Genomic DNA, 72,089 nt, shown 5'->3' on the forward strand with positions numbered 1-72,089 from the left:
AACCTCATATTATTAGTGCTTTAGGGGTCCAAAAACCCAACTCTCCTGAGGTCCGTTTAATACATGATTGTAGTAGGCCACCGGGCTCAGCCGTTAATGATTTTGCTGAAGCCCTTCTTTTACATACCAGACTCTGCAGACGCCATCAATTAATAAAACCTGGTTCTTTTATGGCCAAGGTTGACTTGAAGTCTGCGAATAGGTCAGTTCGCATCCACCCATCTAATTTCATGTTTACTGGTCTAAAATGGACCTTTAGCAATTTTAAGGAGCCAACATACATGTATGACACCAGGTTACCTTTTGGAGCCAAAAGAGCGCCTATGAGTGTTCACCGTGTCACTCAAGCAGTTAGGCGGATGCTTGCAAAGAAGGGCATACGCAGTGTGGTTGTTACTTAGATGACTTCTTAATTGTTGCAGATTCATATCAGGAGTGTCAGCAGGCTTTGAACTTTCTTATAAACCTCCTTCGTAAGCTTGGGTTTGCCATGCATGGCAAAAAGTGGAGGGTCCAACTCAGCGTTTAGTCTTTCTTGGAGTATTAATTGACACTACTAATCTTACTCTGTCTCTGCCGCAAGCCAAATTGCATGAATTATTTCACCCGATCTTGAAGTTTCAGCATAGGAAACGTGCTTCTCGCTGCCAATTCCAATCCCTAGCTGGGAAACTCAACTGGGCCTGCCAAGTTATTTACGGGGGGTAGAACTTTCCTCCGGATAATAATAGACTGTATAGGCAAGTTAAACAAGCCAACGCACAAGATTCTATTATCCAGTGAATTTTTTGCTGATGTAAAGTGGTGGATTAAATTCCTTCCACTGTTTAATGGTACAGTGAAGTTTTTAGATTCTGTGCCTATCACTGATGTCCATACTGATTCATCAAACAAAGCTGCTGGTGCCTTCTTTAATAATGACTGGTTCTATTTCCCTTGGTCAGAGTGGCCGGGGTGCTCAAATTTGCATATTAACCACAAAGAAGCACTGGTCCTCATTTTAGCAGCTCACAGATGGGCCCCATACTGGGCCAATCATAAGGTTGTCCTTCACACAGACAATTTGACAGCAATGCATATAATTAATAGAGGCACATCAAAGAATCGTGTCATGATTAGCGCACTGCGCTCACTGTTTTGGCTGTCTGCTATTTTCAATTTCTCAGTGCAAGCTGTCTACCTGCCAGGTAAATTGAACAATATCGCTGATGCCTTTTCTAGATTACGAGAACCTGGCCAACTACTTCGCCTGCATTCCCTTCTTGACCCAGGAGGGCTTTACCATCCCATTTGTACGTACAACTGTTTGTCAGCTCATATGTCTAAATTTGCTTTGCTGACCCTTATTCCACAGATCCAGGGATCGAACAGTTGGAAACGCAGCTTGACTTGGAAGTTGCCAGGTACCGATCCAGTGCCTTTGCAATGAATACAAAACGTACTTACAGCACTCATTGGAAATCATATTTAGAGTTTTGTATTTTGATGGGTTATCCTCCTGTCCCAGCAAACTCTGTAATTGTGTGTAGATATGCTACTTACCTTGCTCGCCGCCTTAAGTTTTCTTCTGTTAAACAGTATTTAAATATTGTTCGCATTCTGCATTTAGAGTATGGGTTTGCCAACCCTTTGCAAGACAATTGGGTTTTGACTCTGCTTTAAAGGGTATTGCTAAAGAGAAAGGCACCGCAGTATCCAGGAAGCTACCATTACCCCAAGTTTGTTGCTTGCTATATACCATCAGTTACATCTTGGCAATGCATGTGATGCAGTGTTTTGGGCAGCATGCTTGGTAGACAAAGACAGTTCAGACACGTGACCGTGTGTTGGTAATTCCCTTACCTACCATTCCAAGCATCCCCTTTCCCTGTTTCTGCTGTATTACGTGCATTTAGCATTTCATCAATGCTCCTAGTGATGGGCCTGCCTTTGTTTTGCCCAACTGTGACAGCACATTTGCTCCTTGTTACCGGCCAAGTTTACTGCAAAACTTCGCTGCACTTGCAATTTTTCGGGAAATTCACCCAAGCTTTTTTCTGCTCACAGTCTACGTAGAGGGGGGCTCCTGGGCTTTGCAGTGTGGTATTCCCAGTGATGTCATTAAAATCATGGGTGATTGGAAAAGTGATGCTTATTTACAGTACTTGACTTTGCCATTGACGTTCAAGGTTAACTCTGTACTTTTGTTTGCCAAATTTTTACCTACTGTTTCGACCTACCCTCCTACTGTTTTGAGTTTGGGGCAATAGATTGTTAGTTTAGTAGTAGTAGTAGATTGTTATAAAGCCTCCTTTGCACCAAACTTGGTTATGTCTGTGACTGTGTGATTTAAGTACTAGCTCTTTGAGTGGTGTTTAAATCGCGCTATCTCAGATGGTCACATGACCACTTGCATCGAACCAGCTGTGTTCTCAACATCACCACATGGCGTGCCGCCTTTTCGTTCACTCTTTTTATCATTGCTGAAGCTGCGGTTGTTTTTGCCCTCCCACCACCCTCTGTAATAATGACGTTTTGAGGTACTTTGAGCTCTCTTTTGTACTTGTTCTCTGCCTTTACCTGCTATTCCTGTATTGCTTTTAACAGGGGGCAGTAGATTGTTAGTTAAGTAGTAGTAGCAGATTGTTAATAAAGCCTCCTTTGCACCAAACTTGGATATGTATGTGACTGTGTGATTTAAATAAATGTTTAAGATTATTATTTGAACAATAATATTTTATACTATTGATATAGCACATAGGTATGTGTTTAGCTGTATAAGGCCGTGATACCGGTCTTGCAGACCTCGGAAGTAAGTCGTATTTTACTCCAAAATGTTGGACCTTCTGCAGATTTACCGCTGTTGACAAAAATCTGAATGGCTGAACAGATTAATGCTGCTTTCTCATTGCCATAATACCGAAAATATAATTTACGTTATATTGTGATTTAATGAGCTCGACAATTACTAATCTAGTAATTATTCGCGATTAGAACTAATTTGGGAGAATAGGATCTTCACAATGTTCATACTTCTCAAAAGTGCTAGGCGTCTATAGCTGAATGTTACGTTATTTCAAATTTCTCATTAAACAAACTAAAAGAAGAGCGGCTGTGTTTACATTTAAATTAAACCGACATTACTTCGCTATCCAATCATGCCAGATTAGTTCCAATCGTGTTAATGATGAAAATGAGAATAAGAAACATTTTGTTTGTCCTTATTAGGTTGATGTTAGTATTGGCTCTGCAGAATTTGTGACTCTCAGTGAGAAAATATTTCCATGGACGACATATGAAATAACGTTGCAGGGACACATTCTTCAACTTGGTGACGGAGATCTTGCAATAGTGAATGTTACAACGGAGGAGAAGGTGAGAAAATAGAAAGGAAAACATCCTTATAGCTATATTTTAAGCTTAATTGAAAAAAGTAGAATTATGAGACCATTAAAAGTAGGTTATTTCTACAAGCCATATGTGAAGTAATTGCCAAGGTGTACGTACGCGTATGTATGTATGTATGTATGTATGTATGTATGTATGTATGTATGTATGTATGTATGTATGTATGTATGTATGTATGTATGTATGTATGTATGTATGTATGTATGTATGTATGTATGTATGTATGTATGTATGTATGTATGTATGTATGTATGTATGTATGTATGTATGTATGTATGTGTTGTGTGTGTGTATGTATTTATGTATGTATTATGTATATATGTATGTATGTATGTATGTATGTGTGTGTGTGTGTGTATGTATTTATGTATGTATATATGTATTAGGTAGGTAGGTAGGTAGGTAGGTAGGTAGGTAGGTAGGTAGGTATGTCGATGTATATTGTGTTTGTATAACATCCACACATAAAAGATAAAATAATGTTTCTGAGAACGTTTTATCACAATAAATAAAAATATGGAAGCGCGCCGCACTGCTTCTAAATTTCGTGCCAAGGTTCCCTGAAAGGGAGTTGTGTATGGGGTCAGAGGTCACAGGCATGTGAAGTGTTTCTCTGACGAGCGAGCTCCGCGGACTCGTCTAAATTTTTCGCCAAAAGCAGTTGCAGACGCCAGAAATGTGTTGAAAGTCCTGTAAGAACTCATTCTTTCCACGGAAAGAGTTTGCTACCAAGTATGCCACGACAAGATCAAGAGCAAAGACATCCATAAAATCAATAGAAGTTGCTAACATGATGACCTACGTAGAAGGCAACGCAAGTGCTACAGCATGTTCCCCATCCAGTCTCCCATGGCTAGTAGGGGGGGGGGACAATAAAGATTCTATAACTTCCAACTCGCAGTTCAAAACATTCATCCAGGAAAATCTGGTGTTCTAATACAAACTGCTGAGAAATAATCAGTGAATATGAAGGCTGTGAACGACTGACTGCGAAATCAATATCTGCAGCACATTTCACAAATTTTTTTTGCCGAAATTTCAGAGTTACATACCTAATTACAAAGTTTATTAAATATGCAAATGAACCCTGAATTAACTTCACTACTAAATGCTTTACAACACAGTTAGATATCTGTCGTATCAGTATGTGCGGCAGTTTCAGCACATTTGATGCAACTATTTCGGAGTTATATGACTAATTATAAGACTTCATGAAATATGCAAATTAGCTAATTAGTTCCAGAGACCAGCTCTGGAACTGTTAGTTTTTGCTCACTTTCCTTCTTTCTTTCTTTCTTCTTTCTTTCTTTCTTTCTTTCTTTTTTCTTTCTTTCTTTCTCTATTTCCGGTATTACTACCATAGAACATGCTATACACAAATTTGACCTTAATTACCAGAATGCATTGCGACACGCTTATGCCGTCATCGCTCAGCTCGGACGGGTTTTACGGGCATTTCTTGTTTGTTTATTTATTTATTTTTTATTTGGCATTGCTCAACTATCATATTGCGTTCAGTTATTAATAATTCTAGCTTTCTTTCGCTTTGTTTTTTGTTGCTTTTTGATTTTATTTTTCTCTAAATACTCGCCGTACGAGGCGCTATACTGTTTCGCCCGAATGCTCATGAGACAACAATGGCGGCGTATCGATCGCTTCGCTCGCACAGAGAGAGAAAAGTAGGGTTTTCGAAAATTTACAAGCACGGCTGGGCATATCGTGTACCTAGGCGAGGTGGGTGTGCTCGAAAACGATGATCAATGCAAAATTTGGACTCAAAATCGGCTGTTTTGGCGGAGAAACTGCCCGCCGTATTTCTGAGGAGCCACCAGCGGTTTTTCCTATATCAGTCTGCGGGGCTGTGGTGGGAGGGCCGGTAACACACAGCCCTGCCATGCAGAGCTAGCCATTCATAGTGAACGTACTGTCTGTCTCGCACCGGCATGCGTTGGCTGCACGTAAAAGCAACTCAACTTTCCAAGATCAAACGGTCAGTATCTTGTGCAAACAGCGACATAGCAATGAAAATTGTTTTAGTCTGTGCTTTTAATCAAATGAAAATGCATGTGGCTCAATTTCAACGGCCTAGGTCCGATGTTTCCTCTCGTCTGATCATCGTCGTAAATCACACGCCTCTTTACGGCAACAACTCAGCGCTACCCGTCAAGCGATTGATTTTTGCGTAGGTCAGCGGAGCGAAAATTATTGCTCTGGCTCGCGAGAATGTCGTCTGATAAACATTTCCGTGTGTTGTCGCCCCCGTATTATCTGTTGCGTTTTTACCGTACATGTAGGCATTTGTAATCTGTGTACTGTAATTCCCCGGACTGCCTTGCTATTATTTGTATTATCGTGTTCACTGCTATCAGCCCTGAATATTAAAATCCAAAGCACTCTTTCATTCTGCACCTATCTTTGTCACACATTCTCTCGTTTCTTCCGCTGCTCTGGTCTCTGGAACTTAGCTTTTGCTTGCAAATGCTTTCTAGTTATTAACTTGACACTGCTCAATGCTTCCTAATACAATTGGATATTTATCAGATCAACATCTGTAGAAAGTTTCATCAATTAACGCTGTAATTTCGGAGTAATATCACTAATAACAAAGTTCATTAAATGTGCAGATAAACCTTAATTAACTTCACACAACTAATGCTCTACACCATAATTAATATTTGTCGGATCAGTATCTGCAGCAGATTTCATCCCATTTGGTGCAGTTATTTTGGAGTTATATCACTAATTGCAAAACTTCATAAAATATGCAAATGACCTATTTGTTAACTTGACACTGCCAAATGCTTCTCAGTATAATTATATATTTATCAAAACAATATCTGTACCCGATTTCACTGACTTCGGTGCCGTATTTAAAGAGTTATATACCTAATTACAAAGTTCATGAAATATGCAAATGAACCTTAATTCATTTCACACTACTAAATGCTTTACACTACAGTTAGATATCAGTCGGATCAGTATCTGCAGTAGATTTCATCACATTTGCTGAAGTTATATCTGAGTTAAATGACTAATTAAAAACCTTCATAAAATATGCAAATGACCTATTTGTTAACTTGCCACTACCTAATGCTTCTAAGTATAATTAGATCTATATCAGATCAATATTTGTTGCAAGCATCATCAATTTTGTTGCAGGAATTTCAGAGTTATCTCACTAATAACAAAAGTTCATTAGATATTGCAAATGGGAAGACAATGGACATGACACTCACAGTATCATTATAATGTTCTTAGATTGTCATCTGTGAAAAGTTTCATGAAATTTTGTGCAGTATTTCTTGATATAAGTCTACACTGTCATTACCGTCTCCATAGGGAAACCATTGTAAAAAAACGATATTGCATAACTTCATTAATATTCAAGCCACACCAACCAAATCTAATCAGTTCTTGCAAGTAGCATATGGTACATGTTTACTAAATCTTGTTTGAATCCTTTCAGGCGTTTTTGAGTTAACGTGTAAAGAGACAGACAGACACACACACTAACACACACACACACATACACACACGCACACAGAGACAGACAGACAGACATCTCTATGACAGTAGACCACGTCTTTACACACGTGAGCTAAAAATCGGGTTGAGTGCGATCAAAAAAAGCATTTTCTCATATCTCCAATTTTAAAATGTCATTCTGAAGTGTAGGCACATAATGTCACTTGTGTTTAAGTAACTCTTCTGATTTAAAACAATCGTCACCATTTTCAATTTGTGGTACATTTCGGCAAACCAATATACCAATTTGCAACTTCACAAAAGAAAATTGAAATGTTGTTGTTTTTTTTCAATTGTCAAATGTTTTATCATCTTGATTACTAAATTTTAGACCTATTTGCAAATTCAAGATCTTTGGTCTGAGATTGAAATATAGGAAATAGGTACGTACTGCTGTGAGGATGACACTTTGCGGCAATCCAAATTTCCCTCTGACAAACCTTATTGCCAACAATGCGCTATTTCTGTGTTCAAAATTTTCTATATACCAACACTAGACAAGATGTTTGATATGCGCTTAGCATATTTACGTATATTGATGTAAATGGAAGAGAATAATAATTGCATATGCAGCGTATATCTTTGTATATGGAACATTCCAATACATTGATATGCGTAGCGTATTTCTATGCAGATCATAGTATACATAATGCAAATCTTTGCATACTAAGTGTACACTGTAGTTTTGCATTTTATTAGCATACGTACTGTATACTGAACGTATTTGACACATGTATAGAATCAGTATATGTGTATATGTTGTTGTATATCAAGCATTTTGCCCAGTGCAAAATTCTCATTTTCCTATTTTATTTTGTGCGTGGCAGCCAATAGTATTTATCTTCGGCCTAACTGTGACAGTTTTCGATGGATCGAGTAACGAACATAAAAAACAACCCATTGTGTTGCAACAGAAAGGAAAATCCGATCAGTTTGACCTTGCCTGCTAAAGTTTTGCGCGCTTCCTGTCAGTGTCGCAAACTTGTACGTTGTACAAAATTGTGACAGCCATTGGTCCGATCAGAGTGCAGCATCCACATTTTACTTTATCTGATCAATTAATTTAACTGTCAATCCTTGTTTGTGCTCGCTCGTCTTTTTCAGTTGGAGTTGAGATTCCCACACAGAAAAATTTGGAGAAGAACACTTATTTCGCGAGAATTATTCTCTTATCGACCATTTTTAGCTCACTTGTTCACACAAGTGAGCTAATTAATGTCGTAGCGATTTCTTTCTGTCTGTCCGTGTGTGTGTTTTTTGTGTGTGTTAGTGTGTGTGTGTGTGTACGTCTGTCTGTCATCTGTGTGTCTGTTTACACGATAAATCCGAAACGGCTGAACTAATTCAAGTCAGATTTGGTAGACAGGCTCTGTATGCGAATTGCAAGAACCGATTAGATTTTGGTGACTGTGGCTCGTATATTAATGAATTTATAAACTATATAATTTTTTTACTATTTTCCTTTAATGGTTTCCTATTGAGACAGTAATGGTAGTGTAGACTATATCAAGAAATACAGCTCAAAATGTCATGAATCTTTTCAAAGATGACAATCTTAGGTTACTATAAAGATAGTATGAGTGTCAGGTCCATTATCTACTCAGTTGCATATCAAACGAATCTAACAAATATCTGATTGTCGCAGTGTAAAATTAATAAAAAATTCGTTTGCATATTAATGAAGATTTGTAATTAGACATAATAACTACGAAATGACTGCACAAAATTTGTAATGAGAGGTTTAACTCATAAATTATAGCACCATAAAAAGTGAAACCTATTACAGATATTGATCTGATAAATATCTAATGGTCGCGTGAGCAGTGTCAAATTAATAAAGGGTTCATTTGCATATTTCATGGACTTTGTAATTAGTGATATAACTCGGAATCACAGCATTAAATTTGATGAAACGTGCTACAGATGTAAATAGATGTTGATAGATTTTGATAAATATCTATTGTCCGATGAAGCAGATTTTGATAAATATCTATTGTCCGATGAAGCATTGAGGAGTGTCAACTAAATAAAACTGCTCATTTGAATATTAAATTGACTCTTTAATTCAGTGAGTTAACTCCGAGAGTACTGTGCGAAAGTTTATGAAACCTGCTAAACATAATAATCTGACATATATCTGATTGTTCTGTGGACTATACAATTATTTTATGAACCCGTTCTAAACCACGTGAGCACATTCGGTTCACATCTGGTTCCTCTTTACATACTGTTGTTTATCACAAACCTGTGGCCTATATGCCCGAGTCATTTAGAAGTTGTTTGCATGTCTCTATGGAATTACATTTCATTCTCTCAAATTTGCTTGCTATGGAACTTAAATTGCTAGAGCGTACAGGTGTTAAATACATCTTGAAATGGAAATGAAATCATTGATATAGATATTATGAGGATAGTGAATTGTAATTTGGTGATAATGAATGCCTTAATAATGTCCACATAATTCATTGTCTGGGAGAAGGTGAGCACAGTCGACATAAAAACATCTCTACCGATGTTTCGTATTTTTTCTAATAATAATTATTATCATTTTCGATGCCTTTACCATTAGTTTTTTTACCACAACATTTTATCAGTTAGAGAACAACGATGTGTACTTCAGCTTTAGTAAAACAAAGTTAGTATTATACGTCCTAGAGATAACTTTATCATTTTAGTTGGAAATTAGCAACGTTGTATGCCCGAAAATCAATTTTGATTTAAAACCGTATTTTTCTATAAAAAAAACCAAGTTACTTTTGGCCTTCAAGGTGATATTCAAAATATTAGGACACTGTCGTGTTTGTTTAATCTAAATTATGGCAAATTTACAGAGGTCGACTGTGATCTCAACTGGTATAAGACAGGTTGTTAGTCCCAACGGACACCGTCCGGGGGGACTTATAGGTTTGGTCATGTCCGTGCGTGCGTGCGTGCGTGGTGCATCCATCCGTTCACGCAGATATCTCAGAGATGCCTGGAGCGATTTCATTCAAACTTGGTACAAGGATTACTTCTTATGTCATACATATGCACGTCAATTGGTTTAGTGATACGATCAAATCTGGCCGCAAGGCTGCTATTTTATTACGATTTTTTCATGTACAAAGTCATAACTCGGGCATATCTCAATCGATTTTATTCAAAGTTGGAACAAGGACATTGACCTATGTCATACATATGCACATCGATTTGTTTTGTGATACGATCCAATATGGCCGCCAGGCGGCCATTTTATTACGATTTTTTCATGTACGGAGCCATTAAACTCAGACATATTTCAACCCATTTTATTCAAAGTTGGTACAAGGACATTGACCAGTGTCATAGATATGCATGTCAATTGTTTTGTGATACGATCCAATATGGCTGCTGTGCGGCAATTTTTTACGATTTTTTCATGTACAAAGCCATAACTCGGGCATATCTCAATTGATTTTATACAAAGTTGGTACAATGACATTGACCTATGCACGTTGATTTGTTTTATGATACGATCCAATATGGCCGCCAGACGGCCATTTTATTACGATTTTTTCATGCACAGAGACCTACCTCAGACATGTTTCAACTGATTTTATCCAAGTTGGTACAAGGACATTGACCAATGTGATAGATATGCACGTCAATTTGTTTTACGATACGATCCAATATGGCTGCCGTGCGGCAGTTTTTACGATTTTTTCATGTACAAAGCCATAACGCAGGCATATCTCAATTGATTTTATACAAAGTTGGTACAAGGACATTGACCTATGTCATACATTTGAACGTCGATTTGTTTTTTGATACTATCTAATAAATTAAATTAATTGCCAATTGTATTTCCATGATGAACTTTCTGTTTTAGGGCGAATGTCAAGAAGCACTGCATCAAACTTTATAGAATATGGTACCAGTGATAATCTATCAGTATTATGATAGGATGCAAAAATGTTTTGCAACATCCTGTTGATTCATTCGTAGTTGACTCATTTAATGACCTTTAGGATGGTCGCCTACATTGGTTTTATGTTTTCATCACCATGGAACTCATTCTTGACCATTGAGCGCCACCTGTATCAAAGTATTTTTATCACAAACCTAAATAATGAAGAGGACTCTATCCTCTCTGAGGACTTGTAATCAAAGTACCCATTAACAAGTGGGGACTGTGTCATCAACGATGACTTGTTACACTTTAGGTCAGTATAAGATTTATACAAATGGTCACTTGTATATCAATCGATTGTAATCAAATACGGCAACTTGTCATTGGCACCATTTTATGCCGGTAATTTATTTTGTGCTATATTAAAAATCTTCAAAAAGCTATTCGTGTGCAAATTAACTATATGATGTTCTATTCTCTCAATGAGTCTTGACCGCAAGGTCAATACAACATGTTATAAATATAGTGTATAAAGAACATACAACTTCGAAGATTATTGAGAAATAATAATTTTAATCCAATCGCTATCGTGATTTTGCCAGCTCCCGCAAAAGGAGTGACGCTGAGTGAAGATCGGCAATTGCATAACTGTGATTATTCTCCTAATAAAAGGAAAATTGGCATATCATGGGAGGTGAGTTTATCAACCAACCTAAGTTCCAGTCGTACTTCTCTTTTGCAGACGATAACACTAGGGTCAGTGTGGAGGTCAGTCTGTGAATATATTTGTCCATGCACTTCTATGTAGATGCTTAACAATTTTGAACTAACTGTGTGCAGTTTTATTAATTCAAATGCCGAGCAGGTATTTTGAAATAAGTTTTTTGTTCCCATTGCTTCAATAACTTAGAAACTATCACAAATCCGTGTTTTATTTTCATATGTGAAAATAAATACTTGAATAGTAAAAATAACCACTATCCAATGCCTTTCATATTTAGTGTATATATTGCAATGGATGCCCCAATTCAGGTATGTTCTAACTTGTATAACAGTTTGTTTAATATTCTGATATTTGTTTAATTCTGTTTTTGAAGTTACAGACAGATAGCTTTAAAATATATTTCTTAGTTCTCGTTTGAGCTGCCTAAGTAAAAAACGGCAAAATTTCTCACGGTCGGCCATGACAATTTTTTTCTCATCTGAAGAGATTAAATTTTGATATCATAAAACTATATTGTTTACATGGAGGGTATGTAGTAAAGATAAAGTCCAAGGGGCTAGCTCAGCCTATTTCATATTACTGCGAAGCTTCTAGAGAAGTAAATAATGCATTTAACACATGCTCTAATTTATTTCTAACTTTACTTCACTTTGCTTAAGTTAGTGCTAAGTTCTCGATCAATTATACATTAGGTTTCAACTAGAGATAATTTTAATCGTACAACTACCGGTGATATTATTTTTATCTGTAAAAGCGTTTTCGCATATACAATATTCTGATAGTTTTCGAATTTTGGTATGACTCTATTGAGATATGCACATCTTATGACAAAATTTCACACGTAAATTCCGCGAAACTCTTGAAAAGCATTTCTCTCATGTATTTGCAAGTTTTCTTGGAATGAGCTCATACATAGCCCTAAAACAATTATAAACGTTTTTGGTCCAAAGTACTGCTTTAATGAATTCTCCTGGTCCTACTCTCCCAGCTATTTTACGTTTCATATCTATTTTAAAGAGCGTTGAGTTGTGGTCTGTTGATTAAATATATTATTTAGCTGTATTAATCTTTGTAATTATCTATTGGCACAATTTTTATGTAAAATGTAAGACTACTTGAAAGTCAGAATTATAGCGAAACCACAAAGTGTTTACCAATGACCTGACCAATTATGTGCAAAACATCTAGCAGTTTTCTTCGTAGATTGATCAGTTCAAAAACTAAAAAGATAAAGAGGAAGTATCTCATACTTGATAGTTGGTCAAATGGGCACACCTTCACTAATACTGTTAACGTTTTCCCCTTAAAATGATTCCTCATATGAAGCTGCTTGCCTTCATGTTTTCATTATATGGATGTTCTAGAAATGGACTAAGCATTCCGATTGCATTCACATTATCATTATTCTTGACTGAGTTAAGCAATCTCTCAAAGGATTACTTTTGCAATAGATATCATAACTTATTCTGTTACTGTGTTTGGTAAACCCTCAAACATTTTTCTGTTGTTCTTGAGAACAAAAAAACCGTTATAGAGTCTACACATACAGAACATCAATATTTAATTTGAATATATATGATGGGTACTATTAATGAACAAAATGCCCAACTACAGCAATCAGAATTCCGAAATAATTTAAATGTCGGCCTGATTCAAGTATGTTGCAGAGACAAAGTACTGGCGTGGTGAACTACAAAGATGTGAAATTCACTTCTGGTATCAAGAAACTTACTGTGATCCGACTGTTATTGAAAGGACTGTTAATGATACCTCGATGGTACTAGAGGATATGTCGAGATGGAAGTCCCTCAACATTAATGTGTACAACTGCAATTCTGCTGGCTGCACGGCAAGTGAAAACCCAATCCGACTTGATGCTGTCAAAGTTGGTATGTGTGACAATTAATTTTCAAATAATTTGTTATATAGCAGTACGAATACCCGTAATGGTTAAGTACGACGAATTACGTCAAATAAAAAGGTATTGTCATTTTCGTGGCACTTTGCACAAATACTCTTAGAAGTTGTACGAGTGCCAAAAATGAAATAAAAATGGGGGTCGTCAAGCTCATTTCCATGGGAACGGCCGTTTAAGTAGCCTCTTGAGAAATAAATAAAAATGAAATAATTCACTTCAACTAAAGAAAATCAATAATTATAAAACGCGTAGCAAATTAGATAATTGTTATAAATAAAGAGATGCATATCTAGCGAAAGTATAGATTTATAAATTTTTGCAAAGAAATTTTACATTAGTATCGACTACAAAATGACGATATCAAAATTTTATCACTATGTAATTTCGAACTTTCTTCCTGTCGCTCTGAATGATGTCTTTTTGACCAAACGTGGCCTATCCAATCTTGACATCATACTGATCAGTTTGCCTTATTAATAATAAGTGTCGCCACGCTAATTTTGAAATATATCCAGTTGAATGTGTAACCTGCGCTGCGTAAAAGGAAGAGGATAATTAATTTTTCGCTAATATTAAATAAAAATCAACTATCTAGGGGTCAAAATATCACGAGGTCGTAGGTCAAATTTATTTCTTAGAGATCATTAGGTCAAATTTGGGTAAAAGCGCAATTTCAACAATGACAGGTGATGTAAATTATGTGCGCTACAACATGACAAATTTACGGCAAGCCGGAGGTAAATTGGCACAGAAAATGTCTAAAACGCGTGCGTGTCCGAATTTGTCGTACTTAACCTAAGTTCTGCCATGCATGCTTCTGATAATAATATTTTCGCGGATTGACAAACACAACAATTACTAAATAGTATCAATGCATTCCAGTTATACCCTATAAATGAGAGATACAATGCTGACATTTTAAATTACTGATATTGGTCCCCGGTATGGCGGATGATTATTCAAAGAGCACCATGGTGAACGACGCTTATTGCATACTAGAGAGGGAGTCAAGAGTTGTTTTCATTACTATACTGTGAAAAGTCGCACAAATCATATCATAGTTCAACCATGGCACTGTTATTTATTACATCTATTTACCGTTCTAAATGTGTAAAAAGATAAAAGCTTATGTTTGATAAATACCTGCCACCAGTTAAAATTCAGAATAACCATTTCAACCAGTAACACCTCGGCTCATCCGCATTTCCCTAACCACGTTGCTTCTTGTTTTTCAATGGTTCGACTAATTAATTACTGTAATTATATTTCTCTTACCTATTTCGACTTTTCTTTTTGCATTTATTTTATGCAAGTGACATATTGTGTATGTTGACCATGTAAGTGGAATGCTTATCATTAAAAAATGATGTTCACTTTTGAACAGCAGATGATCAAGGTATTATGTAAAAGTGTTGTACTCCGATGCGATGGATGCCCTACAAACTTACTTGCATATTGATATTCTTACATTCCTTGGTTTTTTGAGAAAGTCTTCATTACTATCTGAGTAATGAATCATAGATTAGATAAGACAACGACTATCATTCAAACCACATTTATTTTACGTACATATGTGTTATTTTACAGCTAGGGATGCACCAAGCAATATTTCAGCATTTGAAACATCTTCGTCATCCTTCTATGTCAAGTGGGCAAGACCTGCCAATGATGAATGCATTAAGAGTTATAATGTCAGGTACACCAGCGAGTTCTACCAAGGTGAAACAGAAGTGACTGACCAGTACGCCCACATTACTAAAGTTCCTAGTGGCGCAAATACACAGTTTCACTTTCTGCTAACATTTACAAAGGATACAACATCACAGACGAAAGTGAACCGAGGTTAACAACTGTCATACTCCCTGGTAAGCTATTTTAAAGTGACTTTGAATAAAAAGGAAAAAAAGCAGTAGATATGAATTTCCTGAATTCCGTTAGTGACGTTTATAGTATGACAAATGTTATTGTTTTATCACTATCGATTTTATTTTTAGTATTTTTAAATTAACAGTTTCAAACAAGTAACCGGCGGATGATAGTGTCAGATTTTCTGTATAACATTTTTTTCAACAAAGTTGTTCTCACGTGTGGTAACATTTGCTTGTAGCACTTCCATTTTCAAGTTTTCAATTCAAACATATGTACGTTGATTTGTGCCCCTATAATCCCCTTGAATTTGAGGAAGGCAAAAGCACCATCCTGCTGCTGTGCTCACCAATATGCGTCCTATCATTAACATTCTTCATTGTCCTGCTGATATATATGAAAAGTTAAGTTGATTATCACATTTCCATCAAGGAACCATTGTAATTAACGTACATATTTCAACTCGTTGCACCAGTCGGCATTCTGATTATTTACAATTAAGGTTTCCTGTGCATCATTAATGACGTCTACAGTTCAATTGTGTTCACAAACTCTAAAGTACGATTTAACTACGTTAAATTTGACTACGTTCGCGTTTTAGACCTTGAAGTGACATGAGACATTGGATCCCTATGATTATACCGAGAAAAATCTCTTTTCATTCATTTTGCTGTTTCCACTCATGCTTGATATAAGAATGATCAACAATTGTTAAAAAAGAAACATTGCCTTATGCTGTCACGTTGTCGTACTATTTTCAAAGTAACAAGTTTCAGCTCTGCCACTATACATATTGACCGATGCCATGTAAGGATATCTCGAGTATGATAAGCAAAAAACACGAATAATTCATGTACACATTATCAGTTTAGAGGGTTCCCCTTTTAATGCTTTTGGTATATTATTGGTCTTAACCACCAATTTTTAATAATTACTATTCCCAAAGACTTTCATCACACTCTACAACGATTGCACATTAAATGGTAATCACTGATATTGATATCTTGTCGGAATTAAATTTCTGAATTTGCTTCGCAGATAAGAAACGGACAACTATCATAGTGACCGCGATATTGGTTGCTTGGATGATATTGTGTCTCTCCACTTTGTTTTACTGTCATAAGCATCGAGTAATGATCTACGAACATTGCTTCAAGTCAATTCGGAAGAAAGATTTCAGAGAACACATGGTGAGAAAAGGCTATTCTGTATGGTTTGCGCATATCTAAAAAACTGTAAAAATGCTTGACAGATTGCTTGTGATTAAAATAGCAGTAACGCTTATAGATCTTTTGGCAGAACTGTACTTTTGTTGTCATGTTGTTCATTTGCCAGGCTACAGTGCTTTTTACTTTCAATGTTTACAGCAAAAACTGACAATGTATTACTGCTGTTTTGGTGGCTGTCACTGGGGATTTTCAAATGTGAAAATTTGAAATAATTAAGAAGTTGGTTTTTAGAAATAACTTGAATAATTAAGTTAGCAGGGCAACACCCTCTCTCGATTGCTGTCAGCAGAAGTACGAATTAATAATTTTATTGCGAAACATGCGCTATTCATCGAAATCTTATGCTTTCCTGTATCGTGAGCTTCAGAAAGCGATAGTAGTGTAGCGAATGAAGTAGAAAAACAGGCAGATTTTATAGAAAGTTCAGTACTTCAAAGTCTGTGTCCGAACTTCGATTGTCTGAAGGAACAAAGTCCATTAGTAATTTGCCAGAGTTTTGCTTACACTATATAAGCCTTGCTCGGTACCACGTATACACTTTGGAATCAAAATGAGTTGATGTATACACGGGACTATCCAAAAGGTAGAACTATGTACTAAAATAACGTGGGCTTGTACGTCCGGAAAAAGCTTAGATATTAATCGAGTTATATTGGGTTTCATCCATATCTACATCCGGGGTCGAATATAACTCAAGCGAGTCTTCATCGATTTCGTTCAGTCTCGGCACATGGACAATCAGATACTTCCCACATTTGGATGCTTATTCGTTGTGTGGTATGATTCAATGTATCGTACATTTTGACTTCCTTTGTGTTATACCAAATGTTTTATGCGCCTCATATGTGCCTCAAACATGCCTTGACTATTTTTTTTGAACAGCACAAGGATAATATAAAACAAAAGAAAAATATTATTTGTTTTCAATTCAATGAAGTCGACTGACTGTTCATACCTGTGGGTTATGTCTGTCTGTTAAATTAAGAACGGCAGTAAATAGCAAGACCTAATTAGATTTTTGTGGATGTTGCTAACGTAATTAACATTTCGAAACGATATACAAGAGAAAGACATCCGACAGTTTTTTGTCAATTATGGCTTACGAAATTTTATTAAACGATATATATATATATATATATATATTATATATATATATATATATATATATATTAAAAGATATCTATCAAAACTTTCCTTTCCAAATTCACAACTTGATACAAATATTGTTTATTACAACTAATAAGTTAATTGAAAAAGCATATTGCACTTTGATGTCAATTGGCGCGTATATCACAAACTTAAACAAACGAGTATATGTCTGAACGGACTTGACAAAAGCGAATGAACGTGGTACATACATTGAAAATACAGAACACAACAATTGCATAGGTAATTTTGCATTGTCATATCAGGTAATTCGTAATTTTCATATTTAACAAACTCCCCTTTAAGGGATATAACAATTTTGGGACCTGAATTCAGTTAAAAAATTCCCATGTGCATTGATAATGTAACAGTAGCTAATTAGTACTTTGACTATTGTATCGAACTTAGCAATGATCGTCAGGAACGACTTTACCAAAACTTGGAAGAATTTGATCAAAGACATTGACTTAATTAATCAGAGAGTTTGAAGGAAAGAGTAGGTCCCTTCGGTCGATGGTTAGTTTTAACCAACGTTTCAACCCTACACAGGCTATCCTCTTTAGGGTCTATTATTTGAAAACGAGATGATAAAAACACAGTGTGAATTGATGAAAACCTGTATACAATGTGTAAATACGAAGACTATGTAAATCTAAGTGGAGTCAAATAAAGTGAGACGGATGCCCTGTTAAACTGAAAATGAGTTCTATTGCAATTTGAGAGAAATGATCTGTTATTTTGAGAAAAACTGAATACCGGGTACTTCTGGCTGAAATTGAAAACATTGTTCATTTATGGAATCCACCTGCCAATAATTGTTGTCAAATATCGAATGTCTACTCACTTTGTTAAGAATAAAGCAAAATAAGAAACAACTTTAGGACGTTACTTTTTAAAGATATATTTTGCTTTGAAAGTTGATTTTCAGAAAACGCCTGACAAGAAGTTTAAATAATGTGCAGGTGTTAAACATATGATTTAATAATGAAGTTTTACGTGTATTTTTAATTTATAGGGTAAAATACAATCTTTGGAAGCTGCCCGTCTAACACCCATATTTGGTCTGTAGATTTTTGACAGTGTCCTCTTGTTAAGTCCTTCCTTAAAGCAGCTGAACTTTCTTTTATTATAATATTATGTGAAGGAACTTGATAGAAGCAGAATAAAGTTTAATGTCAGTCTTCTTATTTTTTCCTTCAGTAGGTATCCCTTAAATTAACTCCAGATTAACTCAGATAACTTTCGATAGCAGTGTTTTAATTGGATTTTTACATTGTTTGCAATTTATGTTCACAGTGACAACGGTTTGTATCACATTGGTTAATGAATATCTAAACGTGATTTCACAACGGATGGGTAGTTTCATAAAACAGAGAATATTTTAGTTGCGTTCAAGTTTATTACTTTTTCAAATATCTGAATGTGTCTCCTATTTTTAATATCCACTAGCAATCACGAATAAATAGCGTTTTCTTCATGTGATAATATCAGCATAATATGTAATGTACTTTTCTTCCGCTTATCTCAAGTAAAGATATCTTTATTTTTATTTTTTAGGATGAACTGCTCAATAAGAGACCTTCTGTTCCCCCCTATGATGAATCTTTCCTGTATGACACACTTAACAATACATCAATATCACAATCAACACACTACGTCAATGCAAGCGTATCTGTAGCTAGTGTAACAGAGTCTTCACTTTCAACTACTAGCAAGTGTAAAACCGATAACTTTGCTCACACTTCTGCAAGTACCATGACCAGAGCGTCACAAGATGTTTCCTTACTACCATCGGAAGATATCTTGCTATCACCGCCAACTCCCGCTGACAACTCCGGCTCTACATATATAGAAATGAGAGAAGTATTCTTTCTAGGTCGCAGTAGTGAAAATTTAAGATCATCAAATGACAGTCCAAATGACGTGATTACCTATGCAACACTTGAATTTTTGAGTGCTAGTCGTAATGATGTTTGTGAGTACACAGCAGGTCTCAACAGACGTTTGCTGAATCTTCGGACTTTGGCGATTTTGAAGGAAGGCTCCAAGAGTGGTGTCAGACACAATAGGCCTATCATCCCTCAACCCGTTCTCTCTAAAATACTAGAAAAAGCATGATATTTTAGTTTTTCAATTTCATGTACACACGCAATTTTATTGTCAAACCACAATAAGGTTTTAAACAACATGACTCTTGTGACACTGCTTTGGTCAAGTCAACTAACCAGCTTTTACAGATTACATAACGGTGTATTATTTTTAGATTTATGCAAAGCTTTTGACCTTGTTGATCATACATTGTGCTGACCAAACATTCTGTGTACAGGCTTTCTGATTTGTCACTCAATTGGTTTCGATCATATCTGTCAGGAAGAAATCAGTATTGTTAAGTGTTTAGATGTACATTCAACTATTTTGTCGATTACGTGCGGTGTACCTAAGGGATTTGTTTTTGGCCCACTTAGTATTTGATCTTCATTACAGCGAAGTGTTTGCAGATAACCAATTTCATATGTTTCCGGAGTTCATATTGAACAAGTTGAGGGGAGAATGAATGGAGAATGATCTCGTTCCCATCTCTAACTAGGTACTTTAAAATAGCGTGATAATTAATACAAAAAAAACAAAGTATATTATTATTTGTTTTGCATACAAATGTCTCGCTTAGACGACCCTAATATGTCATTTCACATTCAAATCAATGATACGCTCATTTACAGTTTTGCTGTTCGCAGAGTACTTGGTGTTTAAATAGAACACACTTTAAGCTGGAATGATAAAGTAGATAATTTATGCGAAAATTTATCTTTCAGAATTGATTTTTTTAAGACGACTTCGCCCCGTTTCTCAAAGGAGTGTCCTTGTTTGACTTAAAAAGGCTTTGTTCTTGTCTTTAATGTATTGCTGTAGCATTGTTTGGCTGATTCTTATTGTATATTTTATTGCTATTATGACTTTCCAAGCTTAAAGTGATCTCGCTCCAATCTATGTTAGTAAACTATTCCGACCTTTTAGGGAAAAGAAAGCTGTTGCAACTCCTCATAAAATAGAAACCTTACTAGCTTTTAAGTGTCACATCCAAAACTCCCCTCTGGCTATCGATTTGTTATAATAGCATCGAACTCCCCTCTCCCCATCAGGGGCGTAGGAAGCACTTCACGGTTGGGGTGAGGGGGGCGAAGGTAACCTATATTCTGGTGATGAATAATTACGATCTAAAATTTGCATATATGAATAAATTAAAATATTAAATCATACATGAATAAATTTAAATAATTAAAACAGGCCAAAATCAATCTAAATAGTAAAAAATGTAATGAAAGCACCACTACTTTCACATACGGCAATGTCTCAATATTTGTGTTTTTATATATTAGGCCGTTTAAAGAAAATTCTTTGTTTGCTCTCCTTGGATTTTTAAAAAACCTGCAAGCCAGCCAGCAAAAAAAATTAAACAAACAACATAGATCAATCGCATAAACTTTATCTTTCCTATCGGTTTATGGGTCACAAGTATGAAAAATCATCTGTTACATTTACAATGCAGTGTTCCTTATGCTCTTCATTAAGCATGTTGAAAGCAATGCTTGGAAACAAAGGTTATATTTGTATAAGTACAACAAGCATACTTAGAGATAGATAACTGTGAGTCTGAACAAAAATTCAATAATAAACAATGGCAATAAACACTATACCAGTACATAGGCCAATGTACCACATGTACAGTGTGATAGTAATCACCTGGTGGTGTTACGCAGATCTATAGTTTGTCTCTGACGGAAGTTTATGCACTAGGTAGTCATAGGCAAGAGTAAAACTATTAAAATAAAAAGATCTCAATTATGAATACAAAGCATATTTGCGACAAATGTAAAAGGTGCAAATTACGTATTACGACGATGTTTACGAAGTTTTGAAGAAAACAAAATATATTTAAATCAACACCTAATGAAGGAACATAAGAATTTCACCGTTTACGCAATGGCTTCAATTTTGCAGCGTGTCTAAGTGACATTTGAATACTAATTATGACATGTACATTTAAGATCGAGATCTGTATTGATGTTTACGATTGGACGTATATTTCCATCTTAATTCATATCTATCATATGATCAAAACCAAGCCTGAAACATAACGTTTAAATCCCATTCTAAAATATAAGGGAAAGGAATACAAAGGACAAGAGAGAAAAAAACAACAGACAGGGCAGGAGGACAGACAATTGGAGAAGCGTATCTTGGGCGATGGTAGCTGTCAAGCTTGTCTACCGAGAAATAAAGTCTATGTAGTACCAACGAACTCTGAACATCTCATGTAGTCAATTGACGATTACCAGCACCTCTCAGCAAGCTAAGACGAGTCCATGAGTAAAAACAGGCTTAGATGAGGTAGTGAGATAATAGGAGAAAAACGAGTAGTAACAGTTGTTTTGACAACTGTACTCTATGTATTTCAACATGTTGGGGTAAGCTTTGAACATAAAGGTGTTCTTGCAAAACCTGAAAATTCCAAATATAAAACTGCAAAAGTTACTGAGTATAACAAAGTATGTAGTTGTCACTCGGAAAACAAATGTTAAACATCTTGGTAAAAGGTGAAACTACCATCCCTTCCATAAAAGTACAATTTACAATTACAAATTACAATATACAGTAAGAAGAGTGGGTAGCTGAACAATCATAACAGCCTTAAGTACAAACCCTCCTTTTTAAGTGTCAATAGATACTAGTCTGATCACTGTTTCTGTTGAGTTAAATGCTCCATTAGCTGTAACTTTAAAGGCTATTTATTCTGAAATTTGTGTATCAACTATTTTTTTAAGCCAAGACAATCCTATCTGTCAAAAAACGGAAAATAGGTAATGCATAAGACCCCGTTCCCTAAATTTACAGTCGCGTTCCCGACTTGGTTGTGAGTGGAAATGTTAGGTGATGTATCAAGGTCATTAGGAAAATTAGCGGTTTCCACATGAAAAATCTCATTCATCTTCTCCAAGTCCTCTAAAAAGGACAGATGCCCAGAAAACTTCAGAAAATAACAAATTTTGAGAGCGACTTCAAAAATATGTATCTTACGAAAGAAATGCCAGAATTTCATCGGATTTTCACTGTTTGCAAGGTTGTCATTCTGTCTTGCGATTTGCGCATGTGCATAATGTTTTCAGCCAGTTTTTGATTCAGAATCGAGCGTGATTCCAAGACAAGCAAAACCTGTCCGCATGGTAAAGTCTTGGATGTTATTATAATATGTATGATAATGCCAAATCATGTGTAAAAAATGAGAACTGTCTTTCAGCATTATTTACTTGTAATATTGGTGTTAGACAAGGTGAAAACCTGTCGCCACTGTTATTTGCTATTATCTCAATGACTTTTAATACTCTGTCAGCAGAAGTTATAGAGGATTAGATCAGCTTTCAAAAGATTTTTGCTCTGTTCTTAGTGACGACGATGTCTAATTATTTCTGCGTCTTCATGTGTTATTGTATGCTGGTGACACTATTGTACTTGCAGAATCTGCTGAGGAGTTGCAAAATGCGCTCAATGCTGTATATTTCTATTGTAATAACTGGCACCTTACTGTTAACACAAGTAGAACTAAGGTTGTTATTTTTCGAAGGGTAAAGTAAAAAAGCACAAGTTTACTTTTGGCAAAGCCTTTATTGAAGTTTGTGATGAATACACATATCTAGGCACACTCCTTTATTACAGGTCAATCAGGCCAGGCGTGCCATGTATAGTCTATAAGCCAAGGCCAAGCGTCTTAATCTTCTGTTGACATCCAGTGCGAGTTATTTGATGTTTTTGTCACACCTATACTCTTGTATGGGTGTGATATCAAAATTCCAAACAAATTAACACATTCTATAATAAGTACCTGAAAAATCTTTTAAGGGTCAATGCTAGAACAGCGAACTGTATGGTTTACGGAGAGTTGGGAAAAAACAGTATGGATATTATTATTGAAAACGTATGATTAATTTTTGGATACACTTGATATCTTCCAAAGAGAGTAAATTGTCTTGTTCCATGTTTAGATTATTGAAGTCCATGCATGATAACAACAGCTATAAGTCGCCTTGGATTGTAAAAATCAAAGTGTTCTTGACAAGTGTGGTTTTTCTAATATCTGGTATGACTATAAAAATGTAAACAAGAAATGGTTGAAACACAGTTTGGAGTTGCGAATGAAAGATATCAGCATTCAAAATTGGCACAGCGAGGTCCAAAAAATACTTTATGTACAAACTATCGTATCTTCAGAATGAGTGTATCGCTGAATACTACCTATCTAAGCTCAACCCAATGGACAGAATTAATTTCACTAAATTTCATTGTGGTAGCCACAAACTTCCTATTTCCAACCGTTACCAAAATAATATTAGTAATATTTGTACTTTGTGTAATTCAGGCAAAATTGGTGATGAAATGCATTATATATTACAATGTCCTGCTTTAAATAATGAAAGAAAAAATTATGTAAAAAGTTATTACTATACACATCTTAACACTGTCATGTTCGAGAATCTCTTCAAAAGTAAGAATTTGCATGATCTCTCAAAATTAGCGAAATTCGCCTACCTCATTATGAACAAGTTTAAGTAGTTTTTTCTGCTTTATTTATGTATTTTTCCGTATTGGCATGTAATTGTTCTACTTCTTGTGCTTTTTAAATACATTTTAAAGTCTTTTATCAGAACTTTTTTTCAATGTATTCATCTCCTGTTTAGAGACTTTGATGTAAATGTACTCTCATACCTCGAAAGGGGTCGTAGAGCTCAATAAAACCATTATTATTATTATTATTATTATTATTATTATTATTATTATTATTATTATTATTATTATTATGAGCAAATGGCGATGCTCTTCAAAAAAATTACGTCATTGCTCATTAACCTCCCTATAGACAGTTATACGGCTATAAGAAAATTGTTTGTATTGAGCACTGTTTTGCCGCGTGAAGATTTCTAAACTTTATTAATGCTAAACAGTTTAACGTTCTAGTAAACAAACTATCAAAAATTATTTTGATACCGCCACGGAAATAGATACTGCCATCCAACTACAATGTCCCTTCATCGGGAATGGGGCCATCATGTTGAAACTCGCGTAATGGAAGCAAGGATACGCAGAACCACACGCGGGTAGGATGAAAGCAACGGAAATTTCCGAATATAAGATTAGTTGAGCAGTTATTCTGGTAGTCGCTACAAGAGGACACATGGTGTAACGTAAAACTCCGAGTAAAGTCTGAACGGGCACATTTTCTTTCTCATATTTCTTCGGAAATTACGCTCAAAAGATAGTTTCATCTTGGCTACAAATATGAAATTTCCATCACGTAGTACGTAAACTTTAGTTTGTAAACTCAATAAATTTCAATAAATTTTCAAGGTGTTTTATACATGTAAACATAAATCTGAAACATATTTTCACCGAAACATTTTTAGAGGGAAATAAAAGCTATTGAAGCTCACCCGCACAATAAATGCCTTCAGACCTTGTAGTTATTACCTTTCTACTTTCCCAATTGTAAATCTCTACACATAGTTCAAAACCTGGTTTCAAAAGCTCTAAGCTGTCCTCTCTCAGCACATAATACACCGTAAACCAATACATCGTAAGCGATCATTGAGAACGACAATACTAAGCCATAATTTACATCATAGTCATAAGTTCAATAGTGAAAAACTCGATATAAGAAACACAGACAGTGTAGCACAATTACACGACAAACATGTAGCACAGAAGTACCGTAGAAGTATTAAGTGGTACACCATACTTATCTATCAGTTAATGGCACCTGCAAAAAGCGCTTGAATTTATAGAAACACCTTTTTTGATTAACCCCGATTTTCAAGCTTGCGAGAGAGATAGTCGTATCTCTCCACAGAATCCATAGGAGGGTGACTGTGAAACATTGCTGTCAATGTGCTGAAAGTCAATGATAGTTAATTTGAAATCAACTCTCGTATTATACAGCCCAATAGAATGGTGGCCGTTTGAATCAAAATTAATTATTCAGAAAATAAGCTGAAGAATCTGATTGTGTAATAATTTCTTTACTCTCATACAAGGGGATACATCAGTAAGCTGATCATGAACCTAGAATTATTAAAGAAATGACACCATCTATATACCTGAAAGTCAGGTTGGCTGCTATAGCGACAGAGACCTTATCTGTCTGACGAATATCTGGATAAATTCTGCTTCATGAGAGTACGGGAACAATCAGCGACTTAATTATCAACCCTGCCTGCCCACTTTGGCGATTCAAGTTCACTCGCTGAGCAGCCGACCAAAACAAAATATCACCCGTCGGCCAGCCAGGAAATCGCTTTCGGATAAGTAAATTTTATAGACTGGCAACTTTGTTGAAAAAAAAACGAAATTAAAATCAAATACATACTCTATTTTGTGATAAACAATAAAAATTGCTGTTTAGAAATTGACCAGTCCTAATAACAGAAACGGGATTTTTCCTTGTTTTTTCTCCACAAACCAAAGCGATAATATATGCAAGACATATTAAAAAACCTCTATTCGTTGATTTATTAATTATTTTATTAGTTCGTAATAAGTTAATAAATACATAAATAAATAAATAAATAAATCCAACAGAGGACTACCCAATCTATAACATATTCATGTCCCGTCTCGTGTTAGAAATAAATGATACTTATAAGAGGACAGTATGAAAATCCCATTGTATTTAACTATCTGTATGGAGAAAAAGCATTAACTTTTGCAAATGGCAAGCTGTAAACTATTACACTACTGTTATACTACTGTCACATTAGGTACTAACATAATTACGACATCACATGGCTGTAGGGTACATGAATCTTTGTGTAGGAATTGGAATGTATATGGTGTTTTGAGTGTGTTCTAGTGTCAAGACTTTGATTGCTGTCTCTGGCCCTTGAGAATGACTAGATCAAGATATGTTACCCCTCGTGTCGAACTTGCATATGGAAATTCGAAGGCCAGGTGTAGTTAATTGATTTGGCAATGAATTCGACTAGTTCATGTTGAGTTCCGTGTAAGATTATGAAAATGTCGTCTCTGCATCTGTACCAGAGAGCTATTCGTGTCTCGTTCTGCTGGATGATTTTCCCTTTCTAGATCGTAGAATGTAATGTCGGCTATTTCTTAAGATGATGAGGATCCCATCCGAGGATTTGTTGATAGTTACCTTTGATTATAAATGGTAGCATAAATAACATATGCTCCGTGGGTGTTTTTTTTTTTTTTTGTAAACTTTTTTGTTTCATTTTGTTTCAAGGCTGGTCCACTTCTTGCAAAGTACTGGTGGCCAGACGGACTGTGTACACAGTGACGTAAGGCAAATAAAAAATGATTGACAACCTTTCCCGGTTGTTCTGGCGTCCAGATCAACATCAAGTATGTTACACGCTTAGCAAATATGGCATAAAGTTCGCAAATCGGCCGCTTTTTTAAACTGATCGGTAGACCATTGCAAACCATGCGATATTACAAGAGAAAAGCCGTCGAAAGTTATAGTCGGGAAAATAAGAAGCCTAAAAGTTAAACGAAAAAGGACTGAACAGACAGAATGAAAACTGCGTAGGCTACATCAGCGACCAGAATGTTGATATGACTTGCGCAGTGGAAGGCTGGTCCGATTATGTTTTCGCTGATGAACAGAGGCCATGCTGACTTAGGTTTGACTGATCGCACTCGACATTTTATCAACAACGCCATGTGAGTTTTATGCACATATACCTTCGGGGATCGAAAGGTAACTCCTCCCAATATGCCAAATACGATGATGTGATCTAATGAATTATAGATCAGTAAATACAAACGTCATCTCATCAATATTTACAGCAATGCAGATCGTGCAACAAAGCCAAGTCTGTGATTCCGGGAGAAACTCCCCTGTATAGCGTTCACCCAATTCGTTGCGGTCACCCCACTCAGGCGTTTCATATGAAAACAGAACACAAATCATCGCGTTCACCCCACTCAAACATTCACAAATCACACACTTGAACCAAGTCTACTAAAATGTCAAGAACAAGTACAGAACTTTACACACTATAGGAGAATGACTTCCTGGATCAGTTTTACTTCATTTTTGGGCATCAGTTACTGCAGTGAATGAGTAACGTCGCGTCGCCCGAGGAGGTCAGGCAACTTCGCCTTGAAAACTGACATGTATTTTCAGGCGATCAGTCGCCTGTCGCTTCGCCTTAGAAAAACCTTTGATCTCTACTCATGCTCCGAGCAGTGATTATGTTTGCACTCATCGATCGTAGCTTGTTAGCACACGTAGTTTACAAGACTCCGAATGATACTTACAATAAAAGGCGAAAAATCAGCAAGTCAATCAATAAGTAAATAAAACACTTTTTAAAATATATAGACATCAAACAAAATCGACCCTGCTGTTAATCCTAAGTTATGTACTTCTTAAATGTGAGACAGACTGCTGAATAAAATTTTATGTTATTACGCCGTAGTAAATTCTCTATTTCCTCATATATGGACTGATATTTAAAGGCAGCGAACACATCGGTCAGGTCGGAACAACATAGACAACACATCGGCTCCACATAGTGTAAACGCAAACAACTGTTACAGATTTTAAAGACCGCTATTGAATGTTTTGCCACGTGGCTTATCGGAGTGGTGCGGACAAGTAAATTGTTCTTAACGGCCGTTGCTATCCCTACAAGGGCACAGATAGGCGAGTGATACACCCTGATTCGAATAGTTTAATCACGATATTTTGACGTGGTTACAATGCAAGAAAGGCATGTCTACAAATATGTGGTCTATCACGGTCAAACGGATTGGGCTTTTTACGTCATAGTGTCTTCATCTCTGTGTCATGAGCGAAGTGAGAGTGCGAAGAGCTGCGAAGTGCCCAGACAGTTTGCAGCTTAATCGTTTCCAAATCTGCATATTGTCATGACTTTGAATTGATACGTAGTCCTGTGTTGTAATTGGCGTGGAGGATACCGCTTCGATTCGTGTGTTTTACGAACAAAGCCCTCAACTCATTATCGAGGGTATGCATTCAACCACGAAGGAACTCGTTCGCATTTAAGTTTCTAAGACAAGAAATTGATATTTTTAATCCAACAATTCTCTGGTTGTTAATAAGCTCACAAATCTCTGAAAAGGCTCTGAAAGCCTAGATATAGGGAAACATTTTGGTAAAAACAGTGTCACCATTGTTTACATTACTATTATCTGACAGATAACTTGCATAAACTTTCAAAAATCGGTTTTCCCTATGTTTTGTCTCGATTCTTCAAAATATATGACTCAAATTTTCTAGAATGCAAGCCGTCACATCATTCTTCCAAAATATGCCTTAGATGTTTTATATCTTGCTTATTTTTTTGAGCACTATTTTAAAGTAATCAACTAGGATTAAATTCACCGCTCTGAAAGTTTTTCTGGCATAAACATTGTTTTAGAAGGTTTAAAAATTATGTGAGATATACTTTGAAGATCCTTAGGACAGATTGCACTCGCAATCATTTCAGCATTATATCTCAAAGCATTTAAACAAAACAGAAAAAAAAAAAACGATTTTTGAAAGTTTTTTTTTAAATTATCTGTCAATTGAGAGTTATGCAAACAATGGTGACTCTATGGTTACCAACATGTTTCCCTATATCTAGATTTTCCGAAAATATATAATTTACGGGGGTTCTGAACTATTTAACCACTAGAAATTGTTAGCTTAAGCAGCCAATTTCTTGTCTTGGAACCTTAACGCTTTAAAGACAAAATAATTCAATGAAAGTTATATTTATCGTTGTTAAGTCGACAGTTAAGATGAGAGACCCATTTGACATCCTCACTTGAATACACAATTGTTCGAAATGAAAACAAAAAGGCCGGAAGAAAAACGTTTAATTGATAATTTTGATTGATGTGCCGGGACAAAAAATGTTTATTGTTGTATAAGAGATTTCCGTCGGGCCTTTTTGTAGAATATTGTACATTTTATCAAAGCGAGGCAGCCATCTCAGATGTTAGATTGGACAAACACCATATTTCAATTTCATCGACACGCATCAAATGACATGATAGGTTTTGTAAGGTACAAAATCTACAACATTTATGATGAAAATAATGATGATTGTTAACGTTCGTTTTGCATAATATTCATTCATTTCGTCCATCATGGTCCTTTCAAAACATGCAAATGAAGCACAGATGTAGGGACAGTTGCATTGTTATATAAGCGGATTGGTAGACGTCTGATCACGAGGTAAAAATAACACTCTCAAAACACTTGACTGAGTTAAGTGTTCATCTTACTGTGTCAGCTTCTTCGATTTCGTGTATGATAGAATTAGACAAGCAAACCATATAAATAACCTAAGACGTTATTATTAAAATCAATGTTCCGTTTTAATTGGCGTCTTCGTTCAATGCTCACAGTTTACTCATGGATATGTCACGTTAATAATCTAAATATCTGTCAACTATAGTTAATTTTCATGTTACTTTTCGATGTCATTTATTTTCTTTTTCGCTTTCTTTAAAGCCAATCAGGGACAGCAGTGGTAAGAATGCCCTTTTTATTTATTGTGTATGTATTTAAACTAATGTTTTTGTCTCAAATTTATGTTGATGTATTTATCTGATTGTATCTATGTGCCGTTCGTTTTCATGGCGTATCTATTTAGATGTCTTGCCATTTCTTAATGAGTAAAGTAATCAAACCCAAAAAATCTGTATAGATTTACTTATTTCAGTCAGTTTTTGACGATGCTTTTAATTTTTTTAATTTAATAATCGCTTTTTACAGTAACACAAACGAAGTAGAACTGGATAGGAGAGCGACTGATGGCAACGTTAATGGAGAAACCCCGATGGTGCAACAAAGTTAGTACCATTCTCTGATTATCAAGCGTAATCCTATCCTAACACAGTATTTTTTAGTCAACGACACCAAGCTTTTAATTTTTTAAGGCTCCGTTCCCTCTCTCTCAGTATAGGTATAGTATAGGCGTCCAGATGTATGTTGAGCGACCGTTGAGAGATATATATACTAAAATTAAAAAAAAATACAAAGACACTACAATTCATTATTGTGTAACATTTGTCCTTTCTATCAGAATATGAGGGTTTGGCGACTTTCACGGGAAAGACCAGCAACCATGAGGCGAGAATTTAAAAGCTATTCAATATATACATTTTAAACATATAATTTGTTTCCCATATAAACATGCAGTTTGCTGGTAAATAGTCGTTCGAATGAAACTTGAAGGACACTGTATAAATCTACGTACATTATTTATTAGAACGTTTCATGTTAAGAATCCTATACGATACGCTGTCGAATCACGCATACAGACATTGCTGACTCCCAGTTGTATATTTTGTAAAAGAGAGCAGGTTTCTACCTAAACAATGAGAGTAGAAATAGTCGTGGCACTTAAACATGTTAAATTTTGAATATGACTGCCTTGATGTAATTTTAAAAGACGATTCAAGGCAAGTTCGGTCGTATGATACATTACGTCATCATCGTTATCCTCATCGAACTAGGCTCCAGTATTCATTGAACGTTATTTTTCAGGATATGAACGGGCTTGGTCTGAGCAATAATGGGATGGATGTAACCTTCACAGGACAGGAGTCAACACCAAACGGCGAAACCGATCATTCAAATGTCAATGTCGATGTTAATTGACAAATGTGAATTTCAGCTGCATTTTTTACGTATAATACAGACGTTTCGAGCTATTTTTCAAAACCTTTATTTTCTACTTAAAAAGGGTATGTGTCGAGTTGTTCTACTCGATACATACCATTTTATTGCGTCATGGAATGCTATTATCGCCAATGAAGATGAACACGGATTTGGATTGACGTTAACTGAAAAAATCCATGTTTCACACAAGGCTTTGGATTTGCAATATCTATATTTTCGATTTAAAATAATTTAGGAGAAAGTAGAAAAGGATGAATACGGAAAATTCGGAAGATTGGGGAATCTAATTTGAATGAAATAGCTATACTTGTACAAGTCGACCCTGTACAAAAGACAATCGGAAATTTTCTTGTCCATGGAGAAATTTTATTTGTCTATTAGAAATGGAATTGCATTTGTTCCATTACCATGGTAGGAAATCACTTGATACAAAATATTTAACTTCACAGCAGATCCGTCTGAAAGTGTTTCTCATTCACATCACCATCTTTGAAATACATTAATTGAGTATGCTCTGCAGCGAATTAAGTTCTTTATGCTTCCATCGTTTCAGTTACAGTTTTATATTATAGTCATATGATTGCAAGTCAGTAATATTTTATTGCTCTGCTATTGATTTACACAACGATAAAGCTTTTTGATATTTCTCAAAATATGTTTGCCTACATGTGAAACAGATGCAACAACTATGTTGGTTTATAAAAAGAGAATACGACTAAAGTTGTATGAAGGTCAGATGAGGCTTTATTAAGTCGATAATTGTGTAGACGTTTCTTTACGTAAAGCAAGTAACCCAGGATCAATAGCAGTACCGCCTTTAAAGATAATATGAAATGGAGACCTACATTCAGTCAATTCAATCACACAGTGTTAAGTACAGCACTTGTACTGTTCACTTTGATTTTAATAATTGTAAACTCAGTGACTCTCGTACCTCAGTGTGCCGTGAATGGAAACACCCAAATGAATGATCATTTCAGTAGCTGCTTTTTGATAGTTATCGTGTGATTTAAACACTTCGGAAATATAAATAAATTGAATTACATTTTTTAAAATAGATGTCATTTTGTGTGCATGTGTGTGAATGTGTGTGTGATGAGAGAGAGGGGGACAGAGAGAGAGAGAGAGAGAGAGAGAGAGAGAGAGAGAGAGAGAGAGAGAGAGAGAGAGAGAGAGAGAGGAGAGAGAGACAGAGAGAGACAGAGACAGAGACAGAGACAGAGAACGCTGTAGTAGAAGAAGGCAAGTTGTTAGGTTGTTTGTTTTTTTATCCTTTTGTAATAAACAGCGCAAGAATCCCACCAGAAAGTTTTTAGTACCCCATCAAAGGAAATATTTGGGATTTTGAACTAAATGATATCTGTATAAGAGCTTACATGAAACAAGGTTTAAAAAGTCTACGTCATAAAGGTGGTCAAAATTCAGTTAGTATGTCAGTAAAGGTCTACCTTTCAGATGTGTGTGTGTGTGTGTGTGTGTGTGTGTGTGTGACACTTAACGTCTGATGTGTTATCAATTTGATAATGTCCATTTTCGTATTCTCGGTACCAGTTATTTTTAAACTATCACATAACAATAATCACACTCGCGTATCCATCTGTCGACACATCCCAGAAAAAAAGACGTTTCTCAGATAAATCAACTCTCGGTCGAGGTAATATTGTGGAAGTGAAAAGGAATTTATGCTACGACGGCAGACAAAATTGTCGTCCATTTTACTGGGTGATACACAACAGCCCCAGCCATTTTGTCTTTAATTGTCACCATCAAGCAATGTGGACAAAACGCTTTTATCTTACGTGCGGCTTTCCTCATCAAGACCATTTTTTTCTGAGTTTCCTAGAATTTGAAAACCAATGAATATTTGAAATATTTAAGGAGAAAATGTATGCACAAATCACGGTATAAGTCTTAATATGCGAGATAAATATCACAAAATCGCTAACAGTTTCAAAGGTTGGTAAAATAGATTACGCCAACTTATTTACTTACAGTAACCTCTGAAACCTAGCAACTGACTGGGTATTGCATCTCAGTTTAATCAAGTGCACCAGGCAAATGTTGTGGACAATTTATCATTTTGCTTATGCAAACACTGTTAGAAATAGCCGACAGTTGGGTATGAAACCTTACAGGTGTTCACGAATGGGACATGTCGAGTACTGGCCCTGAAATTATATTTTGTAATTGATTCGTTTTCCCACCATGATATCGATCAACGGGTATTCCACTTCTGCTCTGCGCGCCACGATTATGCACTCTTCATGGCATGTATCATGTGTCAAAACTGCAGCCACGCCCGTTGATGCAAACACAATATGTGTATGTTATTGGTTGTTTCATGTACAAACATATCCAACCAACCACCTGTGTAGAATATCATTAGAAATATGCCTCCTTGAAAAACCAAGTGGTTGTATTAAATGATGGTTCCTAACATATTACGATAATCGATGTGTTAATATAAGTCAAAGGTTAGGTAGAAAGACTGTGACAAATCAAGGCATAGTGGTTTATGTTGAATATTAAGCTACACAAGACAGGAAGTAGACAAAATGAAGCACATACAATTTTCATATTCTACACATTTGGGATATGTAAACGTGATCAGTTAGTGAGGGGTTAGAATTTGAAATCATTGAGCAGAAGAGACTTTTGATAATCTCGGTAAAATGTTTATCGGAACGGTTTTATATTGAACTTGCTTAGCGATAGGAACTTTGACTGAGGCTTCTAATATTGGAAAATATAATATCATGGTTTTGTAGGCCTGAAGAAAACTCCGCGCAGGCATCTTCAAACTAACTGATAATTGGTGGATAATGGTGAAAGCACGAATGAGAGAGAGAGAGAGAGAGAGAGAGAGAGAGAGAGAGAAGAGAGAGAGAGAGAGAGAGAGAGAGAGAGAGAGAGAGAGAGAGAGGGAGGGAGGAGAGAGGGGTTGCTGGTGGGTGTAACTAACATAATGGGTAGTGATTCGTGCTTATCATACATCCGATCTAGATATGTTTTGAGTACGCACCCATTGACCGTCCTCTATCAGGGAGGTGCATTGAACCAGGAAGTAACTTTCTTATGAGAAGAAAACACTCCTGAATTCAGGGCCTTACCACGTTATGATGTATGTAAAGTCATTTAAAACTTTCTGGTAAATGTGGATGTATGTTTATTGTAGTTCATAATGTGCATTGCTTTCAACCTTCTAAATTTAATACTATAGTACGGCAACCGAGGAGGCTCATGAAATCACTTTTCATACTTTTATTTCAACTTTGATTTTGACTTCGGATTTCCTTTGCAGTTTCATTTCATGTTCATTTCGAGTTTGATTTTGATTTTGATTTGTTCTCTCGAATGAAAATTGACTTTCGATTCACTTTACATTTTGATTTTCGTTTTAAAGTTAGAATCATATTCATTCTTGAAAATGAAATTAATTTTCATTTAGATTTTGATTTTGCTTTTGATTTTATCTCTTGAATGAAAATTGAATTTATATTTCCTTTACGTTTTCATTTTCATTTTCATTTTGAGTTTGGTTTTGATTTTGATTTGTTCTCTCGAATGAAAATTGACTTTCGATTCACTTTACATTTTGATTTTCGTTTTAAAGTTAGAATCATATTCATTCTTGAAAATGAAATTAATTTTCATGTCGAGTTTGATTTTGATTTTGATTTTGTCTCTCAAATGAAACTGAATTTGGAATTTCCTTTACGTTTGATTTTCTTTCAAAGATGAAAATCATTTTCATTATGCAAAATTAGATTCATTTTTATTATTAGTTTATTTCAATTTTGCTTTTTCCTCGAAATTAAGTTTCGCTTTATATTTCTGTTTGATTTTGATGTTATGTTTCGAAATGAAATGCATTTTTGATTTAGTTTTCATTATTTTGTATGCTAAATGCAAAGAGTAAAGTTCGTTCTGACTTACATAATTTTGATTAATAAAAGTTCAAATAATTTCCGTTTTTGACTTTAATTTTGATCTTTACTGAGATTTTAACTTTGATCTATTCTGAAATGATTTTGATGTTTGTGTCAAAAATTTTCGCCCTTTTTCCCGACCCCTAAGGTCGCTAAACCCCCGGGAGGAGTACTCTTTATATTTTACTACGGGGCAATGCCTCCAAAGTAGTAAACATCTAGCCATGTATATTCCCATAATATAACCCATCATTAGGGATTTGTTCGACAAATTTCTTAGATTTAACTTTTATTCTGTTGCATTTGAGTGTTTTCCTATAGCTTTATGATCGACCAATATTTTGGGTTTCTTCCTATAAAAAACCGACCGTGAAAGAGTGACCCCTTCGGGCGGCAAATACCGGTACCCCTTTCTATAGGAGGAAGATCCCGGGCATTAAAACTGCAGAGGTCATGGCAAAAAGCAGCCGATTTTCATATTAAGTGAATCCTTTTCTGCTGCGATTTTTCTCAATATGAATGTATATACAGCTTTTTTCTTATTTTGAAATAATTTTTTGTACTTTCATTTTAAAAATGATTTTGATTTTGATTTAGATTTAGATTTGCAACTCAAAATTGTTTATCGTTTTACTTTTGATTTTCATTTTTCAACCTTTGACTCTTAACCTTTAACATTTCGATTGTCACATGACGTCTTTGGACCAATCAAAAGTGTTAGGTATCTATGTACGTGTAAAACAAATTTAGGTACCATTGGAACACTTGTATATGGCTGCGCGGACGACCTTGCCGATCCCGACCCTCAGAAAAACGTAGAGACACATGAACGTGATTTCATGATTATTACTAGCTCTGCGTAGCAGGGCTGTGTGTTACCGTCGTTATACTGCCTCTCACCACAGGCCGTATACACCGGTAACACACAGCCCTGCCACGCAGAGCTAGATTCAGTAGATTATTAGGCCTACCTGCTCATTTGTGACCTGCAAATCTTGTTCCTTATTTTAAGATGCAGTAAGGGTGACGTGAATTAAGCATACAAGCGCGAATTCAATTGAGCTGGGCGTAGCCCTGCGTACGATGCTGTGTGTTCCGCTACAGCTAATCGCCCCGCTCACCACAGCCCTGCAAAGACCCGTACGTAGGGTCGGTGACTTCAAATCCATTTTGGGACTTGACGTAAAAGCCAAATTACTGCCGAAATTCAGCGTTCTTGGGCCCAAGTCATATCCCTGCCTACCTCAACTACTCGATCGCTTCCAAAAATGCCAGTCTTTTATTCCACTTCTCGTAAATAACCGTCGATGTCGGCAACTCTCTCGCTAGCCCTGTGTACGATGCTGTGTGTTAGCTGTAGCGGCCAATACAGTAGAAAGTATTTGTGTGGCACATTCGATGGTTCTACAACATAAGTTCATTATTCTTCTTCAATAAAGTTTGTTACAGTGAATAATTAATGAAGCATATCATTCACCGAATTAGGTTAAATCTCTACAAAATTTTCTCACGTCATGATTTGTAGTTCTGCAAACCGACTTTTCGTTCGCGCTAGCATCACATCACGAAAGAACACGCGCCCTCAGACGTGATAGTGATTATCTTCTTTCGTTTTTACCTTATGAAACGGTTTTCAGTAAGGAAACGTAAATACTTACACGACACGCTTTTGTATGATGAAGTATGGTGCAAAAATGAACATGTTGATCTGATGAAGTAGACACATAATGCAGATCCAACAGAATCCATCAAGAGAAATGTGTATTCTCGGTACGACACTTAAATAACCTTCCATCAAAACGCTACCAGAAAGCCAACACAACGAATCAGCTCATTCTCTTGAATATTCGTTGATGTAAAATTTAAAATCTGAGTACGGTAAGAAAGATGGATACAGGCTATAAATTTATTAATGTAATTTTTTTTATTACGATTCTTCAAAGTGTAATACAAAAACATCACGAGGGTAACTCGATGAATACATTCCCTAGCTATTAGTCAAAGACAGTTTTTGTGTAGGAGGTATACCATAAACAGGTACATGCATGGTTACACGAACACTAAAATCGCTCACAATGTTGATATTAATATAACACATCCAATGACAATTAAATTGAAAACCACACTCACAAAAAATGAAACTTCGACAGTCTTTGCTCTTGTAATTTGCCTTCATGTGCATTCAAAGATGATTTAAAATTAAGAAATAGAGTCACTGAGGCTATAAATTCGAGTTTTACGATACATTCATGAAAGTACACAAAAGTATATGTACGTAAAATCTCTTAAAAATAATACTAGGTGACAGTTAAATGATTATTGATATGTGGAGGAAGATATTTCTCTGCACGTGAAATACAAGACTTAGTGTTCCAAGTACGAGCTCTGCTTTAATAACGGAGAATGCATTTGAGCTGTCAGGATTCAGACACGGCAATTATTTTGGTGTTTACAATATGAAACAATCAAAGAAAAAGTACTTTACTTAAGAAGGATTCGAATATATTTACTGAGGCAGTACATAAAACAAACGTACAACAAAGTAGGTAATGTATACAACACCGGGCGAGCTTACATAGTGGTCAGCTATAGTAAAAAGCACAACGCGAGAAATACGAATTTATGTTAAAAATATAAACGCCATGCATCAGTCACCATGGTAATGATGACAATGAAGGTTTAAAATTAACAAGCAGACTCACTAAAAGGAACTTGAACAGTTAACACATTTTTTTAAAATATGTCTATAAGAAGGACAGGTTCTTTTTTATTTCACAACCTCTTCTTGAAAATTAAACCAAGGTATAATTTGTCATAAGCTGTTGAAGAAAGTATTAAGGGAAACTCGAGAATTTAGACATACTCGCTGACAAGTATACCAATCTCACAGAAAGTTGTCTGATCTATGCTTCTGGGTATTCGGTTTTTACGATCTTATAACTACAACTATTGTGAAAATTACGTTTCACATGGGAAGTATATTCTACAGCCAAACTATGCCATTGTTAAGTTGATAAAACCGAGTCAAATATGCTGGGACAAACATTATGAATACAAATTATGATCTATATGTATAAGCTTTCATCATCGTAATAATAGTAAAAGTAAAGATGGAGCTGTATTAAAAATTCAACTTGAGTGCAATGGTACAGTAACAAAAACCAACTGTGGTCGATTTCACACAAAGAATATAACAGAACCCCGTGGCCTGTGAGTGCAAGCGCGCCGTACTAGCGGTATTTGCACGAGTGCTGCGGTGTATTCGGCGGCAGTCCTTTCACGAGCGAAGGGAGTGAAAGGACAGCCGAATTCACCGCAGCACGAGTGCAAATACCGCTAGTACGGCGCGCTTGCACTCACAGGCCATGAGGTTCTGTTATTATTCCATATGTTCTATCTTTTATTCGCATCATTTATCGAGAGAATCGACGATTAGTCGTGCGTACTACTTGTCTGTCAAAGCTTCAGGGCGACCTTGCGGAGTTATGTAACATTGACATACTGTAATGAGGCATCGAATCAGATGTCACTTTTCATTGGTCAACTCCGCCGCACCCTCCATTTTGATTGGCTAAACTATTGTTTACTTGTTCATCAAGTAAGACGTAAGAGGAACGTCGGAGGGCTTGAACTCTGCTTGCGATCGCTCACACATATGTAGCAACATTCCATAGATAGCCAAACGAAGAGAACTTTGAACGTGGAACGCTTTTGATTTTTTCACATTTTGAGCTTGAAATTCTTCTAAATGATCGATACAAATAACAGTTCGAAGATTTTTATGGAAAATTTAAGAGTAAGATACGGCAAACATAACTTGTCGAACGATCAAATTTCAGTGTTCACCGGACCACGGCACACAAGCGCTTACTCAGCCTCTGTTATCAATAGCGTGTAGGACACACAAGCACAGAATAAACTGCATGCAAAAGTGGCTTTTTACTGTAAACAGGGAATGTCCGGTGAGAAAACGACTGGCAAAGACGTCTCTGAAAGTGTTAACTGTTTAACTGGCTCCGCTGCGCCCGCAGTTGCGTGTGTTTCGATGTATAATGGTCGCCGTGATACGGCGGCCGGCCACCGTGTATCTATGGAGCCAGAAACGGACGTCGCCCATTGTCAATGCTTTTTCTTCGCTGACAAACAAACTGCTCTTCCAGATAATAAAAATCATCATCACACTATAATAAGTACATGCAATTTTCTTTTTCGTAGTTTTTAATCGGTATTGTCATGCATTTTATATAGCAAGCATCGAACCAAAGTGAAACGAAATCTTGTAGACGACATTTTTTGTGTTTACAAACATAAATAGTTCCGGGTCAAGATTGGTAAATACTCATTAACATAAAGGTATGGCATAATGTTTTCGCTATTGCACTGCAGTGCAAATACCGCTGGTACGCGCGCGCTTCGATGCAAGTAAACTGTGGTACATATGTAATAAGGATCTTTATTTATATATCAGTTATTATAAATCTCGTACAAAATAAGACAACGTCAGAGCACGACAAATATCGTAATGCCTGTCTTACTCCTACCACCCTTTTTTGCATATTCAAATGGGAAGACATTTCAAATGAAGGGCGCCCTTACCATACACAAATGACCGTTAACTCTTCTTTAGGCAGTTTTATCCCATGAATTTTGTCAAATTCGGACGTCTTTCATTCTAAAAATGGAATTGCCTGTGCCCTTAATAAGGTAAGTCACTCTTACAATTTTCTATCACTTTTTGACAGTTTGGACCGAAAATACTGTTTTTGCCTATAGTCGCCAAGGTGTTATTTCAACACTGCCAGACGTTCTAGCCGAAGAATTACTGCTAGTTAGAGTCGTCAACTACTAATCTTGCTCCTTAACTCGTTTTTTTGTGTGTTCCAGCTTATTGTAGCGAGAAAAATGTCAAACAGCCATGCTGCATTCCGCCATCTGAAAGGTATTTAGGCGTATTGTGAATGCGTGCTACGCACTTTACAACTGACAACGGATGCTGACAAAGCGTACACGAACACAATCAGACCAAACCGTACAACAAACTACATTACAATTGCCTTAAAATCTTTAAATACACAAGTTCAATAAATGGAGTTATTTTTTACATTTCTGTATTCCTTACATCGATTTTTGAAACTCTAACTCCGACATGACTAGGAAAGTGTGAATAGTTTCTGACAAAAAATGAAATTATTTGTGAACTCAAAGTCAAACAATGTCTTCATTTCAAAACACACGAGACAGACATTACTTCACATTCCTAAAAATAACACGATCGGAACTAATTTGGGAAAATTGGATTTTCATATTTTTTAAATTTCTCAAAAGTGTTAGGTGCCAGATAGGTGAATGTTGCAATAATACAAATAACTCATAAAAACATGTGTGTAATGTAGAAAGAAAAGCAGATGACATTACATTAAGTAGATTAAGTCGGCATTACTTCACCATCCAATTATGATATCCCAAATCAGTTCCAACCGTGTTAAATGTTGACTCTGAAAATAATAACAAAACTTCAAACAGTGACATTAAATTTAACAATTTTGGATTCCTTAAATCAAAACGATAAATTCTAAGTAGAACATGACCAGGAAATGATTAACAGTTTCTGAAATTATTGACATTTAAAGTCAAACAGTCGCATCAAAACGAACGTAATTATAATTTCTTAACAATTTACAAAAATTGACTCCGAAAATAATTCAAAATTTCAAGCAAGGACTTCAGTATCACTTGAAGTCATTTCCACACGTCATAATGTAAAACTCTTTCCTGATGCGTTTTGATTAAAACGGTGGAAATTTTGCCAGTTTTGGTGATGTTGTGTTTTAGGCTGCACGATTGTATTTGCTGCAATATTTGCATTTACTGTCTTCTCAGATTTCTTACTTGTAAATGACCTTGACAGTGGAATCAATGGCATCTGAACAAACTATTCCACCGTTTGTAAACATTGCAATGTCATAAGGGTCTACATCTTTAGTTACAGTTTCCTGGTATTCACCCTGGCAATCAAATTTCACTATCTTCCTACTACCTGCCACATAAATATTGTCTGCATCGTCAACTGTAACTCCCAATGGCCACTCTAGGTGATAACTTCGAAATTTATTCAATATTTCAAGATTACTGCCCAAAATGTAGATACACTTTTCATCACCCCGACATGACACTATGAGTTGACATTTGCTATTCATGGTCAGCGACCAGGGTCCACTGAGTTGTTGACTTGAAATAATGTCCCCATCTCCATTACATTTGATTACACAGTCTGCAAGGTAGTCTGCTATGAAAACATTTCTGTCTTTATCAACAAATACACCAGTTGGGCGTTTCAGTTTACCCATTCCTATAATTTGTTTCACTTTACTCTTTGCATCACTTACTACAATGCAAAGGTTGCCTCTATCTGCTGTGTAGTAGTCACCATTGTCTACCATTTTTGTGTCCCATGGTCTAAACCGGTGAGGTAAGCCATGAACTGTGACAGATGTTAGAATCTGTGCAGTGTCTGCTATTATGGTATTCACACTGCCAGGCTGGTCACCATCTTCATAATGGTAGTCACAGACAATTACATGTCCATTCTGTTTATTGTCAATCCCCTTGGTCTCAAGACTTCTCCTGGTTTCTCACCAGACCTTGACAATCGCCTGATAGTGACATTCAGGGGTCGATCTGCAAGATATCAATTTGCAAATGTACGTCAAAAGTCAGCAGCTGATACACAGTAGAATAGCAATTGAAAAATTCTTCACAAATAAATGATTGGCTCGTTAAAATGTTATTAATTTGCATAAATAATTATTTTTCACCAATAAACATAAATTTAAGGCTTTCAAAAGTATGTTTTTCTGTGTGTGTGAGTTATATAGTCAGGATAACCCTGGGCGTGAGTTTATTGATGCAGTGACTCGGCTGCTCCAAAAGCATAATGTCGGGGTCAGGCGTTGGTGCGTGGACGTCCCTCGGGACTAAGGAATTGAAGAGTATTTCAATCAGACCTTGACTGAGCGCCTCTTCGAGCACAAGTTAACGTTCGCACAAGAGATGTGGTTCCCTTCTCGAGAGTGGTCACCTAAGTGGGTAGCCCAGTGGCTGCTGTCATTGTGGCCTTGAATGTATAAAGCCACATGCTGATCAGCCAAAAGCCATTTGAGGCTAAAAAAGTTAGAACAGTAGCGTAAAAACCCACAGCTTCAGTGTTCTGTCCCATCGACCTTCAGCATCAAAAGCTCCCTTTAGAGATTGGCGTCAGGTACCTGCATAAGCCTGGTGAGTTGGCAGGTGGTGGCCACCGAGTGACGAATCCCTTTGGTCCATGACCGTTCACTGGTTTGGGCACTCGGTAACCAAGCTTGATGAGCCTGTGCTGTATTATTTACAGGATGGGCCATTAAGGTTTTTTGTCAACGACGAACTTCGGTAGTGCACGCTGACACCTAGCTACTCCTAGATGGGGTCCTCAGCATTAAGAGCCCCTGCCCTCTGTATCTGTTACACTCAAGACAGGTCAACCTTATGTTTACAGCCGTGTAGCCCCTGGTATTCTATATCTAACACTGAACTGCTGGTTATCCTGGGGCTAGTAAGCCCAGAGGAGCTTAATACTGTAGGCAGCAAAGTGGTTATTTCGGATCTCCTTGAAATATAAGATGCAGTTGAAATTCAGGTTAAACCTAAGGCCCCCCCCCCCTTTGCGTGGTCCCGGCGCTTGTAGGGCACAAGCTTATTTTGCAAGTCTTGCGGAACTGCTGCTCGGTTAGCGGCCTGGCCTAAGAACCCTCCTCCCAGCGACAGATTACCCTGTGAAGCTGGTGCATGTAATGCACCCAGGAAACAGCAAGGTAGGCAAGGTTCGATCAGTTGAAACAGCGGTCGATGATCCAGACCTTTTAGGGGTCGTGAATTGTAAGGCCCTGGTTGGAGTGGACCATGAGTACGTAACCTAGGCACCGGTTGCCAGTCTGGATGGCCGCTTCCACTGCCTCTTTGCTGACATCTACGATGTAATTCAGAATCTGCTCTTTTTCAGAGCCTGGGATGGTGTCTTGTATGTTTTGCTGCCGGTTGTCCTTAGGATGGTACAGGATGGGCACAGAGGTGTCTTGAAAGTGGTGCTTGTGTCACTGGAATGGCAGAGCCTGCACTCGGTCGCAAACATTTTGTTTCAAGGTAATTATAAGGTCACCAGGCATCAAGACATCAACAAACTGACCCCATCTCCCGGCAATCGACTTTGTCAGGTAGTGGCAAATATTCTCTTCGAGAGCTTTGAGGGCCAGGTTCTTCACTTGATAGTCGAACATGACATTCCCCATAGTACTTGGTCTTATAATGCAGCCAGTCATGTGGCATCTCACCAGCAATCGGCGATGGTTAACCATGGTCAGAGCAGCATATGCCTTGGACAGTCCTGCGTTCGAGCATGTGAAGGAAGGTCTCGAGAATGGGCTGGGGCATCATACAGACCTCGTCCAAGATGGTCACACAGGGGATGTCCTTCTGGCCCATTCTTTCGAATTCCAGGGTCTACTCTACCCGATCACTCCAGCGGAAGAACTTGTGAAAGGTCCGGGCCTTGACCCCTCTGGCCCGCACCTCTTTGGCCAGATGATGGGTCGGTGTGAACACAAGGGGGATTGTCTGCGAGAACAGCTTGATCGCTCTAGTGGTTTGCTGCTGCCCCTCCGCCGTTCAGGTAGCTCAATGGGTGTCAGGTCAGAGGGTGATCATGGCATGCTGTTGTGCTTGATCTGCTGAACTGGCCCTTTATGGCCTTTTTTGTTTTGACTTTGGGAGGTAGGTTGCATATTCCATAAGCATGTACAGCTGCTCGCCCTTGTCATGCCACTGGGCTGGGCCGATCCAGGGGAGAGCTATAGTAGCACTGAGAGAGAGAACACAAACCATTTGTCGTAACAGTACTTGGGGGCTACAGATTCACTAATTCCAACATGCTCGTGCAGTGCCGTTTTCTAGACTTTTATGCTGTCACGGGCCACCTTAAAAGTCTCCTATTGATAAAATCGCAAAAGTATGCAGAGGAGATTGTTGTACGCATAGGACAGCATGCTGGACAACAGGTGGGTATACTGGGGCTGTGAGCTAACACAGTTCGTAAAGATATGGCCTCGGGCGCATGTCACCGGTGCACCGACCTGGGTGCCACATAGGCGCATTTTTAAGGGTAACTCTCACAGAAACGCTTGCATGTTTTATTTCAAGAAATCACCGTTAAAAGACATTCGAGCCTAGTGTGGAGTATAATTTACATAGTGCAGACTTTGCTTACATTTGGTAACAAATTTGACTAACCTTTATGAAGTCTTCCCATTGCCACCTGAAGCTCATCAATTTCGCCTGTGTGTGTTGAGTACATGGCTTTCAGTTTGGCAAGTCTTGAGGTTTGCCATTCTAGCAGCTCTTCTAGTTTTTCATTTCCAGTTGGCACTTTGATAGAATACTTCATATCACATAATTCCTCTGAAATGGCTGCAATTTCTCGCTCAAAGATATCTTGTTCACGGACATGATCAGAGAGTAAACCACGTCGTATCCAAGTTTTATCAGTAGACTGTACTCTAGAAATGTCATTTTGCATTTCCACAATTTTCTTCTCAGAGATGAGATGCAATTTTCTCTCCTTCAGTGTATCAAGGTCTATTTCCTCATATGACATGCCCCTCTCGGTTGATAATCGCATTTCTGCAATGCAAGAAATATTTACCATTCGTTAGTATTTCATGAAAAAATCGTAAGTACTGCTAATAATTCAGCATGCTTACCTTCAATAACAAAAGTCACTTTTACTTGTCGTAAACAAACATCAGGAAATACGGTTTGTAGTGTAAGGCCTAAATACATCAGCCACTGTGACAATATAACGCCAGAAGTTAAAGATTAACAATTTGCATATGACATATACAATTTTGCTGGTACTTCTAATTCTCGGATGCACGACTTTGTACATATTATAAGGAATCATCTCCGATCAGTTTGTCTACTTAAGGTTGATGTAAAGATCTCATTTAAGGCAACCATAAAAGATCGTATTTTAGCTGTTACCAAATGGATTTAGGAAAAATAATCGTCATATTATATATATATATATATATATATATATATATATATATATATATATATATATATATATATATATATATATATATATATATATATATATATATATATATATGCACAGAGATTGAATTGACATACAGATGACTAAATGAAAATAATAATGATAAAAGTTCCTCACTGTTTTCTTCAACATTTGGCAATTTGTTAACTTTTGCTTTTGTATATGCGTATATGCCTATACAGCATATACAAAGTATTCTTAATTAACCTTACCTTTTTCCCGAAAGTAATCAAGACAACTGATATAATCGGCATAATCAATAAGCGTCTCCAGTGACAAACAACGTGCACCAATGTCATCCATCAAATCGAGAGTAAGGAATGTGTCATCAGCCATTTTATCCAACCGACCACTTCCGTATGCCGCCCACAGGGCCTTTGCTGCAGCTGAAGAACCGCATTTAACTCGAAATATAAGGCTACCTTCTCCAACGTCATCTCCACTCAATTCAGGATGTATGTACATCAGTCGACGCATATATGCCAAAGAATTTCCATGCGTCCTTTCGTGTCTGAAAAAATCACGCTGTACCTCATCCATGTGCTTGTCATCCTCAGGCACCCCATCTCTGACATGCAAACGAATGTTCACACAGTCTAAAGGTAAATGGATACAAAGATAGACAGAGATATTGTGTTGTCATTGCAGTTATTAACGTTTTGACAGCGTACGGATATTAACTCTCCTGATACCCGAATTTCATTTTCCCTCGTGTGTCGGTAAACTGTCAATGCATTGTTGTAGCGTTGACCAACTCAAATGGTCGAAAAGCATTGTTCAAAAATATGATGGTCACTGTGCTGTGAAAATTTACACCAAATGTGTCCATATTATTGTCATATTATCCTGGAGTTAATGTCCCATTGCTTTTGATACAGATATTTAAAATCCAATATATATATATATATATATATATATATATATATATATATATATATATATATATATATATATATATATATATATATATATATATATATATATATATATATATATATATATATACAATAAATATGAGAACACATCAAGTATGTTTGGTACCTATTACTCGAGTTTCACGCATACACGCGATCGTCAGATAGGTAGATTTTATTGTGTGAAATTTGCTTCAGGTGCTTACATATAAGTGTCAGGTTGGGTCAAACCATTTGGTGTTGTGGGTTGGATTGAAATTTGACAAGTAAAATTTGTTTTCGTGTCGGCACTTGGAGACCAACTCCGAACGCTTGTTTAAAAGGCTAGATTTATCTGCATTGATTATGAATAGCTTCTCTGTAAGGCAAAGGTTGCATTTCTTTGACACATTTGAGTAACTGCTTGCTTTTGATAGGATTGACCATGATATATTAAATGGTTTGTCCTGGGATTTCAAGTGACAGACATATTTTGACAATTCTGTGCTGTTGGCGTATGCCTTACTTCGGAAAGATTGGACATGATTTGCATAGCGTGTTTTAAATGTGTTGTCAGTTAGACCGATGTAATGTTTCGCCTCATTGGCATCGCTTGTAACAGTAGCTTTATAGATTATAGATTTAGACTGGCAAGCCCCCTGGAGTGGGCAATTGGTCTTGATGCGGCACTTACATACGTCAGTGAGTTTTCTATCATTGCGCTGGGTGACCCGTTTGTTGTGTGATTTTATAATGCTGCCCATGTTGTGCATGCAGCTGTAGCTTAATTTGAGTGTATTTCTGTTAAGAACTTTATGTAATTTACAATCCTTTGGGAAATGTTTCTCAAGGAGACGGAAGAATTCCTTTCCGACGTTGGTTTTCACACTCTTACTGTAGGGTGGGTTGTACCATGTAATTCCCCTCTGAGAAGATACAAACAAGTTTTGGTATATATATATATATATATATATATATATATATATATATATATATATATATATATATATATATATATATATATATATATATATATATATATATGTATATTTCATCTAGTAGAGCGGGTAAATGTATCGTCCGAATAAACAGCGATGAATTTACAAATAAAATGATACCTTGTCCTCTGGTATTATTCGCCGGATTATCAGAAGTGGAAGGTTGTATCTTCATAGATTTTTCGTTGTTTCGAGGTGAACGTTCATCTGTAAAATCGAGAATTGAAAGATCATAATATGCATTTAAACGTTTCCTTGACACTTATTTTTTTAAAATGCATAGATTGTTTATATTAATACACTGATGATTGGCTTATGATTCTTTGTTGGGTCTTATTTTTTATGGTTTTTATTTTCTTTACCTGAGGCTGAAACGTTCATTTGCACCACCGTGATTTATAATCTGATAACACCATTTGCAATCATATTACCCTTGTCTATGAACAAAACATCATCAGATGTACTCGAGCTGTATTCATCGACGTTTTTCTACAAGATTTACATTAACAGAGTCGGTCATAATTAACACGATCGGAACTAAATTGGGATAATTGGATTGGCACAATTTCTCAAAAATTTAAGGAATTTGTTAAATATTACACCATAGTTACTAACCATCTTTAAAATTTTATCTAAAACTTGCGATGTTGTGCTCATGTTATGAGTAAGAATCATTGCATGACTGCATCTAATGCAATATTGTTCAATACTTATGAACAATATTTATATTTGAATGAAAATATGCGAACTTGTCTATACTTTCTTTGGTACTGAAATACTAGTTTTAATCTCGATTTGTTACTTTTCCCCAACCAAAATGAAGTTTTTCGATCGATTTACGGTTTAGTAAGTCAGGGTCATTTCAAAAGTGCCCTGACTACATTTAGTGTTTATTAAGCCCCAAATTGACGAAAAAGTAAGGGACATTTTAAAAGTGCCCTGACTCAAAGTCATTAATTAGACATATTTTATTCATTTGATTTTTTATGACATTTACACAGAAATACCACATTTTCATAGAAATGAATACGATTTAAGGGATATACAATAATTGACGTGTTTTTGTTGTTTTGTTCGATGAAAACAATATTTTAATTTTTACAGTATTCTATCATTTTGTAAAATGTAAGCTGTAAAAATGTCGATTTCATTAAACTTTCGTTATAATTACTCTCATCCAATTATCCCAATTTAGTTCCAATCGTGTTAATTATAATACCAGAATTATCATAATATTAATATTCCAATTAGGTATTTTCTCTGCAATCGATGTATGCTTTAATGATACATTTAATTAATAGTGCTCACTCATAATCCTGTAGTACAAATTTTACAGTTTTGTACAAAGAGTAAAAGGCCAACAAGGATAGTCATTAGAGGAGTTTACGCACTCATATTTCCTTTTTTCCATAAAACTGACGAAGTCTTTATGCCAATGAAAACATTTTAAATAACGTGTTCAAATATAAATTATGGTGACCTACGTATCCACATAAAATTGCACGGATGTTCTACGCCCTCTATCGAGAAATTGCTTATTCCTCAAACTGACCTCTGAATGATTTGCCCTTTTGATATACGCCTTCATTTCAATAAGCATTCATCTTTTTATACACAAGTTATACAGATCCTGAATTTGACATCCTCTCAGGCGCTCTAAATTATGTTTCTCATCTCGGCAAAGGCATTCACTAATAAAGGTAGCAAAAGTAACCACGAATTGAACGGTGAATAAACAAAAGATCAAGATGAAAATACTTATATGCTTACATTGTCCATGGCCAGGGTTCCCCTTGTGATGTGCACCGTTATGCTCTCTTTTGCCCTCACGCTGGCCTGCAATGTTGACAGGTTGCTCGGAATCTTTAATAGTAAAACGTGTTGATTTGAGTCACGTATTTCACTTACAAATCTCCCATGAATTAATCAATGCAGTAGATTTATATTCGTCGACGTCACTGCCACTCAACTTTAAAGTTACCAAAATGAACTTATGACTGTCAAGCTGTCGAATACAACATGTTCAAATCTTTTGCGCTTTTTAAGGTTAAATGTACTTGGCCTTTGAATTTTTGTTGTTGTTTTCACTGCATTACGTGGCTAGATTTATCAAGGCACGTAAAGGTGATTACAATGTATGGAATCGGTCAACATTAAGAATGACTACATTAAACGGTATTGCTCATCTACGTTTTTATGCTTCATCTTACATTTCACCTTGATCGATCACTATACATATTTCTGATGCGAGTACGGTTATACTTACCATGAAGAGGAGTGGGGTTTGGAGCAGGACTTATATCTGAGTCGCCAACACTGTGCCCAGTGAACTGGTGATCTGTGAAAATAATGGAAGGCAATACAAAATTTTAAGAGTATTTTATAATATTATATGCGATACGGAGATGGAATGTGAGTTTTTGTACCGTTCTCGATTAGCATCCACTGACGGATCTGCTCGACAAAGCAAACAAATTGCTAGTTTGTGGGCCATTGATTATCACTTATCATAATATTCGATGATGCATTCTGTACAATGCGACCATAATATTGACAAGACATTGCAGTCATGGATAATTGAATAATAAGTAATGGTTTGGGAAGCAACTTTCAAATTTAAGAAGTTGTTCAAATTGAAAATTAAAATCTATATTATGATTATCGACTATGATTGTTATCTATATTTGGGTATTTCATCTATCGAAAACGTTCCGGTATGATGTGAAGTCCAAAGGTTTTATATCAGCTATAAGTCCGTCGGCTTACAAATACAGCCTTCTCTAGACATTTGGTGCATGCCAATAGTCAAATTATCAGTGGAATCAAAAACGAGCTGTCACATGTGGAATGCCTCTATACAAGTTAAAATGGCAAGTGCTGTAATGGATCTAATGTTCCGAAAATCCATAAATTGATTGATTGGCAAAAGAAAAAGTTGTGGGAAAAGCAAAATATACAATATTTTGGTTCCAATGGTATAACATGTTCAAGTCAAATAAAACCCTCGTTCTCAGATTTGTATTATATTTTAAATTCGACTATACAAAAATGTTCTAGCCTTTACCTTTCACAGCTGACAGTTGCACAGGACCTTTTTGCTCCAGAAGAGCACAAAGTCCTGTGTGGTGGTTATATGTAAACGAAAGTAGAAAAGCGCCAGAGGCAAATTTTATGAGGCCATATGAGTAGCGTTAAAAGGCAAACTTTTGGAAATGATCGGCCGTAGATTGATCAATCATTTGAAATTATTATATCACATCAATTATTACTTTATTACTACAGGTGTTTCGGGGAACATTACTCAATGCTGTTTCCTGACAGCAAAGTAAACTGATAATAATGCCTAATGCAGTGACGCACATGCCGTTATCCTAAACTCTTTTAAAATCTTCATGGCCGAACATACAGTCATCACAAAGTATAGAGATCTTAAAGATTGATTCTTTCGTGTAAATGAATCATATTAAGGTAATATGCACCTCGAAAGTGAAAGACTTAAACTTTTGCTCAAACTTTCCTCAGTGAAACTTTTAACCATTCTCTTACCGAAGCAAGAATAAAAATCAGGGGTCACCGTGCAAACTTTGGTACTAGAGAGACAAACAACTTGCGATTTCTCGATATTTGAAATTCAAAATGGCCGCCATCCCTGTGTTAACTCTATGGGAAAAAATAAAATTTTCGATTTTCAAAAAACTAAGACGGTGAAAACTCTTCTTTCGCCAAGAGCTTCAAAATGAGTCCCCACAAGTGGTAGGTCAGAAGAGAATTGATAAAACTTGAAGGCCCGAATTTCTGTCCCCGAGGTGCGTTCTACCTTAAGTTGTATACATTTTGTGTATTTTACCGAAGTCTGGGTCAATTGAGTTTATTGTCTGACCTTGAACTTCCTCAACAATGTCTTCGCTTCCATCAGTTTTGGTAACAACCTCCTCGTTAATTTCTTCTTCCTCCGTAAGTTGTGATTGTTGGCTCTCTGCAATGTGACGAAAACTCGTTTTGTATTTTTTACTCGATTGTAACGACCATGTTCTAAGAAAACACGTCAACAGATGGCTCATGATTTGTTTTAGTCTGAGCTGACTGCGTTGTCATAAAGCTGCTGCATGTAAGGTAATATCATATAGAGCTTAGCCATGGTGTAGCGTCAGAGGTTACAAATTACAAATTCTATTTCCGTCTAAAGATGATGCACAGTCGACGCTTAGACCTACATGGTCAATAATAGTATCGATTCATGATAAGAAAATATAAAATAGAAATAATTGTTACTTGTTTTACATTAGAAGTACCACTGCACATTTCATAAACATTAAACTCAAACACAAACTTTACTTGGTCACCCACTGATTCGCACAGTTCACATACATTTTATAAGACCGAGGCAGGTATTGATATTCTGTTTAATTTGTCAAAAAGTTGGACATCATTGGCAAAATATGTACATAACGTCTTGCATTTACATTGTTAACAAACTACCAATGTTCTATAATGGACGTATTGTGCCGTCATTATCGTTGTCATAGAAACTGTACCGCCTAACGTCAGGTATTTCAAGTTGAGACCATTTCCTTCTAAAAACTTAAAATTTGAAGCTATTTATCGACACAGATGGCGCTTTTCTAAATGTTAGTTCAATCTCATCATTTTTGGCGTGAGTCCTTATTCATAAGCATGATAGATTTCTGTTGTTTTCATTTTTTCGGCATGATGGTAACGACACTTTGTATCAAATAACCTACGAGGTAGAGAATGTTTTGTACTCGTTAATGGCAACCATGCATTTTATTTTTTGGTCTTTCAGAAATAATTCTTTGCATGTTTCGTATTTGTTTCTTTACAAGCGCTCAAAAAACATTGTGGCACCTTGGAATTTAGTCGGGTACATTTTCGATTTAATACTCGCATAGCATTGAACCGGCGCATGCGTAGTCATTAGCCACTGGCTTGACTACTAAAATCAAAAACCATTATGTACGTACGATGCACTTTCCGCAAAGGTGGTTCCAACAGGTCAAGCCCGTATATCTTGACCCAGGTTACAAACAAAGTGTTGTAATACAATGGGGATTGTGTTGTCACATTGTAAAATGTACTATAAGAAATGATGCATGTGATCATCATCATTGATTACGAGTGAATACAATTGTTTAACTGTATCCGAGTACTTGCTCTGACTGCTTAATTAAACAATAAGCACGTTAAACACATTGACACGCACGTTGATATGTATGTCTTTAGATCATTCCTGTCACAAATTCGCTACCTGGCATACACATGCACCATGACCCGAAAGGGAAAGTGGCTTCCACACGTGTAACGATTATCGCGCATTATTGTCAATATGTAAATATCAGTTCTTGTGTGTATGAGTACATGCATGTGCTACTGCTATTTAATAAATAGCTGCAAGCGTGTGTCTCTCATTAAACATACTTTTATATAAGTGATATATATTACCTGTGGTGTTTCCCTCAACAATGGCCTGTGGTGGTACCTCCACCTCTACACACGTAGAGTCTGTGTGCTGCTCTATGACGTCAATGATCATTTGCCTCATTATTCCTTTCACTTTAGTGATAACTGTTTTCAGTTTTGCTCTTGTCTCGTCTGCTTTTTTCAAGAACTGCTTATATTTGACTACAGTTTTGATTATTCTTGCCTTCAAATTTTCAAAATTCACCTTCATGTCGACAACTATGTCTGCTTCGAATTCCCGAAGGTACTGCTTAACCGGAGTATGTGACGGGGACCCCTCAGGAATTATCACTGGTTTGCACAGTGTCATGGCATTGAGAGAAAGGTCTACGGAATTTGGTGACGATGGCGGCACGAGAACGACTTGCGACGTCTTCAATTCGTGATCGAAATCAGCTGGCGGAAACGGCTTAAATATAATTTTCTGTTTAGGATGGGGATTTAGACGTGCAATGACTTCATCTTCTCGTCCTTTACGAACACCGAGAATTTTCCATGTTGGTGGAACAATGAGTATATTTGATAGGTTTTCAGCCATGGCGTACATAGCTTTACCTAGAATGCTATCACTGGTCAAGTTTGCGATATCGTTTTCATTAACTAGTGTCAATATCTGAAAATGTTCGCCGCTTGGCAGAAATGTAGGGACTGCTTGCTGAAAGTTATCTTCATCTGGATAATGTAAAAGTCGATAATGATTAAATTTGACTAAAAGCTCTTTGGCCTGATACTCTAAGGTAAAGTACTGAAATAAGGAGGAACCTATCGAAAATATAGCAGAACAATTTTTAGATAATTGGAAATATAATTGCCTCAAAAGTTCTAGTTCGTCATGTTCATAATCGATGTTTGATTCGAGTGTGTCGTGCGAGAACACATTGATAAGACAGAATGCAGCATTTGGGAAGTACTCTCGTTGAATTTCCTCTGCGGGAGGGGATGTTACTATATCGAGGCCGAATACAACTTTTACATTTTCAAGCTCCAACAAATCGTTATAAAATATTTCAGGTTTATGCAGCCAACTTAGAGCTGGTTGTTCACGACGTAAGTGAATCGGTGGTTTTGGCTTAATCATATTTAAACCAACCTTACGGCAGAAGTTTTGGTCATGTCCGGTCATTTTGTAAACGGTACAATAGACAGCAAAGCCGATAGAATGAAGCAAAGTGATCAGAAGTCTAAGAGCAGCAGGTATGCCACCTGTGATTGGCCACCCTACGGTAGTGCTGACAATCAACGCCGCCGGTGGATCGGTAACATCAACCCTGTCACAAAGCAAAGAGGAAAGAGTCATGTCAACTGAAAACCAAAAGATTCAGATTTTGTCCACTTAAAAAGCCTCACCTTGGTGGCTATTGTACAGGCATCACTCAACAAAAACTTCGGATGATCTGATCAAAGACAAAAAATTAAAAAGAAGAAACTAAATTTTTTATAGTCTCATCCCGAGACCCCGCCCTCCCTTCATTTCCCATCATCCAATTTATTAGAAGGTGATTAAAGATTTCGGTGTCTCCATGTGCAACAATAACCATAACGGTGAAACAGTACACATAGTTCATCAGTTTGATTTGCCAGACAGAAAAGGTAGTTGACGATAGCAAATTTCGTAAGCTTACAACTAAATAAAACTAGGTTGCATAACCGAAAAGCAATTAGGTTAAAATAGGGCAATAAAATTTATCATAGAACGTCAAAGCAATATTAAAAACTATATTAAAATGCAATCCTTCATGTTTTGACCTATACAGATAAAAACATTTTAAGAAGAACTGTACAATAATGGACGTCATGTTACAAAACTGATTTCACAGGCTGACAGCAACATAATTTTCTGTTACTCTTTAAGCCAGGTCTCTATAATTGGGAATGATAAGTTGTACATCAATCAAAGATATGTTCACTCTTCAGTGGATAACGCCTACGTAGAGAAAAGCAGTTGTTCCTTTTGGCCGTTATCTTTTGGAAAAAATCGAGTATAGGCAGTCAAATATCGCACTTACAGACACAATAATTTCACGTTAAAGCATGTTCTCTCTGTAAATGTATGAAGTAATGAACTATTCTATCGACAATTCCTTGCAAAATTAACGTTATATGTGTAACAGGTCCTTATTCCCTTCTTTAACTGGATAAAGAAGAATGACCCGACAAACCATTAACTCTGCGAGTCATATATTGAAAAATTTCGGATATAGCATGGGTTTTGCCGCTCTCTATAGTAATAAAAGCTTGATGTTGAACATTCGTCTAATAGCGTACACCCAGTTTTCAGTAAGGTGACTTAACAAAGGACCCTTGGCATTGAGTTACCAGGGCACTGGTGAAATGTTGATTGATGCGAAAAGTTCATGAGGTCTACAATAACATGTTCCCTTGGGAACGACAATTTCAGGAAAGAAGAAACTGACAATAACAAGAGAAGTTGCAAATTTTGAATTCAAGAACCCGCTCACCTCTAATGTGCTCTTCGCTTTCCTAAGTTTCGAGGTGTCTTTAATTATCTTGAAAACGTGACCCATAGATTTACGCGCAGTGAGAAGTATTTCAGGTAAACAGACACCACTTAACAAAGATTTTCATATTTTGGACAGCAAATTAAACCAGGTATAATTGAGTTGGGAAAGACCGTCAACGATCAAGACTGTACCATAGATAGCCGCTCATCGTTAACGTCACCAGGCGATCGGTAAACAACATATGCAAGTAGAGGCATATTACCAGTGTGCACCGCAGAAAAATTGCAGTCTCGTGTCATACTTCTTAATATGTGATCACTTGTTGACCGTTGTGAATGACACGCCACATATGATGCTTCAATATGACAGAGACTAAAATTCAAAGGCAGAGATAAAAGAGTCAACTTGATTTGCTGTAAAACCGTGCTATGCTGGCGATACATCCATCATGCAACAGTTGTTATGGGATAGTGGTGTCCTCATTCGCCTCTAAGAGTAAAAATGGGTAACCTGCTACTATTGATATGCAAATGATGTCTACAACCTCGAACAAACATAAAAATCGGCGTTTGTAACCTTTGCACAATGTCACATATATCGTCGACATTCTTGTTCTCTTAGTCCCCTATGGTGGCGGAAGTGCGAAAATGTCAATGCATGATAACATAATGTCAACATTTTTTCAATTTACCTTTCAGAGCTCACAGTCCCCGGGTCGCGTTGGCCGCCATTGCCAACCAAGAATTCAGCAGGTACACTCTCACTGTCGTCAGGAGCACACGGTCTTGTGTCCGATGTCGCCATTCTAGCTGCAAACGAACGAATTAGACAGCAGGTTGTACTTGAGCTCGGAGATGACCACTGTGAAGACGTGATTCCGCTGAAGGGGACACATGAGAATGAATACAGAACGCTGAGACAAAGTCGGACATGCAAATCCTATGCATGTCTCTGCAGAACTCTTGACAAGCGTTGTTTGTCGAAAGCGTCTACAGTGGACAATTGATGTGCAGTAGAAAGGTCATCCATCACAGAAAGCCTATTGTCGCCGAAACGTAGTCTAGAGTCTGAGCGTACCAACGAGTGCTTGACCCATATTTGTTTGCAGTTCCGTTTCTTTGTACGGCTTTCACAACCCCTAATATCAATCCTTGTTAATAAAAGGTATTTTCTATGATAAATGACCTCGAAGAAGGATCGTCCATTCAGCCAAATGTAAAACATAAGGCTCCGATTGCATAATCTGCAAAAAAAAAAGATAAGAAGGTCGAATAGTTTTAAATTTTGACAAACCATTCCTTGCAATGTAGCTGTGAACGGTTCCTTGTAACACGTTTCTAGATTGACAGGACTGTGATATCATAGCACAAGACTGATGTACGGGCCAAAGTAATTAAATTCTTTGTTTTGCGTCCCAACCCGCTTAGGTTTTTAAGGTTTTCATAAAAAAAAAACACACAGTGTATTTGAATAGGAAATTTTAGGACATGGCCGCTTAGCTTTTCTGAACTAAAATTTTGTTACAATTTTTATTTGCTGCTATCAAATTACATTGTGTTAATTTTCTTGTGCGTGTTCTTCAGCCGCATAGACGCGTACCTTTTCCCATTTAGAGTGGACGCAAAACAAAGAATTTACTTACTTTGGCCTTATGTGTTTCCATCAAAACTGAACTGAATGATCGAAGTATTCGACACAGAAAGCTACCAGTAAATACGATTATGATTTACTCATGTTAGTTTGATCACATACAGCTAAAATTATCATAACTCACATTATTCTTGAAAACGTAAATCCCTGCCAGCGTATAGCAAACCCCTACTTATTGATAAATTTAGCAAATGCTGTACATGTATATGTAGAAGTCTTTACCCTTGTTAAAGTCAAGTATGGAATTAAGAAATCAATGGTTCGATCAGATCTCTGAAGTTGATGGCCGACTAACCAATCCAAAGCCATATCACTAGAACGATACAGCAATAGTAGTAATTGACCGAGGGAAGTGTCTCAATTGTTGAAGCAACATGAGGCGTGGTGAAATACAATGCTATCAGTGACCGTGACTAACTGAGAGGTAATTACAAGAATCCCATTCCGAATTGGTTGGAACTTTACTTTTCCTGCGTAACACTTTGCCTGTACATTGAATGTTCTTTTATGCATGATTTCTTCTCTACCAATAACATTAAAACCAAAGTAGCAAAATGCATTTTATTCCCGACGACTCCTACCATATCTGTTATTACTGTAAGTTGTGTCAAAGGTAGTGTTCAGTACCCTGGCGTTTTCCACGTTTTGGACATAAAGTTGGTACACTTTATCGACCACAATATAACAGGCTACTTAAATACGGTAGGGAATTGCGTCTCTTCCTAAGAGCCATTTCAAAATTACGTTTATTCCCTGAGATTAAAGCAGCTAATAATAATTCACACGGCAAAAATCACGATAATTACCGCTCAATAAATAGCGTTCTAAATTCCTAAATTAGCTGAAAATTAGAAAGTCTGGCCTGAAGTAAAAAAATCAACGATATATCGGATATTTACGATAATTATAACGTTCTAAATAGCGTTCTAAATTTATAAATTAATTGAAGTTTACAAATTCGGGCTTGAAATCAACAACGTTTTCAGCTACATATCGGATATTTGCTAATAATATAGCTTTTAAAACAGCGTTCTTAATGTTTAATTTAGCTGAAATGTAGAATGTCGGGGCTTGAGGTGAAAAAAATTCAAACGATAGGGATATTTACGATAATTATAGCTTTCTAAGTAGTTATAATTTAGTAAGTTTCAATGTCATGATTTGTAGCTCTGCCAGCCGACTGTTCGTTTGCGCTAGTATATCACGAAAAGACACGCGCCCTCGGATTATTTTCTTTCGTTTTTTACCTTATGGAATCGTTGTCTAGTAAGGAACCGAAAATTCCCAAACGACACGCATGTGTCAATCAAGAATCAATCAAAAGAATTGTGTTTTACGCTTCAAATGTAATTTATTTTTTTGACATTCTTAAAAGTGTAACACAGAAAACGCTACAAGGTGAGCTCGATGAACATATTCACCTAGCTATTAGTCTAAAGAGTTTTTGAGTAGGAAGTTTACTGCAAAAAGGTTCATGTAACATCAACACTAACTCGTTTATTATGTGTACTATTTTGATATGAAATTGCTCAAAGTATCGACACTAATCTAACACTTTCAATCACATTAAAATAGAAACTGCACCCACAAAAAAGAAACTAGGAAAGTCTTTGCACTCGTAATTTGCCGCCATTTGCATTCAAGAATGATCGGAAAATAAGAGTCACTGTAGCTATAAATTCTGGTTTTACACATTTTAATGAAAGTACACAGAAGTATATGTCAGTACGATCTCTTAAAAATAATACTTTGTGACATTGATATAAAATGTAGTTGCCTCCAACATTCAAACTCTTCCTGATCGTAGTCAAGATTTGATTCAAGTTTATCATGTGAAAATGCATTAATGAGACAAAATGCGGCATTTGGAAAATGCTGTTTTCTGAATATCTACGGCGGCAGGGAATGTTACCATATCAAAACCAAAAACAATTTTGACGTTTTCAAGCTTCAAAAGATCAATATAAAATATTTCAGGTTTGATAAGCCAACTTAGAGCAGGTTGTTCACGACGCAAGTAAATGGGTGGCCTTTGTTTTATCAATTTTAAACCAACTTTACGGCAGAAGTTTTCGTCATGCCCGGTCATGCGATAAACGGTACAGTAGACTACGAAGCCGATAGAATGAAGCAAAGTGATCAGAAGTCTAAGAGCAGCAGGTATGCCACCAGTGATTGGCCGTCCTACGGTAGTGCTGACAATCAACGCCGCTGATGCATCGGCAGCAACCCTGTCGCAAAGCAAAAAAGGAACAGTCATGTAGACCAAAAGATCCAGATTTTGTCCACTCAAAAGCTTTTGCCAAAGTGGATATTGTAAATTAGGATGTTTAGATTAAAGACAAATATTTACAAAGCAGCAGCTATTTTTTCTGTAGTCTCATCCCCACATCTCCGTCCTTCCATACCCCCTTCTTCCAATTTGATACTGTATGACAAAAGATTGTTGCGTCCCCATGTGTAACATCAACCACAACGGTGATATTGTACGCAACGTTTACAATCTTGATTTGCATCCGATAGAAAAGGTAGTAGACGATAGCAAATTTGTCAATCTTCAAATATAGCGAAAGTAGTTAGTAGGTTATGTAACCTGATAGCATTTATGTTAGCTAGGTTAATAAAATTTATCGCAAAACGTCAAAGTCATATCACATTAAAATACAATCTCTCACGTTTTCACCAGTGTAGAAATTAATATTTTGCGAGGAACTATACAATAGTAGACATCATGTTACAAACTCTGAGTTCACAGGCTCATAATGGGAGTTGTAAATTTTACATTAATCAACATTGTGTTTACTTTTCATTGAATACATCCGTTGACAAAAGCACTTCTTCTTTTTAATCTTTCGGTAAATCCGTGTATAGGCGGTCACATATCGCATTCAAGGACACTGTCATCGGTGCTTCGATGACACAGAATAAAGTCCAAATGCACAGACAAAGAGTCGCCTTAATATGTATGACACGCTTTGCTGTAAAACCGTGCTATGCTTGCGGTAAATCCATATTGCAACAGTTGTTGTGGGCTACTGGTGTCCTCATTGACCTCTAAGAGGAAACTGGGGCAACCTGCAACTGCTGATATGCAAGCGATGTCTACAACCTCTAACACGAAAATCGGTGTTTGTAACCTATGCACAATGTCACATATATCCTCGACATTCTTGTTCTCTTAGTCCCTTATGGTGGCGGAAATTTGAAAATGTCAATGCAGGATAACATAATTTCAACATCTTTTCATTTTACCTCTCAGAGCCCATGGTCCCTGGTTCGCGTTGGACGGCATTACCAGCTGAGAATCCACCCACTCCCTCGTCAGGGGCACACGCTCTTGCGTCGGATGTCGCCATTCTAGCAGTCCGCGAACTAAAGAGCAGGTTATGCTGAGGTCGGAGATGACCAAAATGATGACGTGATTCCGGTCAAGGGACTCGGAAAAATGAATAAGAGCACGGACACAAGGTCGGACATGCACATAAAATACGTTGTTTGTGCAGAACTGTCGACAAACGTGTGTCTCAAAAGAGTCTACCGTGGATAATTGAGGTGCAGTCATGCAATACAGGAAGTTTATTGGCGCCGAAAGATAGTCTGTAGTCTGAGCATGTTTACGAGTGTTCGTTCCACATTTTGCAGTACCGTTTCTTTGTACGGCTTTCTCACGGTCAAATATAACCCAATTTTCATAAAAGGCATTTTCTATGATAAATGTTTACGAAGCAGTATTTTACATAAAGCCAAATGAAAAACATATGGCTTCAATTACGTAATTTGCAAAAAATCAGTGCCTTGCTTTCGAACGATTCCCCCTAAGTCACACGTTACGTTTAAAATTTGCATAGTTACAAAAGCGAATGCACCAATCACAACCCTGCCCCTTCAGAGACGCCCCTTATTTCCATTAACTTCCCAATCGGAGAAAGAAGTTTCTCAGTAATGCGACAGGAGAGGTGATAAAATATTTCCTAACTGCATGCATCTCAGTCGTAATTCTGGCATTGAAATAGCACACAAACAAACAAACAAACCGATAAAAGGCTAAGAAATTCATACATTTGTCAGACGTATAGAAGTGAGAATTATAGGTGATATATCAAAGGAGCGACTTCAGACTCGACACGCCCGTACAGGAAAGAATAAAACGCGTCACTTCCCTGTGACCTTCCAGTTTCTGTGATATGTTACGATCACTGTGCGAAACAAGGATTGCGCCCTCTTGCGCCTGGTTAATCGACTTACCGTCAACCTGACTATAGTTGTTTCTGATTTTGTGATTTTGATATAGTCTTACTATGAAAGATTGAAGTGTAATTCTTGACCGATAAACACGATGTTCTGATGTTTCCCTGACGAACTGGAGCAAGGAAGCGGTAGAGGAAATGAAGCACCTCTGTTTTTTGTATTGTTGATACACCCCACAATTTTTCTCAAAATCATAATCAGGGTACGTTTTGACCCCTACATAATAATCATCCCTGGTGCCATAACAGTTTTTGGTTTGTTTTTGTTTGTTTTTGTTTGTTTTTTTTCGGGGGGGGGCTCAGTTTGAAATGCACCAGGATGAAAAATAGTTCCCAATTATTGTAGTTTAGTCTACATTTGTGTTACCCTCTTCCTTTTAAAAGTGCTTTCTCACTCGTTAAGAAACTTCTGCAATCATATTGTGCACACATGGAGTTTCCATAATATAGACATTTGGGGAGATTTTTGCAGGGGGAGGTCAGGAGGGGTGAAAAATTCTTCAGATAATTGTCATTCAGCATTTGCTACACACAAACAATTATTCATGCAGATTTATTCAGTATTTGCTACCGAGAAACTTTCAAAGTTCAACCCTTTTGTGTGTTTTTGTGTTAGGATTTGTAAATTTGATAGATGGCATTCTAAGTAGTGTATTGTTGAATGTTAAAAAATGTGTGGCTTTTTTTTGAGCCTGTTTTTTGGAAAAAAAATTGAAAATGCCTTTTTAAAAGCAAAATAGTGCATAATGACTTGATATGTTGTTTTATCATTATTGACGTGTTTCTACTTGTTCACCCATTCTTGCATTCATCATTGCAATAAAATGCTATGAACAAAAATGAACCTGATGTGGCCTGCATCTGTTTACCTTGATCTTAAAAGGCAAATATAACTCTCTGTCTTGACAACCATACTATAGTTTCAATGTTTTACCTAGTGTACCTGCTTGGTTTGTACACAGGAAACAAGTAGAAAACAGGCCCTATAATTTTATAATTTTCAAGTGATCAGAATACAAAAGTCCTGAAAAGATAAGATAATCACAACTTCCAGTATAAGGGATACAGTCACTCTAAATATATCAATTAAAATTAAGAATGTGCCTGGAGGATGTACTAAAATTACAGAAAGTTGCTTCCTGTCGGTAAAATTAAAAAAAATCAAGATTTTAAAGACTTTTGCTGATTTTTTTACGCATTTGTCTTCTTATTTATTTATTTTTTATTTTGCAAACTTGAATATTTTTTTCCTTTCTGCCCTGATTTTTTTTTCTGTTTTTTTGACCACCCCCTCCCAAGATCTAATGGTCTGTCCCTAAGTACAGCTGGCCTATTCAATCGAGGGCGAGTATGATAATTGTAACAAAGTATCCAAATTATGGTTCACTACTTGAACTCACTTTACTGTTAGAAACAAAGTCGTGTCATAAATTGTTATTTTTTCTTCTTTTTGGCTTAAAATCAACCGAGAAAATATTTGTCCAAGAGGGCACGTCGCTAAAACTTGTATAACTTCAAGCTTTTTATGGGCGCCATTCAGGCCGCCTCGACGATATTTTTGCGCGTCCTTTGAAGGCATTGCACATAAATAACGCGAGGGCGCGTCCCAGACTCAACACTGAGTCCATGAGTAGATCCCGATGATAGAACACATTGAGGCATGCATCATACGTGTACACATTCGGCCCATTATCTATTGCCTGGCTTTAGGCTGACAGAAGCATTTCTTCCTTTTCATTTTAAATTTATGTCTTCCTTGCTGGGCTAGGGAAATCCGACACACCCAAGGTCATACCAGCTGGAAGCAAAACCAGAAGATAGGACCCAACGATAGCAACCAAGACCTTGTATCACACATGTTGCAGATGTAACTGGCATGATGGCTACCGCTCCGATTTCGAATGTGTTACGCCCAAGGCCCATTGCTAACGCCAGTCTGTTCCAAGTACACACCCGTCGACTACCCTCTATCCAGGAGGTGCACTGAACCAGGGATGAACTCATTCGAAGAATACAATAAGTCTTAAAAAGACATGCTAATTCAATGAAATCTTTATTTGCGCTTGGAAAGTCAGCAGTTATGACGAAAAGGCTCGCCCAACAGCCGCGCCGTGGAAAATACACAATCATTCTAAATAAAATTTGATCAGAAAAACAAACAATTGTATGATTATTGTAAGTGTGAAAGGCTGTGACGGAATAAAAATACATAGTTGCATTTCCTAATAGGAAATTTACGTAGGACTCCTTTAGCCGTCATTTTTTGTCAACTACTATTTGTTTTATGAACCGTATGCTAATTTAACCCCGATACCTCATCTTTTAAAGGTCATATTGAATGCGTTTGCAACGTGTCCAACTATGTTGCTTTAATAAAATGTGATGCGAAGAAAGTCCCATGCAGCAATTTATAAGCCAAACAATTACAAAGAAAAACATCGTCATCCCGAAGTCTTATTCTTCAAAGTGTCGTCTTCAGCTGAAATGTACTCCATCAAGTAGTAAGTGGAATTCTTCAGGAGAATATTACTTTCTTTTTTTTACACAAATGAGACAACCAGAAATATGTATGTTTACAAATAAGATAATTCGACAGCTACTCAAAACTGCTTAAACAAATATATATAAGGGAAACAACATGCGTTTGGTTAAAAATGTACAGTGAATATTCTTACGATACTACTAATTAACGACTATCATTTTTGAAATAATCAACAAAATAAAAAAGTCACACGATCTATCTTCTGTCAGTATGTATGTCAGTCTGTCAGTCTGCCTGCCTGTCTGTCTGTCTGTCTGTCTGTCTGTATGTATGTATGTATGTATGTATGTATGTATGTATGTATGTATGTATGTATGTATGTATGTATGTATGTATGTATGTATGTATGTATGTATGTATGTATGTATGTATGTATGTATGTATGTATGTATGTATGTATGTATGTATGTATGTATGTATGTATGTATGTATGTGTATGTATGTATGTATGTATGTATGTATGTATGTATGTATGTATGTGTGTATGTGTGTATGTATGTATGTATGTATGTATGTATGTATGTATGTATGTATGTATGTATGTATGTATGTATGTATGTATCTATGTGTCTATATATCTATCTGTCTATCTATCTATATGTGTATCTATGCATCTACCATAGCATTCATGCAGGTAGATAGGTAGGTTGCTACTCAGTTAGGTACTTGCATATGTAATTTCGTACGTAGTACATATCGGTATATCTTTTATGGAACCTATCCGGTAGACCACGAAGTAAGACCTAAAGGAGTCATTTTCAAACCCTGACATTTTGCTGTAGATTATATGTGAAGTGTTCATGAACATGTTTTCAGTTTTTGTTCTGTAATTCAATGTGGCAATTAATTTTCCTTTAAGATATATCTTGTTGTAAAGTGACTGCTTTGCTTATTTTGCCGATGCACTTCAGCGTCAAAATGTTCTTCTTTGCAGTCCTTCGTTAATACCGATTTCAAAAAAAATAAAAGTTAGTGTTCATTAATTTCCAATCGTTCATTCTAATCAGTTTGTTTCGTAACACTTTTCATCTGCAGCCTTCTTATAATCTGGAGTGTCAGCACATGCATTTTTAACGTCTATGAAATCCTGAAATGAAAGTATTGCAAAACGTTGTTGATAGTTCCCCAGGGTTCGAACATATTAAGTTGAGGGGAAAAATTATAAACAATTTCTTTTTTGCAAATAAATACATTTGATTGCAGTCGAATTTCTGTACGACAACTAATGTGCCGGATACAAATAAATAAAAGCAGCACTTTTTGTCAGAATTACAGCTAATAAGCGTCGCTCGATATTCCACCATTACTTGTAAGATCCGAATAATTTATTTTAAAAAAATAAGTAAAGCTATTACAGCAGTTACCTGTCTACTCTTGGCCATGCTTCCTAGTTGAGTGGCGAGGTCGGAGAAGGACGGTCGCTCGGATTTGTTTTCAGACCAGCACTGCGCCATGACGGAGTACCTACCGGTGAGAGAAAATCTTGCGTTATGAAAAGCGTGGATGTCCAGTTATCGCTCTTTTCCTTATTTGAGAACGTCCTGTTCATACACACAAAATAATTTTCATTTTTTCATTACAGCACATTTCATGTCCCGCTTGCAATCCACCCCATTAAGGGCGTTTGTATTTACTTGAGTTAAAGGGGAGTAAAAACCTCGTAGACTTTTCGAACAAAATTTCATTTCAGCTAAAACAGGTAGATTAAAACAACTAGACATACATTAAAAATGAAACAATGAGATATTTCAGCCACTGTTACATGTTGTTGTGCTTGTTATACTTGCAGCTTTTGGACCTGGGGCTGGATATCTGACAGTAAGTTTGCACTTTGGCCGGTAACTAAGAGTTTGCAAAAATATAACGCAACAGCTAAAACAGGCAGATAAAACAACTAGACATACATTAAAAATGAAACAATGAGATATTTCAGCCACTCTTACATGTTGTTGTGCTTGTTATACTTGCAGCTTTTGGACCTGGGGCTGGGTATCTGACAGTAAGTGCACTTTGGCAGGTAACTTAGAGAATATAACGGAACTCGGAGTGATTACGTGAACCTTAAAATTCGTTTGTCAAAAGGAATGAAGTGGTGTGAAATGGTGTAAGTAAGCCTACATCTTTTGGAATTTTCCATATCGGTTGTTTTGTCTGTTCGTTTGTCTTACAAACATATTATGTTTTTCAACTAACTAAGTCTGTAACTGGGGTTGATCTATACGTCAGGTGCTGATATGTCGGCGGTTATTACTTACAATTTAGAGTCACAATAAACTGGTCTCTTCATCCGATATCCCTTCGAAATAAAATCATTCACCTCCATCACATTGGCTGTCGGGTATGGTGTCTTACCTTTTTTATCAAAAAATGCAAAAATAATAATCAAAGATGACGCAAATGGGACCACTACAAATGAAACACGGTCGTAATTCAAGATATTTGAAACTCAATAGAAAGATTTGGTGTAGCTTTAATGTGGACAGAGGACTTCGGTGTACATAGTGGTGTGGCAGCACATGAAAGGAAACAACTTTCAAATATATGCGATACATTTCAATTCCTTGATCTCGTATCAATTCCTTGATCTCGTAAATACACAAAGCAAGACAAATGTAACATGATTTGTAATCCAGCTTGTATGTTACACGAGAACGAACATTATTCCCTAACTCGATTTTTGCGACCTTGACATAACGATTGTGTATGTCCGCAGTTAATTAAGCAAACCAGCCAATTTAGGTAGAACGCGCCTAGGAGACAGAAATTCGGGCCTTCAGTTTTATCTATTCTCTTCTGACCTACCACTTCTGGGGGCTAATTTTGAAGCTCTTGACGAAAAAAAAAAGGTTTCACCGTCTTAGTTTTTCGAAAATCGACATCTTTCTTTTTCCCATAGAGTTAACACAGCCATTTAAAATTTCGAATTTTGAAAAAGCGCAAGCACTTTGTCTCTCTAGAACCAAAGTTTGCACGATGACCCCTGATTTTTATTCGTGCTTTGGTAAAAGTATGGTTGAAAGTTTCATTGAGGAATGTTTCAGCAACAGTTTTAAGTCTTTCACTTTCGAGGTGCATATTACCTTAAAGGATAGAGAATATCACCCGATCACTAAAATAACTGGTGATAGTTTTGTGGCTACACTTACCTAACGTAGTGATCTCCCACAATACAACACCGAAGGACCAGACATCACTCATTGTTGAATACTCCCCCGAAAAAAGTGTTTCCGGTGCAAACCATCGTATTGGCTGGTGTGACTGATGCTGAAACATGATTGATGTCATCTATGAATCATGATACCTAGTACCTCTTTTCATGACAGTCAAAAAAAAAATAACAAACTTGCCAAGTTTCAGGCGCCCTTTAAGACCGGTTTACAAACGCAATTTGGTATATTTATACGGCATATGCAACGTCGCATATAAGACAGAAATTAACCATAACATGCATCGCAGAAGCGATATAAAAAATATTCTAAACGTTTTTGATAATCACTATCCCTTTGTCTCTGTGCGTTTGTTTGATTGACATTTGCATTGTTCGAATAACCAAGTTCATGTATCAATATTAATAAACAATCTATTCACAAAGCCATTACATCAATTAGGTAAAGTGAAACACAAAAAATTACGAAATCTTTTTTTACCTCCTTAACTCTGATAGCTTCAATGTCATCGTCACCTCTGAGACCGATATTTGACAACTTACAAGTACGCTTGTCGTTCGTCAGAAGAACCGTCTTAGCAGCAAGCTCCCCATGTACAAACTGTATTCATTAGAGGGTTAAATGTAATAAAAATTTGCATACCGCAATCTACATAATTGCAGGAGATTCGACAAAAGACAAAGTATCGATTGCAATATGTACGTAATAAAAGAAACCCAGCCCAAATTCCGCATGTTTGAAAATAGCAAAAATGTGGAATCAATATGCATTAATGATTGTATTGTAGTAACAACGATATAAGACTGGTACCGTCCCCATTATATCATTTAGAACCTGTTTTCTGTCATGACCTTAAGTAAAATACTGTGGTTGTCATCAGCGGTGTTACTGCATGGCGTTCAATGATTACTTGCAAGCTATTTCTTGAATGATGTGGACTTTATGCTTCACGTTTGTTAAAAATTGGAGTTGGGAGAGAGCATATCTCAGTCTGGATCCAGCACATTACTGATCAACTCCTTCACTGACACGGGATCTGATTTTGCTGTATACTGTGAGGGGTGATGCTTCAGCGAGATTCAATATCCTAAGGCGTGGAAATTCATGCAAAGATGCATTCGCGAACACAGAAATGAAGGAATGAATTAGATTCTACTCACTGGAAGCAAAGTTGACGTTGCTTTGCAAAATCTTAGAACACTCACCGACTTAGATGCAAGGTACTGCATTCCGATAGCAATCTGCCGTCCAAAAGAGACGAGATCTTTACTCTTGATAACCCACTTCATTAGAGCTGCAGTCGCGTAGTCACTCGTCTTTTCTTGCCGATAATCTCGCAGGTACTTCAGTAGGTTTCCTTGACCCATTAACTCCATGATGACGTAAATGGGTTCTGGAATGATATTTTAAACAGTTTTGATGAATTTTCAGATATTGCAATCAGACCATTGAATAATAGAATATGGAATGGACAAGCGTCCCATAATACGTTTTAGGTTTCAGGTAGTGTGCGCCTCGACATAAAAGACTTCAACCTTCGCTCAAATTTCCCTCAAGGAATCTTTCAGCCATTCACATTCAAAATCAAGAATAATAATCGGGGGGTCACCGTGCAAATTTTTGTACTATAGAGAAACAAACTATCCAACATTAAACGATATCTGAAATTCAAAATGGCGGCCATCATTGTGTTAAATCTACGGAGAAAACACAAAATTTTCGATTTTCGAAAAAAAACTATGACGGCGAAAGTTTTTTTCTTTCGCAAAAGGCTTCAAAAAGAACAACTACAAGTTGAAGATCAGAAAAAATGAAAAGTTTGAGAGTCCAAATACTTTCCCAGGAGCAGCATTTCATCTTAAATTTACCTCCATTTTAATCATGCTTTACAAATATTTACTATTAACTAAATGAAAACATGATGGTTATGCAAGGGAAACGTTGTATATGCATGACGTTCAAAATCCGGTAAAGGGGCATATTGCTGGTGAGAGCAAACGGATGGCAAGAAGCTAGTTTAAACAGATATGCAATTGAAAGATAAAAAAAGTGTGTACACTACAACCTGAGTAAGGTGCTAACACAAAACATTTAGAGTATCGATACAAGGAAGATGACCTTTGTGTGAAGTGTAGGTTTTTCAAAGACTTTCTATAAACTTAAACTTTCAATTTCTCAGTCAAGGGGACTTGAAATCATAATTTTGTCGTCGTGGTTTGTACCCTTCCTAACCTTTGTTTAGTTGAGGGAAGGAGGTTAAACTTAAACTGAATATGTTTAGATTGCAACTCATATTTTATGATAATTCAGGATCCTTGCTATTGATATTAGCTTACAAAGAAGGTTCACCATAGACCAACTTACCTTTCTCCGTACAGCAACCAAGGAGGGATAGTATATTCCTGTGTGGTTCAATACGCTGCAGTATTTTCAATTCTGCCATCAGTCTTCTTTTATCATCATCAGAAGCACTGTCTGTGAACAAGACAACAAGGCTTACGCATATCAATAAAAAGGTACATTGAAAATGACCACCATCGAGGCGCCGATGTGGTGCTTGTACCATGAAACACTGAGGTAATATAGGGTTGTGGAGAATGCAGGTATGCGGGAAGGTTGCATTATAGGTTATATTGGTTATATCTGTTTATTATTGTGAGGCCGATCGTCAGACAGTGAATTAGTTTCAAAAGAGCTGGATGGAGAGTGACCTAGCCTACTAGCTGGATAGCTAGCTGGCTTGAAAAATACATAGATAGATAGACAGACAGACAGATAGATAGAAAGATAGATAGATCGATCGATCGATCGATCGATCGATAGATAGATAGATAGATAGATAGATAGATAGATAGATAGATAGATAGATAGATAGATAGATAGATAGATAGATAGATAGATAGATAGATAGATAGATAGATAGATAGATAGATAGATAGATAGATAGATAGATAGATAGATAGATAGATAGATAGAGAGATAGAGATAGATAGATAGACAGATAGATAGATAGATAGATAGACAGGCAGACAGATAGATTGACAGATTGACAGATCGATCGATCGATCGATCGATCGATCGATAGATAGATAGATAGATAGATAGATAGATAGATAGATAGATAGATAGATAGATAGATAGATAGATAGATAGATAGATAGATAGATAGATAGATAGATAGATAGATAGATAGATAGATAGATAGATAGATAGATAGATAGATAGATAGATAGATAGATAGATAGATAGATAGATAGATAGATAGATAGATAGGTAGGTAGGTAGGTAGGTAGGTAGGTAGGTAGGTAGGTTGGTAGGTAGACAGGCAGATAGATAGATAGGTAGGTAGGTAGGTAGGTAGGTAGGTAGGTTGTTAGGTAGATAGTTAGGCTGGTAGATGAGTAGGTATAGATATATAATTAATTAAACAAACTGATTGGAACACTTGCTGACTTATTATTCAATTGATAAATTGTTTTTTATCAATTTATTGGTTGATCGATTGAAAGGTTGGATGACCAATTGATTGATTGATTGATCGACTCATTACTATTGACCTCATATTTACTTCATAAAATGACCCAGTGGGAGGCAAATAGTTGCTTTGACAGGTATGGTTTAGATGGTCGACAAGATGTCTATTCTAGTGCTTCTGCCAGTGAGGTATGGGACGTTCGATAGCCCTGTGACCAACATCAATTTTGCGGATAAAAGAAGATCAGTAGAAAGACCATTGTTACGCTGAGAAAGCAAAATGACCTCTTAGAAAAGCAAAAGAAACAAACAAACCTCTGACGGTCTTTACAGCCACCACTGTCATGCCACTCTTACCGGCAATTTCAGACGCTGTGGCCATGTTCACTTTTCCAAACGATCCAGTGCCGATGACTTGTGACATTCGAATGTGTTCGCGTGGAAATTCGTGAAAGCGTTCGTAGAGTTTCATGTAAATGTCAACTGTACCAGGCTGACAAAGAAATATGTGCATGCCATTCTAAAATCGAGCAGTGGCGTTAGTGCATGTATGTTGCAACAGAGACTACCCACATCAATGATTGCATCGTTACAGAAAAATGCAGCACAAAATCTGTACATGGAAATTTACAAAATGTATTCGAATCGCCTGTTACTGACATCTTTTTTTATGAAGTAAAAATAGGGCAATGATAACAAATGGCATAAGCGACGACAGTAGAAAATCTGGAGCTGGTTTAAAAAGCAACAACAACAAAAAGCAAAACAAGCAAACAAAACACATGAATGTCGCAACTTAACAACCGTTGCCTTTCAAGTTTTATGGTATAGAAAGGATATTATTCGAAATGAGTACCAATTTTCTTCTTTTCTCCACTCAATATATAACACAGAGGGAGTTTTACACCGACTGGCGATCGAACGAAAACAAACGTTTTCCAAGGAATGTTTGTATATTACAGGTGAAGAAAATATGAATAAAAAAATACTTGGTATGACCTCCTCTGACTCCGTGAAACACAAGTCCTGATAATGACATCCGTCTTCATGTCTGTTCTGCAAAACGATGGATTTAATCCCATGACCGTAAAATAGATCATACCTTCAAGTTGTGTGTCCACTGTTAAATGTATAACCTATGCTTCACTAAAAGTGAATTATACAGAGTAATATATGGGTAGTTTTTTGATGTCATTCTCGTCAATTCAGAGCCACAATTTTGTTGATATACTGTCAGGTAACAGTTATCATTTTAGTTTACTAAATACAAATCATGTATTGTTATTAAGGCACACCTTTTATTTTTTTATAGACAGTCATGTTGTGTTAGGCAGTCGTGCGCTTTTCACACATCAACTGAGAGAACAATACTGATTCTTAACTGGTATTCTCTGAACCGCACTCTTACTACCCCTATAAAACACAAGTAGGTATTTTGACAGTTTTGAAACGTATATTACCAATCATTTAAAAAGAGATGCAACATCTTTTGCGATGAAGTAAGCATCGTCATCAAAATGATCATGATCATCGTAATTCCTATTATCTGTCTGTCTATCCGTCCGCCCGTTTGTGTATATGTCGGTCGCTCTATCCGCTTATGTGGTTGGTCTTATTGCATGGCTTATGTACTTCTAGGTAGGTTTTTCATATTCGTTACAATGCGGGATTTGTTACGTGTTTTCATGATGTATCTTTTGAAGTTGGGGTCACGAAGGGTAATAAAATATG

General features: G+C 36.6%; 2 protein-coding genes and 1 long non-coding RNA gene across 6 annotated transcripts in view; 1 reads left to right on the forward strand and 2 right to left on the reverse strand.

Annotated features, from left to right (window-relative positions):
* Window positions 1-15,014: 15,014 nt before the first annotated feature.
* Window positions 15,015-20,207, forward strand: LOC139126232 (uncharacterized). Its single transcript, XR_011550497.1, has 3 exons — window positions 15,015-15,287; window positions 16,327-16,478; window positions 19,221-20,207. It is a non-coding gene; the product is annotated as an uncharacterized lncRNA (long non-coding RNA).
* Window positions 20,208-39,738: 19,531 nt separating this feature from the next.
* LOC139129846 (uncharacterized) lies at window positions 39,739-56,256 on the reverse strand. The gene is made up of 9 exons (XM_070695524.1): window positions 55,970-56,256; window positions 52,799-54,084; window positions 51,219-51,314; window positions 49,605-49,676; window positions 49,109-49,201; window positions 47,459-47,545; window positions 45,660-46,043; window positions 44,622-45,011; window positions 39,739-41,981 (listed from the first exon to the last, which is right to left on the reverse strand). Exons 1-9 carry the CDS (start codon window positions 56,080-56,082, stop codon window positions 41,878-41,880), a joined length of 2,625 nt encoding a protein of 874 aa, XP_070551625.1. The 5' UTR covers window positions 56,083-56,256; the 3' UTR covers window positions 39,739-41,877.
* Window positions 56,257-63,198: 6,942 nt separating this feature from the next.
* Window positions 63,199-72,089, reverse strand: part of LOC139129852 (tyrosine kinase receptor Cad96Ca-like) — an 11,471-nt gene continuing 2,580 nt past the window's right edge. For 2 of the 4 annotated variants that reach the window (XM_070695530.1, XM_070695529.1), the window contains 9 exons: window positions 71,358-71,414; window positions 70,674-70,851; window positions 69,249-69,359; window positions 68,090-68,277; window positions 67,365-67,484; window positions 66,864-66,981; window positions 65,973-66,069; window positions 65,082-65,181; window positions 63,199-64,804 (listed from right to left, as the gene is read on the reverse strand). In XM_070695530.1, the coding sequence (XP_070551631.1) occupies window positions 64,721-64,804; window positions 65,082-65,181; window positions 65,973-66,069; window positions 66,864-66,981; window positions 67,365-67,484; window positions 68,090-68,277; window positions 69,249-69,359; window positions 70,674-70,851; window positions 71,358-71,414 (1,053 nt within the window). In that variant the 3' untranslated portion in view covers window positions 63,199-64,720. Of the gene's footprint in view, window positions 64,805-65,081; window positions 65,182-65,972; window positions 66,070-66,863; window positions 66,982-67,364; window positions 67,485-68,089; window positions 68,278-69,248; window positions 69,360-70,673; window positions 70,852-71,347; window positions 71,415-72,089 lie in introns of those variants that run through there. The other 2 variants (XM_070695531.1, XM_070695532.1) reach the window with 2 other exon arrangements.

Source organism: Ptychodera flava, chromosome 3 (assembly GCF_041260155.1).
Source record: "Ptychodera flava strain L36383 chromosome 3, AS_Pfla_20210202, whole genome shotgun sequence".
NCBI lineage: Eukaryota > Metazoa > Hemichordata > Enteropneusta > Ptychoderidae > Ptychodera > Ptychodera flava.

Bases quoted from the DNA above. Each gene is read 5' to 3' on its own strand.
- LOC139129846 (XM_070695524.1), bottom strand. From the start codon at position 56,082: ATGGCGACATCGGACACAAGACCGTGTGCTCCTGACGACAGTGAGAGT. The intron at 51,315-52,798 runs GTAATATATATC...GTCACATTGCAG, and splicing joins TGTTGAGGGAAACACCACAG to AGAGCCAACAATCACAACTT. The intron at 41,982-44,621 runs GTTAGTCAAATT...GATATCTTGCAG, and splicing joins AATGGGAAGACTTCATAAAG to ATCGACCCCTGAATGTCACT.